The 72,089-nt window shown below is 36.7% G+C and overlaps 1 protein-coding gene across 1 annotated transcript; it reads right to left on the reverse strand.

Annotated features, from left to right (window-relative positions):
* Positions 1-12,726: 12,726 nt before the first annotated feature.
* LOC131070639 (xyloglucan endotransglucosylase/hydrolase protein 24-like) lies at positions 12,727-42,681 on the reverse strand. Its single transcript, XM_059220873.1, has 7 exons — positions 42,513-42,681; positions 42,305-42,398; positions 42,012-42,109; positions 41,793-41,909; positions 14,207-14,213; positions 13,220-13,402; positions 12,727-13,141 (listed from the first exon to the last, which is right to left on the reverse strand). The coding sequence occupies exons 1-7, from the start codon at positions 42,679-42,681 to the stop codon at positions 12,727-12,729; spliced, it is 1,083 nt and encodes a 360-aa protein (XP_059076856.1).
* Between the last annotated feature and the right edge of the window lie 29,408 nt (positions 42,682-72,089).

A 72,089-nucleotide genomic window follows, 5' to 3' on the forward strand; every position in this document is an offset into this window, starting at 1 on the left:
CATTAAACAATTGATTTTTTTCTTTATTGAGGAGATGATGAACAATATCATAATTGATAGCTTGAATTCGTTATTATACTCCTAGGCTCATTATCTTTTCTTAGCTCCACCTATTAAGACAATTAAACAATATATACATTAGTATATTAAACATAACATACAAAATAATATAATTAAATAATTACTTACTTCAAATTGATGATACTCCTCAATTGTCCTTTTCTTCCCTTCATTTACTTTAGGGGTCGGTGCATGAATTAGATTTGCCACATCCTCCTATCTTAAGCATGAAGAATAAAATTAGAATAAAGATGAATATTATTTAGTTAAATTAAATGGTGTTAGATAAAATAACCAATACATTACAACATTTTTATTTATTTATTTATTTATGTGTTCCTCACAGGAGGTATCCTTGTGGCCCAGCCCAAGACCTAGCCTACCTTGTCTTGGTCTTACTTATTACCAAGTTGGGGTCAAGTTAAGGCGAAGTGAGGAAAAACTAATCCTTCGGGGCCATCTTGCAATCCGTAGGGGACCCACTCTAGGTGTGACAGAATAAAATGGGTTGGGTGCTGGATGAGGCTTGAACCTACATCGATCGCCCATGTCTTTCAATGGCTTGACCAACTGGTCTACACCCTAGGGTCCATTACAACATTTTTATTACTAGCTCATACTTGTGTGAAATATATTAAAGTTAAAACTACCATAGTAATGCCCATTTCCATTGATCTGTGAATATCAAAATACCATATTCTATTGCCAATAAATATAAATTTATTTGATAAAAACCTACATAATATTATTCACATAAATAATGATTAAGAAATGGTAAATATTGCCTAAGTGAAATTTAATATTGAGTAGTGCATCTGTTAGTAATACTTGTCATTAGTTGTCATTGATGTCAACCTTGGTGATCTAGATTGCTCCGAATGTATTACAAAGTAGTAGAAGATAGGCATACATGATGTATTGCAAAGCTGTAGAAGATAGGCGTGCATTATGCATTACAAAGAAGTAGAAGATGGGCATGTATGATGTACTGTAGAGAAGTAGAAGATAGATATGTATGATGTGTTGTAAATAAGTGGAAGATAGGTAAGTATGTTGCAGATGGCAGAGTTTAGTTGTTGATGCTAATATGTCACAGACATGTTCATTTCTTTGAAAATATCCTTTTGTTAGTATGAGGAGACTTTTATCTCGATGAGAGATTTGGTGTTGGTTGTGGAAATCAATTTTTCTATGCTCCAGTTGTTCATGCAGTGATGTAGTTTAGAAATGCAGTCCTTTGCATTTGGGTCTTGATACAGATATGGTATTACAATTTGTGATATGACTATTAATATCAATTGAGACTTCCATTTTCATTTTTTTGATGCTCTTGAAGTCATGCTCCACATGTTGTACTCTTCAAGTATATTTAGTTATGCAGTATTGAGAAAATATTTGTGCTTTGGTTTCCTCAAGTTTCTTGATTTGTGATGATAAGCTGTTGATGATTAGTTGTTCATGTCTCTAACCTTGTAATGCTAAGTTGGATCATGATCATAGTGCTCTGGTAGCATGTCATTGTGGAATTTCAAGGATGTGCTTATTCTGGGTCAGGCTGACCTTGAGAGATTATGTTAATGTTTAGCTCCGGTGATTGTAGCGTGTGATTTGATTGTTGAAAAAATCATTTTGATTGTAGCGTGTGATTTGATTGTTAAAAATATCATTTGGGAAAATATTGTTAAGGTTGACTTGATGAATAGTATTATTATTGTACTCTTATACATGCATGATCATATTATGATTGAGATATATAAAAGAAGAGAAGTTTGGAAGGTATATGAGGAATGCAAGGATTTGTTTTAGTTAGTTTGGAACAAAGGTATTGTAAATGAAGAGCAATGTGGTAAGCGATAGAATAGTTGATCTTGTACGATATTGCTTTGGAGCAGGCATATTGTGGAGTGTGTTACAAAGTTTCTTAACCGGATCTACTACAAAAATTTGGTGTGTTGTAGAAGCTTAATTGGAACTGATTTTATGCATATGTAGATGCAAATTTCTCAGTTCATTTACTTTCTTTTTGGAAATAAGCATTTCTGGCAGTGAGCCATTGTAATTTGGGCATTGAGCCCTCCAATAGTGAGCCTCTTATTGTAATTCAATATAGCTAGTTATATTATCTTGAGAGTTAACCCTCTCCATGGTTTTTCCCATTGAGGTTTTCCATGTATAAAAATATGGTGTCTTTCTTTTGGATATGTATGTTCAATTGGCCATTTCATTTTATACATACTGATTCACTACCCCCCTCTCGTATTCTGGTCCATTCAATACCGTGAACATGTCTTGATATTAAAAGTCCAATGTCCACCTATTCATCATCAAATTATCATTTTAAGATTACCATAAATATATGATAAAATAATTCAATGTAGTATATACATACCTATGGACTTCACACACTCAAATAAGCATACTCTGAAGTGCTAAAATAATGGAGGATGTACACTTTGACCTTGACATTTTAAAAACATATTTTTTGACATTTATTTTCATTCATAATGGATTGACATAGTCAATCGTAGATTGAAAAAAATAAATATATTAAATTTCACATAACGTTAGTGATAATATATAGACTTGTTTATGAGATAGTATTATCACATAATATTGGTGATAATTTTATCTATAACTTTTACATTGATTGAATCTATGTGATATATTATAGACTATATAATACTATTGCAAGAGGTTGCCAATGTGTTTTTGTTGCACTTTTTATAATGTTTCGAGTAGTTTTTTAAGATCCCCCTTATTATGTTAGATATTTATTAATTTTTTCTTGTTATCAGAAGGATGCATCGAAATTGATAAAGTAGTTTGATGGAATTATCTTACTCATGCTCTTTAACAAGAATTTTATTACACATTCAATTGACTAGATGAACATTTGGAGGCATTGATGGATTCAAATTTATTAAAAAATAAAATTAATGAATCAACATAAATATAAATAAAATATTTCCTTTAAAATTTTAAGATGGAGCGTCGCAGGAGACTAGGGCTTTGACCAAGGGATTTGCAGGGTTTTCAAGAACAGGGAAGTTTTTCTCAGGAGAGAAGGTTTGACCTTCAGAATGCGCATCAAGGTTTCAACCAAATGCGAAATGGTAAACAACCCTGACAAAAACCAAACAGAGCTTGGGAGGATCTGAACAAGTTTTTTTACCCTCATAAACAATGGGGGGAGGACCCTAGAGTCAAGGAGGCAAATTTTGACAGAAAGGAAAATTTTAGTAGTTCGGGGCATTATAATAAGGAGTATGGGCCAAAAACTATATGACAATATTTCTAGCGGAAAGAATGGTGTCCAAAGTCAAAAATGAAAAAGGCAAATACTGCCCCAATGAGGAGGGAGGAGGAGAGACTGGAGAAAATCTCGCTGATGTTGGATAACGAAAGCTGGAATGGATCAGTGGCATTTTTTCAGGTGTGGGGCCTATTTTTAAAATGTTTTGGAGATTGTCCATCTATGGGTAAAATGAAAGGATGGTGTGCGGAAAAATGGAAATGCAAGGTTGAGCTAAAAACGATGCCAAATGGTTTCTTCTTGGTCATCACTGAGATTGAGAAGGATAAACAATGGATTCTAAATAGTGGCCCCTTTTTTGTGGGGGGTAAAGGTTTATATATTCAAGAGTGGGAACCAAATTTCAATCCTTTGTAGGTGTCAGTTGAAATGATACCCATTTGGTTACGTTAATACAACCTGCCTAGAGAATACTGGAATGAGGAATCTTTCCAAGCTATAGGTAATAAATTGGGGTTTTACATCAAAGCGGATGAGGTGATAGAGTCCAAAGATTTCAGTGTATATGCGCAAATATGCATTAGTTGGAAACCCCATTACCCTCTTCCAGTAAATATAGAGATCATCACCAATGAAGGACAATGGCTCCAAACAATTGAGGTTGAAGAATCAAGTGAAAGATGTAAATACTACAAAAAAGATGGTCACACGAAGGAGACTTGTCTGATTGGCCCAAAAGGGAAAAATGTGGAATCAATGATCCAAGAAGAGTTAAATGTATTAGCAAGCAATGATAAAGAAACAATTGAGAAGAAAGCAAAGATTGGAATTATTCAAAATACACAGATGCACTTGATCCAAGAGGAGGCTTCATCGGATGCAAATAAGAATACCTCTTCGAAGGAAGAGATAGTAGGGGAAGTTTCCCTCAGAAATAAACATTTGGAGGTAGTAGGGTGGGTAGAAGAAGCTATTGCTCAGGTGGAGAAGGTAGTAGAGGTCCTGGATGAAGTGAAGTCAAGAGCCACATCCCTTGTGGGAAAGGGACAACTAGTGGAGATATCTGAGAAGATGGAGGGTTTGCAGGAGGATGCCCTAGAAAAGGGTAGATTTAATGTAAGCAGATAATTAGAGGGAGAAGAAGACAAGGATTAATGGGGATGGATGGATGAGGAAGACATTATGGAAACAAGGACTTTAGAGCAGTCCGAGCCTAAATGGAAGAAGATTCGCTTGGGAGAAAAAAGATTTAGAGGTAGGAAATCAAACGAAGTTAGAATTGCAATGGCTGGAAGCGCTAAGGGACAATGCAAGCTCATAGTAGGGAAGGGAATTACCCTTCCTGAAGGACAATGAAAATCATAACATGGAATGTCAGGGGCTGCAATGCGCTTGATAAACACCGATTGATCAAAAGAGGGTTGGATCAATTAAGACCGGATGTAGTTTTTCTGCAGGAAACTAAGCTTAATAAAGAGGATTCAGATATGCTAATTAGATCTTGGAAGCAATGGAAGGGAGTCTTTGTTGATTCGGAGGGGGCATTGGGAGGTTTGGGAATTCTCTGGAACCCATCCAATCATAGGGTAGAGATTTTAGATGACTCCCGTATGTGGCAGGTGTGTAAGCTCCATTCTTTCCCTTTAAATGATAATTTATTTTTGATTAATGTGTATGGAACGACTAAACCAAATCAACAAGGTAATTTTTGGCAATCCATTTTCTCTCTCATCCAAAAAATGGAGGAAGGAACTATCATTATTGGGGGATACTTTAATGCAATTCTGGAAACAAGTGATAAAGTGGGGGGCAAGAGAGGTCCTACACCTTCCCAAGCAAATTTTCAAAATTTTGTGATCAATAATGGCCTCAAAGAAATTAAATCCATGGAAGGACAATTTACATGGTCGAACAGAAGGATTCTGGGGAATCATGTAGCGGAAAAACTGGATCGTTTTTTCTTGGGAGGGGTTTGGGCAGATTCCTCCCTCCTTTTTGTCTCAAATATCCAACCGATGGTTTCTTCTGACCATCTGCTGGTGGAACTCATTATAGCATTTGATGGCCCTCCCATTATATGCCCCTTTAAGTTTGAAAAGATGTGGCTGAGGGACGGGAGTCTGCGAGATTTGATAGTGGAATGGTGGGCTGAGACTCCCGAGGTGATTGGCACAATGGCCTTTAGGTTTGTTAAGAAACTGCAATTTGTTAAAGCTAAGGTTAAAGAGTGGAACCAGACTAAATTTGCGAATATTTTTGCTAGTAAGAAAGAGTTGGAGAAGTTGGCTGCACTACAAGAAACAATAATTCAAAATGGAATGACCTCAGAATCCTTTTTGTAGGAACGTGATCTTAAAAATTAGTACAATGAGATTCTGGCACGGGAAGAAATCTATTGGCGATAAAAATCGAGGGAGTACTGGCTTAAGGAAGGGGATGAAAATACTAAATTCTTCCATAATTCGGTCAAGGCCAGAAGATCCTAGAACAAAATCACCTCCATCCACAACAAGGAAAATATCCTTTTGGAAAACCCGGAGGATATCAATAGTGAGGTAATCAATTTTCTTCTCGACATAATTATCAAAGGAGGGAAATAATAGTGTAGAGAATCAGACTTGATAAGTCTTCCATATACTAATTAGGAAGACCGCATATTATTTGTTTTGGTTCTCAACATAATTATCAAAGGAGGGAAATAATAGTGTAGAGGACCAGACTTGATAAGTCTTCCATATACTAATTAGGAAGACCACATATAATAGTGTAGGAGGACCAGACTTGATAAGCCACACTTGATAAGTTGCTAAACTTTCCATATGATATGATATGATATGGGAAGTTGCTAATTTGAGGGTAGAAATACAATGAATACAAAATAATGAACTTAGTACACATTTATTTTAGGTCGCGCACACGACGCATTTTGCACAGATTTGACATTCGGAGCAATTTGAGGGTGGCAATCCAAATATCCTCTACACTACTGCCAACTTCTTCTCGATATAATTATCAAAGGAGGGAAATGATAGTGTAGAGGATCAGAAAAATGGTCTTAATGCTATTCCGAAGCTGATCACAGAAGCACAAAATCAGGCACTCATGAAACCTATCTAGTTTGATGAGGTTCAGAAGGTAGTTTTTAGCATGATGGGGGATAAAGCCCCGGGCCCGGATGGCTTCCCGACTTTCTTCTATCATAGTTTTTGGGATTTAGTTGGGAATGATGTTTGGGCTGTGGTGGAGGAGTCACGGAGAAAGACGTATGCTGCAAAAGAATTGAGTTGTACACTGATAGCCCTTATCCCCAAAGTGGAGAACCCAACATTCTTTAATGAATTCAGGTCAATCTCTTTGTGTAATACTATTTTTAACATAGTAATGAAAGTTATCTCTAATAGATTGTAACCAATTCTAAATCACATAATTTCGGAAGAGAAGAGTGGGTTTGTCCCAGTAAGATCGATAGTTGAAGTAATAATAATTGCACATGAAGCCATCCATACCGTAAGATTAGCAAAAGTGGATCGAATGTTGATTAAATTGGATATCAGGAAAGCTTATGACATGGTGGATCGAGAATTCCTATTCTAGGTCCTTAACAAATTTGGTTTCTTAGAAGGTTGGATTAACTGGGTTCATGCATGTTTAGATGGAGTGTGGACCTCAGTGCTGGTAAATGGTAGCCCACAAGGATTCTTCAAAACATCCCATGGAATCAGACAAGGGGATCCTTTATTCCCTTTTTTATTCATCATCTTGGCTGAAGTGTTGGGTAGATTGATTCTTTCTTAGAGTAATCGAGGTAGTAGTTGGAAAGGGATTCAAATTGCGGAAGGAATGGATCCGATCACTCATCAGCAATTTGCGGATGATACCTTGTTATGTAGACATTTTTCACTACAAGAGGCTAGAGTAATTAGAAGGACAATAGATAATTTTTGCAGGGCTTCTGGTAAAAAAGTCAATTGGACAAAATTAGAAGTCCTATTTTTCAACACAGGGGGTGGAAGACAACAAGAAATCATAAGCATTCTAGGAGTCAAAGTGGGAACTTTACCTAGAAATTTTTTGGGAATCCCTCTATTCGGGGGCCCGAACTGTATGGAATTATGGCATAGCCTTATTGATAGTAGGGTCGATCGTCTTGAAGGATGGAAAAGTAAATGGCTTACTCTGGCTAGAAGGTTAATGCTTCTCAAATCGGTCCTATCTGCCCTACCTATATATTCCATGATGGCTCTAAAGATCTTGGAGAAAGTGATTAGTTGCATTAATAGAGGAAAGAGAAAATTTCTCTGGAATGGAAAAGAGGCGAGTGACAAGATCCCCTTGATGGCATGGGACAAAGTTTGTCAACCCAAATTGGCCAGGGGGGGGGGGGTTTGAGGAAGGGGACTTTGCTTAATGAGGCATTGGGAGCAAAACTGGTATGGAAAATGTACTCTCATCCGAACCAAAAGTGGGTACAAATTTTAAAACATAAATATCTAGATCAGATGAGCAGGGAACGAATTTTCACCCTCAAAATCCTTCCCAAAGGATCTGCCATCTAGAATTTCATATGTTCTTGTAGACATGTGATCACTGAGCATATCACATGGGAATTAGGTAAAGGGACAATGGCCAAATTCTGGATGGATCCTAGGAGGGCAGGCCAACACTCAATCAAAGGCAAGATTGTGAAGAAATAAAACGAATCACGGAAACACAGTGGGGTGTGAAGGTAGCAGATTTCATCACGAAGTGTAGGATAAATGGAGTAGACCTATGGGAATGGAAGAAGCCGGACAATATTCCTATGACTCCAAACTAGAAGGATCAGTTTAAATCCATCTTATAGGAGTATACGCCACCTATGTCAAACAAGGAAGATACGCTCAAATGGTGTGGATCAAAATCTGGGCAGTATTCGGTCAAAATTGGCTATGGCATTTTAGAAAATTTGGAAGCAAGGGTGGACTATCCAACTAAACTGCTTTGGAGCTTTCCTATCCTCTTGAAAGCAGGAGCTTTCTCATGGCTGGTTTTAAGAAAGAGAATCCTAATTGGAGAAAGATTGTGTAGATTAGGCTTCTTGGGTCCATTTAGGTGCACAATGTGTAAGAATGTGGAAGAAACTCTGGATCATCTTTTACTCCAATGTGAGGAGGCACACAAGGTATGGAAATTCCTCCTTGGTAAACTAAATTGGGCCACCCTGCTTCCTAATTCAATATCTGACTTTTTTGCAAGTTAGAGATCACCCTGCCAAAAATCAGTCTTTTCCAGCTTATGGCTAGTAGCACCATCTCTTGTAGTATGGGAAATATGGAAGGAGCGAAACAAGAGAATTTTCCAAGATAAATTAGAATTTGAGGATAAGTTGTGTGCAAGGGTGGAAAGGGCAATAGTTGAAGCGGTTTCTATGGCGGCCAGGAATCATAATTTAACAAAACATCTGTTCATGAATGAAGATAGAGATATCCAGGCAAATTGGCCTCTAATCCATTGCCAACCTGTTAATGGGTCTTCAGGGGTTGATCCATTTTATTCTTTAGAGAAGATCAAATGGGAACCACCGAGCAAATAGTGGATAAAGATCAATTTCGATGGTGCATCAAAAGGAAATTTGGGAACCTTAGGATTGGGAGTGGTGAGGAGAGACGACAATAGATTTATCCTATTTAAAGGAGCTCAATGATTGCAGGATTGCACCAACAATGAAGCAGAGGTCTAGGCATCCTTCCTAGCAACGAAACTAGCTTTAAACATGAAAGTCCAAAGGCTTCATTTAGAAGGGGACTCTCAGATAGTTATTAATGCAATAGCAAAGGGCAACACGCCATGTTGGAAACTAAACCAATGGGTGGCGATGATCCGAGAGAAACTCAACACATTCATGGAGTTCTGGGTCACACATATTAGGAGGGGAGAAAATACAGTGGCAGATGTGTTGTCAAACATTGGAAGTGAATTGGATAATTGCACGGCCAAATGGTGGAAAGGCGATGGTCGCGTGTGGGAGTGGTACTAATTGCAATCTTTTAAAAATGTGTAGTCCTCAACTTGTTAAGGCGAATAGAATTTGGCAAGTACAAATACCAAGGTGGTGACTGCTTTTTGAAGAAGGAGTTGTCCGTGGTAGGTCGCACGAGCTAAGTGAGGGGAGGATGGCAAGAAATCCTGTTCTTGATCTCTTGGCATTAATGCGTTATCCTTTGCACTCATTACCCATCCTATACGATGGAGGCATAATTTATTACCCTTTGAGCTATGCTAGGGTTTGTTTTGAAGTAGAACTAATTTATATCTTGTAGCTTCTGTATGACATTGTATTGCAGGAAGTGCTATTTTGGAAATTGCAGGTGACCATGGAGGCCAATTTCACGCTGCCAACAGACAAGAAGTTGGTGCCCTTTTTGGGCAAAGTATTAGATAAATGAATGCAAGGATTGTTCTGGTTTAAGGAGGAGAAGTTGTGGGCAGCAACTTGACTTATGCTTGCAGAGGAGGTGGCTTATATCCATCACCGGTATCAAACTAACATGGAGGTATACTCTCTACTTCTGGGGTGGGCCTGTGAGTTAGAACCCAAGGTGGAAAAGGTGGAATGGGTGGTACCGCGATTTGGCATTCGAATCAAGGAAGGGGACGACTAGGAGGAATTGCTTCCTTTTATTCGTGGGCCGGAGGATGAAATCAAAGACCAGTGCCAGGAACGTGCTCGTGTGGGTTGGGAAGCAATGAAACTCTTTGTGAAATTAACCAGAGTGGATGAAATCCTGATGGCTCTGCATGTGGTGGCAAGGATGGAGGTTGGTAGGGAATTGAGGGATATATTTGAAGAAGGAAGGGCCATATAGCTACTGGCAAGCTTGGAGGGCGACCCTGACTTCGGGTGCTTAGACTGCATTCCAAAAATGAAAGCTGAAGTGGCAAAAGGGAAAGCATTAACCTTCGAAGAAGGAAGGGAGGAGGCAACCCAGGGGGATAGTGAGTGAGCGGCCTATCGGCAAGTGTTTTTTAATTTGCTTCTGTATGATTTCATCTGTTCGTTTAATTACAAAACTTTTACTACTGCTAGAACATTTGGTTTGGATAACGAACAAAGAACTAGTTTTTTGTTTGCTGCTATAAGCTGTAGGGTAGGGTAATTTACAATTTTGGACTGTGGGGAGTATGGGTTTCTCCTTTTCTGTGTTTATGCATGGTGAAGGACTGCAAATTTTGTATTTTGAAATCTCCGAATCAATAGAATGAAAAAATATTTACTGATAAAAATAAAATAAAAAATTTCCTTTAAACTAAAATTGCTAAAAAATATGAAATAAATTCTCATAAATATTATAAAATATTATAGGGGCATTACTTCTTTAATGAGATCCCTTTAAATCACCCAAAATGTGTTAGTAGAATAAGACAATCACATTCTTGAGAAAATGGGTAGAATTGAGTTATGATTTCTCTTTTTATTTTATATTATGGAGTTTAAAATGTGAGTGTGTTCTAAACTTGTATTTAGCGTTTGTAGTGTAGCCTTGGGCTTGGTACTACCAAACAATAATATTATTGTTTTATGACGTACACATGTGATATTTTTTATGATATGATCACAATAGCAATTATTTTAACTGAAAAACATATTTTGGGTCTTTTTTTGCCCCCATATCTGTGCACACACCCTTACACCTTATCTTCGTTAATTTCTTAGTAATTTTAGGAAATCTAAAAAAAGTATATTTTAATATAAAATATCTTCCTTTAGGTCAATTTTAAAATTAATTATAGGGGAGTGTGCCTCTACATATGTGATTCACCAAGATTTCATTTCCTAGATCATAGAGACTACCTATTATATCATTTGCATGGTATCATAGCATGCACATTTTGATGCATAATGTGCACATGTGCATGTTTTGACTTGAAATAAGTTCATAGGTAAATTTTAAAATTAATTATAGGGGAGTATGCCTCTACATATGCAATTCACAAAAATTTCATGTCCTAGATCATAGAGGCTACCTGTTATATCACTTGTATGGTATCATACATGTATATTTTGATGCATAATGTGCACATGTGCATGTTTTGACTTGAAAATAAGTTCATATGCAACCATGTGTATAAATACACTATGTGCACAAGTAGTGTTGTATCGTTGTGTGCAAAGAATATACCTAGAGTTGAACAATGTCATGTATAGATGCACTGACACAATACTTTGAGTATTAAAATGTTGAAATGATGAAGAAGCACAGTTTGTAGCAAATTGTAGGAAGTGACAATAGACAAACACACTTTAGCTAATATTAACATTTCTACTATCTCTCAATTTATAAGTTTGAAGACCAAAGTTAGCTATGAGTCTCTTATATATCACAAAGGGAGGAAATAAGAACTGGATACACTATACTTAAAAGTTTAAGAGTCTAACCGTTGAGGCCTATTAGTGTACTATACAATATTTTCATTCCAATAAGAGGTGGAGGTTGTTGCTAGCTTCTTGTTGATTTTCTATTACTACTTCTATGAAGATTCATGGAGCTTCCTTAAAGTTTGCATTTGAGGTCTCCATGGTTTTTATTGGTTATAATCCATTCTTTTAGATATTATATTAGTAGGCTTCTATAAAAATTGAGGTTTAGATTTTTTAGGTTGCAATCACTAAATATTATTGAATGTATTTTAGATTCTTTCATATGAACAAGGTTCATAATAGATTCTCCCATCTATTTATTTGAAAAACACATTATAAAAATTATCCACTTAAGTTAAATTTATTATTAATTATCTTAAAATCACCATGTACTATTAATTAATCTTTTATCATATTTTTTCCACACACATATCATCATTTTTAATCTAATTAATATAAAGTTTTAAACTAATTTTAATTTCAAATCAAACATTATATTTAAATTAAAGACTACATAAAATTCAATTCGAAATCTTTCATCCTTTCATCATAGAAGAGCTTTGCATATAATGAGTAGAGCACGATAATTTATCTTCTAAATATTATTTAGAAATCATTCTTTGAATTGAAACTTAGTAATCACAATGTCTTTGAACAAAATAAATTAGTTTTTAAAATAAAAAAATAAACACTTTTAGCAACATATTAATTGATTTCAAATGAAGGGACAAAAATAGAATATAATGGATAGAATGTGGGTTTTAGCTTTCCACTTGGAAGGCACATTCAGCTGGGAGTTGAGTATAATTGAACCTGCTTAGATCATTACAATAATCATAAACATGATAGTAATCCCTAACACATTTCATCTCTCCCTGCTGAGCATAGTTCAAAGGCTAATCCAAAGAAATTTTGAAGGAACGAAAATAGAATATAATGGATGGAGACTTGTGGATTTATTAATGGTGTCTATGAAGAATAGATAATTTTTATAATGTGGGTTTTAGCTTTCTACTTAGAAGGAGCATTCAGCAGGGAGTTGAGTATTATTGAACTTGGGTAAATCATCACAATAATCATAAACAAGATAGTTATCCCTAACCCATTTCATCGATTCCTGCTGGGTATTGTTCAAGCTTGAATACTCTGGACCATTCCACCAGTTATTTCCTTGGGTAGTGGAGGAACACCGTGCAAGGCTACCATTATAGTCGTTGGCATTCCACACACAACCTGCAAGAGATAAATCAGTCAAGGAGGCCACAAAGGGTGCACTAGACCAATCAACTTTCACTCTGCCTCCTTGTGTTGCCCAGTCCTCTCCGTTCCACAGGCTTGAAAACATTCTCATTGGCTTCTCATTCAAATATGGTATGCCTTCCCTTTCATGGTTGTGAAACACTCTGATGGGCACTCCTCCTACCATTATCCTGAATCAAAAATAAAATCTACTAAGTCATTTAGTTCATATGATGAAGCAAAGAAATCCAGTGGGGCAAAAAACTTACGTGATCTGAGATGGGTTCCAGATTATTGTGTAAGTATTGAAGTCGGCAGTGGGGTCAAACCATAAGTAAAATTGTTGTTCCCGATGTCCTTTGCCTTGAGAGAAGATGTTGGTGTGCAATAGATACGGCTGCCCTGAAGTGTTTCCCAGGAATTCCATGTCGATCTCATCGTGGGGCTCTCCACTAGAGTATTTTAACATGTTCTTTGCCCCAGTTGACGTCTACATCTGAGTAGAAGTTGCTGTAAACTATGGGAGCTGCAGTACACATGAGCAGATATACAATACAGTGGAAAGGAGTGGAACAAGCCATATCTATGTTTTAGCTTAAAAGATAGATATATGGTTGAAATAGTAACAATTATGAGAGAAAATGAGAGTGAATGAATGGAGAAGGCTTCATGGGCGCACTTATAAATAAGAGAAACTGGAAGAACAGTTACAGATAGATAGGGCGCGAAATGGCAAACTAGTTGTTGTGCCCTTTAAGGTAATTGGTTTAAATTTGAATGGAGTAAAGAAGAGTCATTCTAAACAATGCGGTCGTAGAGGAGGGCCACAACTGTCATGGCTGGTATGATATCTGTTATAGTTTTTATTTTTATGATTGGTTACCAGCCCAAGGAGAGAAAGAGTTATGTTTTATATGAAATTTGTTAGTGTAAATGTTGAATGGGGAAGGTAAATAATTTTCATTAATTAAGCAAATTACATTAACTTCTTTATTAAAAACAATATATCATTATAAAATTAAGTGTACGCATTAGAGTGTCAATGGATTTAGCGAAGGGATTGCTATGAGCTACATGAGTGATATTGTCAATATACATATAATAATATTATGAGTAATCGAAAGAGGTGGACATAAAGAGATTGTTAAAAATTAAATTATTAATATATAAGTTTAATTATTATAGATTTGTAGCGTCCTAAAATTGCGACACTTGCAATTTCGACTGCATTTTGGTCTTCACGATGGCGGCGCAACGTTGAACCTGAATGGAGACCCCGAAACCTGCTTGTGACACCAAAAACTGCATTTTTCTACACCCTGGCCTGATCCCTCCTTGCACCCTGCTGTCCCGGGAGGTGGGACCATGGCGCCCAGCGCCCTGGTCCCTGGCCCTATTTTGGGCCCGGTCTCTTTTGGGCATCGGGTCTTTAAGTTTGCAATTTGGGAAATAATGTTTCCTGGTCGGCCTAAGGTCGGGAAAATCAGTCTATCAGCCCTAATTGACAAGTATATAAACTACATTTCCCCTCTCAAAAAAAGAGGACATATGTGTGAAAAAGGCGGAAGCGATATTCAAACATTCAAACATTCAAGCATTCAAGCATTCCTTCAAGCAATTGAGAATTCTAAGTCTCCATTCAAGGCCAAGTGTTGCATTCAAGACAAGGATTCAACCATTGAAGAGGAGATCACATACAACATACAACATACAACATACATTACACCTTCGCATGTAAGAATACAAACATTCTTACAACAAGGTATCAGTACTTGTTTACATTACAACCATTTACATTTACAACATTCTCATTTCTTGGTTAATTCCAAAACCGGGGTTTGACCTAAAGGCAAACCCCTCATCCCTAACCCCCCAATCGTCCTCTCTTTTCTGTGTGTAGGTTGCAGGTACGCGGCTGTAATTGAAGATCTGGAATCCTTGTGCAGAACAGATCCACCTTCGTTTCGCGGATTTTTCGGAGGACCGTGTGCATGTCGGGCGCCATCGTCTCGTCAACTTTCGCTCAAATTTGCAGAACAACACCGCCTCGACATTTTACTGCTAATTCCAGGTCCGCAGCTTCATCCCATATCCCTATCTCTGTTTATAAGAAAATATTTCCTACTTTACATGCATTCCTAATTCAATCATTCTATCTATATTCTTTACAAAAGAGGGTATCCTTGCTATCACAACCCTTGAAACTCATTTAGAATCCAATCTTGCATTGTGTGGGATTGGATCTTGTGGGTTTCAACCCCTCTTTTGAATGTAAAGTCCCTCCTAAGTGAAAACCATCAACCCTAGTGACTCTCCCTTCTCTCTCCTTGGAGTTGGGGAGGGGAGAACAACTAGGGTTCGATTTTTTTGCTTTACATTTTGGTGAACCCGATGTGAACATCCTCATTCTGATTATTCATGGTTAGATCTAAAAAATTTGCTCCTGTAATTACATTTCCATGTTGGATCTTTTGCAAATTTTAGAGGTTGATTGCATAAAAACCCTAAAATTTTCTTTTTAGTAATTAAACTTGTGGAATGTTTAATTGTTAATGCTTGTTTCAGATCTACCCCTCTATTGCAAATTGTCAATTCATATTTGTGCTTTAATTCTGAAAATTAAGTGGTTAAATGTCAAAACCCTAATTTTTAAAACCTTCTTGATTCAACCTTTGACTGATAATTTCACTAATCAAAACACCTCCAAATCGGCTGTAACTTTTTGGATTCCGCAACAAAATCACAATATCTCTCATCCCTGAAAATTTGGAAAAAAGTTGCGAGGACCGTGTGCACCCCGAGCGCCATCGTCCCTGACATTTTTTTCGAAATTTTGGGAGCTAGATCTTACTGTATTTTTCTGCTAAAATCCAGAATTTTGGCTGATTTTATCAATTTTAACACTTTCAAAATTAAAGTCAAAGTTGGTCTAGTGATCGCTTGGATTGAGGCTTCTAATCATTCAAAAATTGTTGAAATTAAAATTCATATCAAAATTGTGTTTCTTACAGTCCTAAATTTGAAAAGTGCATTGGCATTCATTCGAAATTTCAATGCTTTATTCAAATTTTTGCAGTTTGTGACTTTTGAAATTAAGTGTTTAATTACAACAATCTTGATTTCCACTTTCAAAATTGAATTTTGCATGAAATCGAGTCAACTTTTAAATTTCAAAGCTTGCATTGCTTTCAGTATTCCCTCTAAAATCATAAAATTCAAAATTTCAGTTTCCCCCTCTTTTTCAAAATTCAAATTTTACATTTTTCAACAATCTTGGTAGGGTTCAATTTTGAGATTGCAACTTTAATTTGGCCTATCTACAGATCGTAAAATCGCTCAATTTTTTCAGATTAGCTTTAAAATCATCATAACTTTCATCCCTGAAAATTTCGAAAGAAGTTGCCAGGACCGTGTGCACTCCGTTCGCCACGGTCTCGGACATTTTTTTCGAAATTTTGAGAGATTGTCCTGATTGTATTTAACAGCTTAAATCTAGAAGATTGGCTGATTTTATTGAAATTTTCTACCTCTAAAATTCAAAATCTTCTCTCTCTCTTTAGTGCATGAGTTTTACAACAATAAGCCCTACTTACACTATTCCCGTTAGACGAAGCCTTAGAATTAAGTCTTTCCAAGGTGTAATTACCGAGGAGATGGAACCTAATTTGAATGACCTTTTTAACGAGGACATGGGTAATTCTTCTAATCCTCTTAATGATGAAGAAGCTCTCCATGAGGTTTCTGTAGAACAACTTTCAAAATTGGATAACCAATTTGATGATTTTCGACAATGGATGTCTCAAGAATACCCCGATAGCGAAGCTCTTTCCTTAATTGAGGGTCTAAAACGTATGGTTCAAAGTGATAAGAATGGAATTGATATTTTGCGTGGTATTGCACACATTGTGGATTCGAATGTGATGCCGATGAAAAGTTGTGCCGAAACCTTAGGTTATACACAACCTCCTACTCAAGTTAATCATTCTATTCCTTTGACAACTCCTATTGCTAGTATACCTACTTTTACATCAAACATAATGACTACTTCAATACAAGACATTCCTCCTATGATCACCAGTCATGGGGGCAATCCTTCCTCTTCAATCAATCCAACTTCTTCATTCATTCCTTCAATGAGTGTTCCTATTATATCTCCACAAATGAACATGACGCAAGGGGGCAATTCATTTAACCATTCCATTCCTCCTTGTAGTGTTCCTCCTTTCCAATCATCTCCTATGACTAACTATCATAGTGTTCCACCACCTTACTCTCTACCTTCTTTCAATAACATAATACCTCCATCACAATCTAACACGTCTAATATGAACTCTTCGACTGAAGCGACCATTAACAATCTTGCACAAACTGTCTCTTCTTTACAACAACAAATTGCCTCTATGAATCAATCTAAGTTTAGTGTGCCCACATTTGATGTTGCGAGCCCACTTTCTCTTGACATTATTCAAGCTATCCCCCCTAAACATATTGAAATTCCGCATTTGGAGCTTTATAATGGTAAGGGTGATCCTCTAACACATGTTACGACCTTTCAAACAATATGTACTGATTTTGCTTATGACCAAAGGTTGCTTGCAAAACTGTTTACTAGAACATTAAGAGATAAAGCCCTACAATGGTATTGCTCGTTGCCTTCTTATTCTATTACTTCTTTCGAACAACTTGCAAATGCTTTTATTCAACAATTTCAAAACAAGATAAGTCCTAAAGTTACTTTGATTGATTTAATGCATTGTAAACAAGGTGTTAAAGAAAAAGTGACTGATTTAATTGGTAGATATAAGCATTTGTATGCTCAAATTTCCTTTCCAGTACCTGACAATGATATTCAAAGAATCTTTATTTCTAATTTACAAAAAGATATTAGAGAAAAACTTCTATTTTCTGAGTTTACTTCTTTCCAATAGTTGTGCGCAACTCTTCACAATTATCAACTGACTGTGAGTCAAATGGAACAAGCAAATCCTATGGCTCCGAGTGATAAGGGTGATAGTAGTCAAAAACCACTTGGGAAGTTTAAACCGAACAGAGAGTCCATTAAATTCAATGAAAAAATCATCAACAACAATGTGAATGCGGCATCAGGTGTGCCTCCTATTTCTAAGTTTTTCAAGAAAGAAAGAAAGTTTACTCCTTTGAATGAATCATTGCATAGTATTATGAATAAGTTATTGGAACAAAATGTGCTTACTCTTCCTCCTATAAGGCAAATAGATCCTGCAAAAATTAATTCACCCTATTTTGATAACAAATCTTTTTGTCAATTTCATCATCATCCTGGGCATGATACTGAAAAATGTTTTGCTTTAAAAGGTAAAATTCAAGATTTGATTGATAATAATACTATCTCTGTTTCTGGTGTGAATGATAAAGGCAACACATCTGTAGCTCCTCCTAACCAAAATCTTAAGATTTTTACTGATCCATTGCCTTCTCATACCTCTAATGCGATTGATACTACTGATTCCTCTGTCTCACCTGATGATCTTGTGTCTATGACTCCGAATGTGATTAACTTTGTGGAACAACAGAAAATCCCTAAAGAACCTTACATCACATTTGATTCCAGTGAAACTATCAGGGCACCTGATGGTCCTTTATATATAGTTGCAAAAGTCAAGAATACACCTTGCCGTGGAGTGCTTATTGATCCTTCTTGTATGATTAATGTCATTAGTGAAGAATTTCTTTTTACTTTGCAATTGAATCAAGTGATCTATGACGAAACAAATGTGGTTGTGAAATTATTTGATGCATTTTCTTCTCTTGCAATTGGTTCTATTACACTACCTATTGAGGTCCATAACAAATCCCTTGATGTGGACTTTGCTATTATTCCATCATCTGAACAATTTCATGTGAAGCTAGGCTATCCTTGGCTATCTTCCATGAAAGATATTGCTTCTCCTATTCACAAGTGTTTGAAATTTCCCCATAATGGTGAAGTTGTTACTATCAATCATAGTCTCTTTAAACCAGCTGAAAGAACTTCTAGCGTTCCTATTGATTACTTTTGGCCTAAACAATTCCAATCTCTTCCTCCGCAAAGTGATCATCTTTTCAAATCTTATCAAAAGTGGAAAAAAGACATGATCCTATCTCTAAGTGAACCTAGAACACCCAAACTTGACATTCCTATCGTTCTTGAGAAGGAAGTTCTTCCTTTGAAAGATAAAACTAATGTCTTTCCTCAAGAAGATTCCCAACCCATCCCTATGAATGTGACTATGCCTATATCTAATAAACTTCCTAAAATTAGACCTATACCTCCTCGTCATGATGGGCTTGGTCTCCTTCCTAAACCAAATATTCCTCCTTTATATGGAGCAGTTCCTCCTCCTTCCTCTTATGGAGAGAAGAGACCTTCCTCTTCTCCTATTATTCAACCTAAGAGACCACAACCTAAACACCCAAGTGATAAGGATGAGAACATTCCTCTTCCTCAATCTTCTCAACTTCCTACTAAGACTAGACGAAATCATTCTGCACGTGAACGCCAACGAAAGCATCGTCTTAGAGCTCAGGCAGCTGCTTCTCAAACTTTGCAATCCCCAAAAACACCTTCAGCCAGTATTATTCCATTTTCTCCTCAGCCGAAGATTGAGCCGAAATCTCCTAAACATAAGATGCATGATGGTCTTGATCCTGTGCGAGTTAAAGATCCTATTTTTATAAATCTTGATGATGATATAGATGAAAATTTTATTCATGATGAAAATGTTACTCCTCTTCATTCTGATAGTGAATATGAATATGTTGATGTTGATAACAATTTATCTAACGAATTTTCTAAAGCACTTATCCTAGCTCCTAGACAAGAACAACGTGGCTCGAAACATGAACATAGCCCTTGTTTGGATCTTGTGATAGCTCCATCTGCTGTGTTGGATGTTCCTCCTCTAGCGTGTTTCCTACCTTCCCGAAATATTGATCAGCAAGATCGGGGGGTAGATGACGTGCTAGACTAGTTTCATTAGCATAGCAGACTCTCTCCTCCTCTCTTGATCTCTTTTGTTACTTCTTCTATGTGTTATTCTCATTCTTCTATTTGTTGTCCTTAGTGTTGTCTACTTGAGGACGATGCAAAGCATTGAGATCTCTTTTGGTCTCTCTCATGTTGACTCAAAAGACACATGTGTTCCCTTCTTCTAGGTGACCTTCTTTGATTGGGGAATGAAGAACAATTATGCATACATACATATGATATACATGAATTATCATACAGCATACTGACCCCGAGGAAAGCGAAGTCACCTTGTGCTTTGTGTTTTGTGTCTATTATCCTTGGGCTTATCTCACACTTGGGGGCTAAATCCTTGTGATAACGTGCTCCTTTCTCATTTCTTATATGTATCACTACCTTAAAGCAATCACCCCCAGTGAGGCGTGTGCGATCACTTTAACGTAGGGGGGCATACATCCCATTCATATCTTTTCAAGATACTTGAAAATTTCTTGACAAATTTAGCTTTGCCTTGAAATTTTTTGATATCTTTCTTGCATGACTCATAGTGAGGGAGCCTTACTACTGACAGTCATGGTTCTCCCTCATGATCTTCCCTTTTACTTTGTCAATCGAATTCGTAAGATCCTTAGTCCACTGGGGGCTTGGTGTATCTTGCCGCCTTGACGTGGTGAAAGTTTTTCAATGTTGTTTCCTTGTACTTTACCGGAAGTATGAGCGTACGCTTATACTCCCGCTAAAGTGGGGGCTGAATGTAGCATCCTAAAATTGTGACACTTGCGATTTCAATTGCATTTGGGTCTTCACGATGGCAGCACAACGTTGAACTTGAATGGAAACCCCGAAACCTGCTTGTGACACCAAAACTGCATTTTTCTACACCCTGGCCTGATCCCTCCTTGCACCTTGCTGTCCCGGGAGGTGGGACCATGGCGCCCAGCGCCCTGGTCCTTCAGGACCATGGCGCCCAGCGCCCTGGTCCCCCAGGACCATGGCGCCCAGCGCCCTGGTCCCCCAGGACCATGGCGCCCAGCGCCCTGGTCCCCCAGGACCATGGCGCCCAACGCCCTGGTCCCTGGCCCTATTTTGGGCCCAGTCTCTTTTGGGCATCGAGTCTTTAAGTTTGCAATTTGGGAAATAATGTTTCCTGGTCGGCCTAAGGTCGGGAAAATCAGTCTATCAGCCCTAATTGACAAGTATATAAACTACATTTCCCCTCTCAAAAAAAGAAGAGGACATATGTGTGAAAAAGGCGGAAGCGATATTCAAACATTCAAACATTCAAGCATTCAAGCATTCCTTCAAGCAATTGAGCATTCTAAGTCTCCATTCAAGGCTAAGTGTTGCATTCAAGACAAGGATTCAACCATTGAAGAGGAGATCACATACAACATACAACATACAACATACATTACACCTTCGCATGTAAGAATACAAACATTCTTACAACAAGGTATCAGTACTTGTTTACATTACAACCATTTACATTTACAACATTCTCATTTCTTGGTTAATTCCAAAACTGGGGTTTGACCTAAAGGCAAACCCCTCATCCCTAACCCCCCAATCGTCCTCTCTTTTTTGTGTGTAGGTTGCAGGTATGCGGCTGTAATTGAAGATCTGGAATCCTTGTGCAGAGACGAACAGATCCACCTTCGTTTCGCGGATTTTTCGGAGGACCGTGTGCACGCCGGGCGCCATCGTCCCGTCAAATTTTGCTCAAATTTGCAGAACAACACCGCCTCGACATTTTACTGCTAATTCCAGGTCCGCAGCTTCATCCCATATCCCTATCTCTATTTATAAGCGAATATTTCCTACTTTACATGCATTCCTAGTTCAATCATTCTATCTATATTCTTTACAAAAGAGGGTATCCTTGCTATCACAACCCTTGAAACTCATTTAGAATCCAATCTTGTATTGTGTGGGATTGGATCTTGTGGGTTTCAACCCCTCTTTTGAATGTAAAGTCCCTCCTAAGTGAAAACCATCAACCCTAGTGACTCTCCCTTCTCTCTCCTTGGAGTTGGGGAGGGGAGAACAACTAGGGTTCGATTTTTCCGCTTTACAAGATTATATTAGCAAAGGTAGTGAATTTATTTGAAATGAACCAAAATGTATTTGTGATTAAGATTTAGAAATAAAAAGTCAAAAAATATGGTGGGGATATCTTTTTGTCCCAAAAAAAAATGTTAAGAAATATATAAAATCTTGATGAATCTTGGAAAATAATAGAAAAATGCAATAATGGATATGATCTAAACTTGTATCAAATATTGATCTAGGCCAAAACAAACAAACAACACTAAAAAAATCAATTACTTAAGATTTTTAAGGATTTCAGCAACCTCCTCCTCTCGGTTTGAAGCCTCCTGAGCAAGCTTCTTGATATCCTACAGGTCCTTTTGTGACTGGTCAGCAACCATTTTGAGATGAGCTTTGGTCTGCGTACATGGCCCTTTGCCCTCTTTAGCACCAACCTAATTGCCTTTGTTCTCCAAATCTATGAATCGGGGGTTGCCAGTTATAATATTAATGTTGATACATGCCTCTTTTTGCCTCTTTCCATATTCCTTTGGTATCCAACCCTTCCCTTATAGACATAAATCCACTTTGTGGCAAAAATTAATCTTGTTTTGTTTATTTTCCTAATCCTTCTACTCTTATATTTGAGACCTATCCACTAGACATTAACCCATTTTATTTTGCTTATAGGAACCTTCTCCCTTTTTTAACCTTTTCCGCTCTTTCCCCACCTATACATAAACCATATACTTTACACGTAGATTCATTTTATTTCACATAGGGGAATCCTTTCCATTCCAAGATAATTTATCCTCTTCCTATCCTTTACCACCACCTCCCATTGAGCTCTTTCTTTCTACTACATATAAGTTATCTCTTTCACATGAGATTCCTCCCTAATCTCATCTCACTACTAGGCCTCCTTAGACATATACTATTGAATCTCCCTCCATTGTAAGTATTAATTAAACTCTTTTATATGTTTCCCATCCTATTTCACAAGAAGACCTTTCATACCTTTTCTTTATCCTATAGAATAAGTAAATTACTCCACCTCCTCTTGTATAAAAAACAACCTCTTAAAAGTAGTTATTTATTTCATAGTTCTTTCTCCTCATGTAAAATGCTAGATCATTCTAGAAAGTAGTGTCACACTTAAAAAAAAATGAAACGAATAAATCTTAATGATGAGGAGGTCATTTCTGTTTCTCTTAATGGTACATAACTCCCTCCTCTTCATGTTTACAATCCCAATTTGGTAGAATATCCTAACACAATAAGTGACATTTTATTTACACATGATGATGACTTTTGATGCCCTTGACAAACCCATCAAAGGCTCGTACACCTATTAATACCTCAGTATCTGCGTGAGACACCTCTATTTCAAGAATTGATAGATAGGGATCAAGTGGTCCAAGGACTCACCTTTTCCCTCTCTCTAGAGACTATTGACACCTTACACAAAGATTCCTATCTCTACTAAAGGAATTATATGGTCAGTAGCTTTGAAAAAAATTTCAAAGGTCTTTAGATTTCTCTATTCTGCACCACAAAAGTGCTGCTACTTGGTGGAAAGATGCTACAATTGACCACTTGACTATCTATGATTTTGATTTTGATCTGGTTGGCTCCTCTCAGGAGGATCAGTTCTCCTCTTAGGATAAAGTGCCTCTTACTACTGCTGATGCTATTCTTGATGCCACTATTGTGGCTTCTTCCATCCCTAAGGATTCAACTCTCATTGCCCTATTTTGCAGCTCCGCTCTACTCCTACTAATTCTGACCCGACCTTGTTCCTCTATAACAACCTTCTGTTGTTTTTGTTGGCAAGAGAAACTATTTTGGTGTAGATTGGTGCATGATAGATGTTTAGGGGTTGTCATTGATGGCAACCCAATTTGTAGATCACATTCAGTGAACATAAAATTGGTTTACTAGAAGTCATTTTATTTATAAGGCATAAGTCTGGAAGGTGGAACATAGTTACCAGTAGAGCATGAGATCATGGTGCACATCTTGATTTCAGTGATGTATTTTGGGTTGTGATCATCAAGGCAGTTTATTCAAGGTTTGAGACAGATTACTTCGTGATTATGATATCCGGTGTTGAATTGTGTGCTAGTTTAGAGCTCCAGTATCCGATATTTCAATTAGGGTAGAGCTATTTTGGAGTAATGTGTGTTGCAGATTTTTTGGGATGATTTTGGAGATCCATTTCATGTTTGAGGAGATTGGGATGACTTATGGGAAGCATTTTATCATCTTTTTTTGGTTCGCATCTGGATCTACGATCAGATTGAGTTGACTTGGTGGAACACATTTCATGTTGCATGTTATGTGGTTTTTGGAAGCCAAATAAGTAAATGATTCTTTTTCATGATGCAGATATATAAGATTGATTTGGTTGATCATTTTAGTCTGTGTAGTGAGAGAAGGAAGTTTGTGTGAGCAAGTTTCTAAGTTTGGTGAAGATTTTGTTGCTCTGGTATGTGACTGAGTAGTGTTGTAGAGCAGAATGATAGATTAGTTGCAAAAGACATTATGAGCCTAACCGAAACTGTATTTTGGCATAGTTAGATGCTACACTTCAGTTCACTTTTCATTGTAATCATTTTGTAATACCCTGTAAGGTAGTGAGCCTTCCTCTGGGTTGTAGCCCTTTTGTAAATGAGTAGTGAGCCTGAATGCAAGTGCATTCCACTTTTGTAATATTGTTCTACTACTAGCCATAGTATAATAATATTGTGGGTACTCAATCCCATCGTGGTTTTTTCCTTTCCAGGTTTCCACGTAAAAATCTTGGTGTTATGGTTGTGTGGTTGTTAATTTTATGTTTCTGCACTTTAATTACTTTCTCATGCATCTAATAGTTTAAGAATTAGCTTGATAAATTTGTTAATTATAAAACACTGATTCACCCCCCCCCTCTCAGTGTTCATTGATTCCAATAATTGGTATCAGAGATTAATTCCTACGAAGAAGCCTAACAACTTGAGGAAGATCTAGGAGATTGAATTAATGGACTCTGGCTTGTAGAGACAACTTAGTGTGGCACTTGAAGATCTTGATGCAATGATGAAGGAAAAGAGTAGCCTGAAAAGAAATCTAAATATAGTTTAAGATTTCATTGAAACCTTGAAAGATCAACTGAACACTTCAAGAGAGAAGAGAAAGGAGTTGATGGATAAGTTAAAGGAGAAATAATAACAAAGTGTTGACAACCAAGTCCTACAAGACAAGACATATGAATGTGAGAAGTTGGCTAGAGAGAATGTAGTTTTGAAGAATGAAATGCAATCTATTGTAATGAAGCTGAATAAGGAGATTGAAGACCAGAAGAAGAATGAAGAAACCTTGACTCTTTTGAATTGAAGGACATATCAGATGGATGTTATAGATTGAAATGAGAATGATCAGTTGAAGCTTGAATTGGTGCAAACAAAGAATTAAGGACAAGAGCTTGAAAGGCAGATCATAATTCCAAGAGATGAGCCGACTACTTCTGATGAGTACAAAGAAAAATTCAAAGCTAGTTTAGCTTGGTTGGATGAGACGCTGGAAAGTTTGGGAAAGATACACGAGGACTTGGATTTGAGAAAGGAGAATCCTCTAGTTCCAGTCAAAGAAATCATTAGCAGAAAATCAAGAATCCTTCGATAAGACAACCTAATGCCTATAAATTTAATGGTAAATATTCTGTTTGTGATAAATTTGGTCATATGGAAAGTTAATGTAGAAGTAAAATGAATAATGGAGTGATTAATAAAGTGATGAACAACGGTTCTACCTTTAGCGGTCAATGTTTCATATGCAACAATTTTGGTCATAAGTCAAACATGTGCAGAACAATGATTAATAATTTTCAAAAAAAGAGATGCTATGCTTGTGGTATGTTTGGGCATATTTCTAATCAATGTAGGATGAGACTAAATCAGATGAACTTCATACCTATGCAAAGGAATGTTGTTTGTCATAAATGAAACAAACCTGGTCATATTGCAAGATACTGTAGAAGCAGAAATGCTCCAGTAAACAAGAACAATTTAGATGAAAAGGGAAAAGATAAGGTGGAAGAGATTAGAGATCAACATAAGAATATGTGGGTAAAGAAAGAAGATTATATTGTTCATAATGGCTCCACACCTAATTTCGATGTAGGAACCTCATCCGGTAACTAAGGCATTTTGGCCTTAGGGGGAGATTTTGATGTAGATCTTCAAAATCCCCTTTTAGAGATTTATGATCAGTTGAGGATGGTTGCAGATAATAGATATTAGTTGTCCTGATGTTGTCTGGAAGATCTTGTGGTGGTTTGATAATTCGGTGAATGAAACTAGTGTATCCGGAAGTCATTAGGGTTGTACATTTATTACAACTTGAAATTAGGTTTTCGATGGATAAAAGGCATATCAATAGCTCATTCTTTACAATGCGAACAAGAGAGCAGAGCAGTAGAGCGAAGAAGGTGTAGCAGCTAAATCCGAGCTTGAAGCAATCAATCAACAATTTATTGCACCTGATTGAGAATCATAAGGTATTTTCCGTTTGTGAAGATATCTTTTCATATCCATATTTCAAAATGGCATCTGCATCTGCATCTGGTGTTGCGACCCCATTGGTGGTTGAAATTTCTGAGAGAACAAGACCCGTGTTCAAGAGGCACCCATTCAAATCCATTGAGGATGATCCAGAAGGTACATTTTCTTTTGTCCCGTATGGTGTACTCCACAACGAAGATATTAGGGCATATATTCATTTCAACATTGAGGAGCTTGGGAATATAGATATGCTTTCACTTTACACCAAGCACATGATGGATAGTCTAGGAAATTTAAAGCCATAATACAAGTCACTACATGACAAAGGTTTCATCTAATTCATCCATTTCCTAGTGTTCGATGGACCATAATGGATCTGATACATTCTCAACCGAATCCTTGATGAATTCATGTGGCTTGATCGACCTCATAAGATCACCAAGAAAGCCATTGAAGTAGTTACCTATTTAAATGCAATTGATGAAGTCCCCAAATTGAGGAAAATATAGAATACAATGCTGACAAAGATTACCGGATCTCAATTTGATAGCTAGTCGATGACTATCAATGACATTATAGAGCACGACGTTAGATTTGCCTCAATGGTGACTGGATATAAGATAAATCAATCCAGTAGGCAAAATTTTGTATCTAACATGAGCATATTTGCAGCTTATGAGATTCTGAAGGAAGGGAAGAGGTATGATCTTTGCTTAGTGCTTCTCAGTGAGTTATTAAGAAACCTAAAGAAGATTAAGCAAGACAATAAGCATGTGTTCAAGTTTGGTTCCTTGATAGTTTTCTTAGCATTGTATTTCTTAAATGAGATCCCTAGTATTGGGAAGATTCAATGGGGTTATGATAAACCAGTGGTAGTTCAGATATAGGAAGGAGTGCAGGGATTAGGTGATACTGTTGCACAAAAATCCGCCTTGTGGGGATACTTTAAATCATTTCAAGACACAATGCATAGTAGGGAGAGGATACCTAAAGAAATTGTTGAGAAGTATGAGAAAACTATCTATTTTATGGTCGAAAAGAACCAATGCCATATGGAGGCAGTTGAGCCAAGAACTGTTTGGATCATTGCCCATGGGGTATGAGGTGGATGATTCCACTCTTAATGCATATGTTCAACATTTGTCGAGTGAACCGGTAGATGAAAAGGAGGAGAGGTTTGATACTTTTCAAGAGAAAGACCTTGATTTGCACAAAATTTTTATAGGACCTTCTAGGAAGAGGAAAGTAAGGAAAGAAGTAGAGGAGTTGGAAGAACATATGGGTTTATCCAAGGAGGTTTTACAAAGGGAAAGAGAACAAAACATCTTGAAAGAGGAAGACATGGCAAAGCTAGAGAAGACTAAACTGTTTCCACCCCTCAGAAGCAAGCCAAGTCAAAATAATCTTAGTCTGCACCAACTTCTGTTGTGCAGAATCCCATTCCTCCACCCAAATTGCAATCTACATCATCAACTACTAGGGTGGAGAAGAGAAAGAAGGAGAAACCTCAGAGAGTATATGTTGTTGCCACAACTGAGGACATGGAGACAAAATCCGATGAAGCAGTGAGAGAAGTAAAAAAGATAGCCACCTACACTAGAGTGCTGAAGAAGCCACAATCCGGTGGAGCTCAACAAATGAAAGAAGTCAAGAGCAGGAATTGAATCATCAAGAAAGGATAGGGCCAACAAGAAGCAGGAATTTGAGATTGATGCTGCTCTAAAATCCAGTAAGATTGAAGACACATTTTAAATAGTGCAACCATTGACTTTGAAGGAGTTAATTGATAAAATTATTAAGGATGAGAAACTAAATAATGTGTCTACATATTATGAAAATTTTGATGGTAAGGATGAATGGGTAGTTGAAGAAGCGATTATAGAATATATGTATGTATATAGTAAGACATTAATAGAACTTACATCTATGATCCCTAAAGTCTATATGAAATTTTGGATGCAAGAAGGCTTACAACTAGTCAAGAGGATGAGTAAAATAAAAGAATATGTGCTAGTAAATCTATCTTTTGTTATTTCTAGAGATGAAGTCACCCGATTGTTGAAACTTGCCAAGGATAGATTACAAAGCAAGAAGAGGGTGAGTAAGCTTATGATAGGGAAGAAAGATGAAGTGATAAAGGAAACTTAAAAACTTTTAGACACTTTTTGATAGATTAGAGAGTTGATGTGAATCCAGAAGAACCAACTCAAGACACATATGTTCCTGAAGTAAATACAACTATCCCCAATAATCAAAATGATCAATCACCTGAGAAAGCCACTCTGGAAGGATAGACTAATGATCAAACTCCAGTTGAAAATGTTAATGATACAAATGATACCTCTGGTGATGCTGTACATGATCCTCAAGTTATAAAAGTTGTGTCAGAAAAAGAAGTTGAGGAGTCATTGAATATGAAGAAGGATGATGACGATGGTAAGAACGATGGAAATGATGAGAGTGCAAAAGTTGTAGATAAGGAGAAAGGGGAGAAAAATAAAGATCAGGTTCTGACAACAGTGGCAAGAGACACTGGTGCTGTTAAAGGGAAACAAGTTGCTATTGATCCAAATGATTATTGTCAAGGGCTGATTGAATTGAGTTCTTTATCTCCCATTCAAGCACTTAAATTAGAAACTCTAGCTCAAGCCAAAGCTAGTGAGGAATTGCTTAAGTCCCATTTTGCTAATAAGGAATTAATATTATTAGCAGGGGATATTTAGGAGAAGATTATGCCATCTTTCATATTTGATCCCTCTGGTAAGCTCAAAAGTTTGTTAGGTGTTGTTGATACTCACTTTGATTCTTTGGAGAAGGCTGTGAATATTAAAGTTTTGAATCAATTCAATGCAATGAAGTTAAAGAAATTTTTGAAAATGATTGAGGATGATAGAGTCAGTTTAGTTGCTGCACTAAAAGGTATTCAAGATGCAATTGATGAAGGAGGTAATATATACAAGTCATGTTTGATTTTTCCCAAGTTCACTATAGACATTGACAAGAAGATAAGGGAATGTGAACTTTGGCTAGAAATTATATCACAATCATATGCACCACAGTTTGCTCTGGCTAGGAATTTTGAACCCCAAGTTTTGAATATACTGAATAAAATCAAGAGCTTAAATCAAGAAAATGATAGAGTTTTGGGTAGAGTGTCTAAGGTGAGAAGTCTTATCAATATGCAAATAGATTCTTTGATGAGTAGCATGTAGGATGCTAAGGATGTACTAAATAAACATGTTCTTGTAGATAGACAGGGAGTGGAAATGCATGTCTACCTTTTCAGCAGGATGATAACCATTTTGGAAGGCTTAAAGAAGGCCTGGGATAATCATTTTATATCTCTTAGAACAAGTTTTGTAGACATATTCAAGTTTTTGTGAGCAGTTGTACATACCCTTGTATATTAGTTTTGGTGGATCATTCAGCTTTGACATTGCTGTCAAAGGGGGAGAGAGTAGAGTGAAAATGGTGTAAATTCTTAGGGGGAGCTTGTATATTCTTTGTAAGTTTGAAAATTTTGAAGTCTTGCAGTATTAAGTGTATAGTTCATTTTTCACAATGTTTCCATCAATGCCAAAGGGGGAGATTATTGGTAGGAGACATTGTTTTGGTGGAGATTGGTGCATGATAGATGTTTAGGGGTTGTCATTGATGGCAACTCAATTCACAAATCACATCCAATGACCATAGAATTGGTTTACCAGAAGTCATTTTGTTCATAAGGCATAAGTTTGGAAGGTGGAACACAGTTACTAGTAAAGCATGATATCATGGTGTATATCTTGATTTTGGTGGTGTATTTTGGGTTGCGGTGGTCAAGGTAGTTGATTCAAGGTTGAGATAAATTACTTCATGATCTTGATATCTGATGTTGAATTGTGTGCTATTTTAGAGCTGTGGTATCTTTTATTTCAGTTAGGGCAGAGCTATTTTGGAGTAACATGTGTTGCAGATTTGTTGGGATGATTCCAGTGATCAGTTTTGTGTTTGAGGAGATTGGGACAACGTATGGGAAACATTTTATCATCTTGTTTTGGTCTGTATTTGGATCTATGATTGATTTGAGATGACTTGGTAGAACATGTTTCATGTTGCGTGTTATGCGATTTTTGGAAGTGGACTTAGTAAATGATTATTTTTTATGATCTAGATATATAAGATTTATTTGGTTGATCATTTTGTTGTGTGTAATGAGCAAAGGAAATCTGTGTGAGCGAGTTTGTAAGTTTGTTGCTTCGGTATGTGACATAGCAGTGCTGCAGAGCAGAATGCCAGATCAATTGCAAAAGACATTATGAGCCTAACTAAAACTGTATTTTGACATAGTTAGATGCTCCACTTTAGTTCACTTCTCATTGTAATCATTTTGTAATAGCTTGTACGACAGTGAGCCTTCCTCGAGGTTGTACCCCTTTTGTAATTGAGTAGTGAGTATTAGGTAGTGAGCCTGAATGCAAGTGCATTCCACTTTTGTAATATTGTTCTACTACTGGCCATAGTATAATAATATTATGGGTACTCAATCCCACTATAGTTTTTCCCTTTTTGGGTTTCCACGTAAAAATATTGGTGTTATGGTTGTGTGGTTGGATAACCATCAATATTGGTAAGAAATGACAAGAACTAGAATGACTACTTCAATTTATGTTTCTGCACTTTGATTACTTTCTCATGGATCTGGTGGTTTAAGAATCAACTTGATAAGTTTTTCAATTATAAAACATTGATTCAGCCCCCACTCTCAATGTTCATTGATTCCAATAGTTTTATATAATAATTTTTTTGGCGCTACTGATTGTAACCCTACAGGGTCCTTCTTACTCGATCTCTCTCTTGATGGTCCTAATGATAGTATCTCCTAGACTATGGTTTGTCACAGGCAGAACATGAATTCCTCCCCCTTTGCCCAAAGCCCTCCTTGTCAAGGCTCGGGTGTCTCTCCCGCTTCTTGAGTTGGGTTTGGGTTGTTGACATCTGGTTAGACATGTGTTTTCCTTTTCACCCATTTGACCTTATTTTTTCATGCCCCGCTCCCGTAGTCTTTTTTTCTCTTACTGAACGTGGGATGTAGTATTAAGGATTAGCACCCTTGTTTTTTTCTTATTTCTTAATAAAAAACCAATTGAAAGTTATTATGCTAAAATAAAAAGTGATCTAGAGCATACCAAGAGGGTAGGTAAGGCACATCCATGAACACTAGCTAGTTAGAAGCATGGATTGAGAATGTTAGCTAAGTTGTTTATGCCAACCCTGCACCCCGATTTTGGTATCACCCAAACATTAATATTTTACTAGATACAATGTGACTAAATTGGGATACAACTTTCATTCTCCCATTTTTTATACCCTACCGATTCATGTGGTTAAGGTTGTCCCTTGGAGGTATGAAATCCCCAAGTAAGCCTCCTAAAGGGAAGGATATACTAGGCGTTTTTGATCTCCAAGCTCATATGAAGTGTAAGGAGAGATCATACATGCAAGCTAGCACTCCTAGTATTTAACACAACAAGACTTGGATACATGTGATTTCTAATCCCTGAGCTAACCTTTCAATGTAGGGGGAGAGTATATGTCAATCATGCATATACCAAACATGCCAAACAAAGTTAATTGACCCTTAATGAAAATGAAGTATTCCTAATTGAGTAATAAAAAAGAAAAATCTTTGGCCACAATTCTGCAAGAAATTGCTTTGGATTTTGTAAATCATCGATCTTTGATGTTGGTCTCACAATTTATTAGTGTGACCATAAGTCAATGAGGAGTTAGCTGATTAGTACCAAAAACATAATCAAATTGAATTCCAAGCACAAAGTTTAAGTCAACTATATACCTTTAAGGCCCACCTAGGAATAGATCAGATTCACCTCTGTGCAATCAATTTTAGGGTTTACGTTCATTTTATGTCATTATTTATCTTTTTTCTCAGCAAACATCAACAATTTAAGTTACTTTAGGTGAGAGACCAATAGAACCAACCGCATGCCTCTTAGGAGATTCATTTTGATTTATAAACAATCCACAAACCTCAAGATGTTTCCATGCTTATCAACTACTTGACACAAGAATGATAACAATGTCGTTCAACAATAAAGTACCACCAACTAAAGGGTCATGAAACCTTTTTCAAACATATTTGAGTTAGCATATTATTTAAACTTGGCATAATACCCAAAAAGGGCCCTTTGCATGTTATAATTAGCCGATAGGCTTTAATAGGTGGTAACTCCCACCAGTTTCTTCTCATGTCAGACATCGCAATTTTTTTACGATATCAGATTTCGGTGGGCTTTTCCATATTTCAGACATTCACTTGTGACAGGGAGACTTCGGTGACAAGGCTTCTTTATTTTTACAAAATCCAAAGGAAACATGACAGCCAACGGGAAACACCAGGAAAAGACCTATGCCAAAAATCGTGATAGCAAGATATGATACTGTCTTTCCTAACTGTAAAAAAAGGGATTTCTAAAATGGAATTCTAAAAACATTAGGAGGATATTACGTTTTAGGTTAAGCCTATAGATAAAAATGCTACCATTCCCAAATTATAGAATTTTGAACATGCTTTGTTATCACTCCTCATTGATGTACATATAATACTAGCGATTGGACCTGGGAAAGGTCCAATGTGTAACACCGATAGCAATTCATCAGTAATTCACAAGTGTCGAATAAAATAATCAATTCATTGGTAGCAAACTTGGTACAATTAGCATCCTCTCATTCATCAATCATGAAAGTGTAGGAATATATGACAATTGGGTATGTGGAAAATATTTAAATGGATGTTAGCATGAACCAAATTTCAAACAAAACATGCCCAAAATTAGCATAGTTACTTAGATAACTATAAATAGCAAGAACAGGGTAATGAACCAAATGATGAAGAACATCCTTCCTGAAAATGAACCTACATCATATCAAACTCCTATACAAAATAGTGAGAAAAATAATCACTATCGTGCCAAGTGTACAAAATTGTTTGGACTCCTCCATAAACGTCTTCAACGCACACCTTTAACTTTTGGAACTCTATTTCTTTCTAAATCACTATTGCATCGTTGACAGCTGCAAAGATTGTAAGCATTTTCCAGACATTATTTCCCAATGAGTGACAAGCACAACAAGAGTGTAGAAAAATTGAGACAAAAATGCATAGCAGGAATCCCACTTAATTTACTTTCCTCTTTATTTGCAAAAATTATGTAATTGTTACATTACACACTCTTGTCACTCAAAATACCATTTTCTCTATGTTTCATGACTGCTTTTCTATTGCCTTCCAAGCTCCAGGTGTGGAAGAATGCCCATGGATTTCAGATCCAAAATGATCACTTTGTTGTTAAGTATGACGAGAATCACTCAAAATTGAACTGAACAAATCATATGGGTCCTCTAGAAGAAAAAATCCACTGGAGGTTGTGTCAGATTTTGTGAGACACCTACCTGAAAAATCAATGCTATTCTTGTCTTCCTCCTTTTCATCCTTCAAATCAAAGGAGCAAAATGAAAACGATATCTATAATTTTCTAGCATGATACCTCGAAGACATGTAGAATAATACATGAAAGGCATGCAGACGTTTAAGGCAACTAACTTAAACATGGTACTTACTGGGAGGCCACTTTATTTGTTTCATAACTTTGTTTTGAACCCACCTCAATGTGGGCCTTTGGCATAATTGCTACTGGTCCAACAAGTCTTCAAAAGTTATTTTGCCCTCGTTGTTCCATTAGGAACAAAAGTCTTGGTTATCATCTTGATGAGTGTAGAAATACACTATTACCATTTTTTTGTCTATGATAGTCAACTTTTGACAATGCTATTATGGGACAGGGCCAGTTGCTGGTACATGGCTGCAAGCTCCTCTAATGATTGAGCTGCAAGCTCATGTATGGAAACACTAGTGCTAACTAGTAAGGGTAGCTGACATTGTTAGTTACCAATATACCTCAAATAGAAACAAGTAGTTTTAATCAACTCAGAGTTTGAGCTCAAGCTGCCTGTGTTTAGGCTACTTTTACAAGTTTACATTGATATGAACAGAATGACAGTGGGGACCAGAAAAGTCATTGCTGTCATTATGTAGAATACCATTTCACAAGTTTTGTCTAAATTCTTTCTAATGTACAACCCCCTTAAAACTATACATGGATCACTCTTAGTTTATTAAAGTTTTATGAACTATTTTTATATCTCAGACCTGCATACCCAGCAATTTGATAGAGATGATGATGCACTGGTAAGTTGAAATAATACACAGACCACTCTTAAAAGTATAATAAACACTTTACTTATAGAACATGTCTATTCCAAATAATCAGTGGATATTATTTGACACAAACTCAAATTGCAAAACTATGCAAGGTGAGCTATTGTAAGCATCATAATCTCTGTGTTTTATTTACTGAATTTTATTCTTACTGCAGGTTATTCAATAGGCCACTTGAGAGTTTCAAGACATAAAATTCTAAATTCGTGTTTCTTTAATCAAATTCCAATTAAATTTCGGCATAGCTAGTAAGTCTTCTAACCTAATTGCAATGCATAGCTCCTAAGTCTTTTACCCTAATTTGAATGCTCGAAAACTTGATTATCATGATCATTTTGGAGTCTGTGAGGGATTCAAATGTACGTGTTATAATCCCTATTAGAATACCGATTCTACAAGGTATTCATCCTCTTCGGGAACACTTATTTCATAAAGTTTTCTGCTACTACTCTTCTCAAATCCTAAAATAAATAAAGCCTATGTAATGAAGGCAAATCTTTTTACAAATTACTTATCCATTTCCATATGACGCTATGACTGACTAATGTTGGTTGGTTTATTGGTTTACTTAAACTTTCCTGGATACCTAATCACTCTAGTGTCAGTACTCGTGAAAATATTCTTGCACAACATAATCAGTACCAATACAGTTTGAAAGACGAATATAACAGGTGGCCCGTGGAAGAAGATAATTTGAAAGTAATATTATAAAAACCAAGCATAGTCCTGTTCTAATTGTGGAACTTGTTACATTGAGCTTCATTAAATAGTCTCAAACTTCTATAAATAATAGCAGTTGCATTAGTGATTATAATATAAAAAACAGGAAATAATTGAAGGGTGGAAACATGTTATTTTCACCATTGCATTTGAAATCCGGAAACAAGGTAATGCATGACATCAATATTAGAAAATTCAGAAGCACCACTCACCAGCTCAATGAATGCTGCTCTTTGGGGAAACGATTCAATGTATTTTGATTCTATTTTGTAATTTATGTCTTACATTACTCTATTTGATGGTCATGTAGTTTCACAAGTTCATGGTCATTGGTTTTCTCTTTTTGTATTTCATAGTTATTTATACAAAGATGGATGTAGAAATCCAAGCCAGACATGCTGTAGTGAAGCTCAGTAATGAACATTTTTGGTTTGGTTGACCTCAATTGGTTATGTTATATGGTTGAGATACTCTACTGTAATTTGCATATACACAGTATTCATATGAAAAAGTATGAACCCCAAATTAAGGACATGACTTATACCAGAGGGTGCAGTGTCCACACAAATATTTGAACCATCTAAATCATATATATAAATATATATGCAATCATTTTAATTGTAAGACAACTGGGTATTGAGAATTTGCGTAGTTTCTCTCTCATCCTAACATTATTTATTGATTGCCTATCGGTAACATGGATGGATTTATTGAAGTGCCCTAAGTGTGAAGTAGATGTGAGACCCTCTGGTGAATGTGAATGCATGGAAGCTCTGTCAGTTGAATTCAATGGCTATTGCAGAGTATACAAAGACGAACTCAAATAAGTCATGAAACTGTGCATTGGAACAGGAGTTCCCAACCAATCAGAGCTTCTCCAACAAAATGTGCCCGCATGACATTAAAGAGTGTGACACATGGAAGCTGCTTTATATTTGATTAGTAATAATTATTGCATGCCATGGATGGGACATGAGTTTCACAACCCCGTTATTGCACATATTTGTTTTTATTTTGAAATCTCTAATACCTTTATTATCAAGAGCATCTAGAATACTTAAAGAATCCAATAATCTTTCTTTAAATAAGAAGAGAAATTTCCTAGGTTCCTTCTGAAAAATATTCTATGTCAAAACCCTTTTCTTCAAACAAAAATTGAAATATAAATGAAGATTCTAAAATTGACTGACATAAGCTTTGATTGATGGCCTTCTCAATCAATATTACACTCTAAGTAAGAAGCCACACTCTAATCTAACCTTTTTGCTATGAATTAGAAAGCAATTATTAAGCCCGAAACTTAAACACAAAAAATCTTGTCTTATAAGGAAACAAGCCTCAAATTTTAATAATTGTCATTGATACGAGACTATCCTTTCTGCCTGTGGTGATAATGGGAGCTCTGGAGCAGGGAATGGATATGCTAAAGCAACAAAAATATGGTTGGTATCGTGATTTCTTTGCATTATGTTCTCGCCACAACTACTACATCCCACCAGAATTTGTGAACCTCTTTCCCCTAAACTCTTTCAGGAAAAACCAAAGCTAAGGACAAAAACGACAGTAACTTCCTTTTCAACACACGAACATTCCCCATAAAATTGTAAGTGCTTCTTTCAATTTTCTATTCGATCTGTAGAGTAACTTCCTGTTCAACATACGAACATTCACCATAAAATTATAAGGGCTACTTTCAATCTTCTATTCGATCTACCACAACAGAAATTTTCTTTGGCCCTTGCAACTCTCTGTCTAACAAGCGTGAGAGGAATTCAAATCCTTCTATTTTGATGGAACTGTGAATAGAACTCAACGAGTATTGCACACTTTTCCATCTACAACCAGACAACAGCTCTAGCAGAATTACTCCAAAATCTTGTACATTTCTTAATTCTTCAAATTGTAGTGCCCATTCCAATTCTTTCACTTGAGAATTGCTATTGTTTACATATATTGCCGATTCAAAGCCACAGAACTTGGGAGTGAATTGTTCATCCATATATATGTTACTTGAAGTGATCTGTCACTTATATTGGTATCGTGATTTCTCTACATTTTCTTCACCTGTGTAAAGTTTATTGGACTTCTCGACAAATTCCTGAGGGCGGAGCCATGTGTTCCTGCTCCATAATAGCCTCCAACTTTGCATAAGAGCAGAACTAAAAAGATCTATCTGGAAGTAGTTAGATTGAAGGCCATAAAATAGTACATGCTTTTTGTGCGGGAGATAGATCACATCCATAGACACACGAGATTTGACGATAGCGGTGAACGATGGCGCCCCCAAAATAATTTCGACAAACTTTTCAGGCATGAGTTCCCGATAGAGTGAGACAGTTTATAAAAACAGGCGGTGTGAGACAATTCCGGTGGGAGTGCCCCTGTGAAACTTTTCAGGCATGAGTTCCCGATAGAGTGAGACAGTTTATAAAAACAGGCGGTGTGAGACAATTCCGGTGGGAGTGCCCCCCACAGGGAATAGCCTATCGGCTAATTATTTATTGTTATCAACTGTTGTATAGACACGACTCCACTCATAATAAGTTGTGAAATGTTTTTGCATGTTCAATAACGGTGATTGTATTCCCATGGAGATTCATCAGCAGGAGGGGGCACGGTGTTTATTGCCCGAGCTCATCTTTGGTCATCTTCTTACCTCAAGTAATTACCATGTTAGTGCAAGAAGAACAATGGTAGAAGGAATGGTTAAGGTGCCAATCTTACTAGTATTTTTAGACGGAAATAAACAGAAGTATAAGCAAGTTTTTCACTTGTAACCCATGCCTTCAATTACTTTTTTTCCTTCACTTTCTTCTTGTTGTGCTCAAGATTATATAGCTTTAATCAAATTTTCTACTCATCTATATATCTCCTTTCTATGAAAATATTTTAACATGGGATATACTATTAATGCCACTTCAAACCGATAATCTAAAATTGACTAGAACGATATAATTTTAAGAGAACAAAACCAAAGAAATGACTTATATTTAAGCATAAATTTTCATCTAATAACTTTATCCTAACTCTATACCCTAGTGAATAAGGATTGGATAAGTACATTTAAAAAAATAGCGAATTCAATGGAGCACCAATAGATGACTTATATTTTTTATTAGTACTTGCAGTTAGGCTAGTACTATTTGTAATCGGTTGCACCCAATTTTCATTAACTCATTATTATTGAATTGCTTTTTCACCAATTATATCTATGAATTTTTTCTTTCTATATGTCTTTTTAATTTTAATTTGTATATAAATCTTTAAAGATTTATTTTAGTTATCCTCGTGCAATTTGATAATATAAAAATCATAAATGAAAATTAAATTGTATTTGCTCAATTTAGATTTAAAATAAATAATTGATCTACACTTGTTTAGATATGCATTTTAATGTTTAAATGGTACAAGATAAATTTGTTAGTAATCTCATATAAAGAAAACCCTCATCATGTGCATGTATATAAGGTTTTCTAAGCAACCAAAATGTGATCATATATATTGCTTCATATTAATGAAAGGTGATAATCTACTTAATGTGATATAGGTTAAATTAGGGCTTTGGAAATATGTGTAGAAAGGGGAGAGGTGTTTATATATGTTATTAATTTTCTTAATAAATATACATAAGTAAATTTGAATAAATTCTATTCATTATGTTAGTCTTGTCAGTGTCATAGATGTATTAATCTAAAGAAACCTAATTAATAACACCTATAATGTGGTTAAAAAAGGAAATAATGACCACACCATGATCATTCAAATTCAAGAAAACTACTCTCAATCTTCTTAAGCTAATTATTGCAAACTTTCTAGTCATGTAGTGACCCTATATAGAAGAATGCATAGATATATCTAAATCTTTCCATAGCACACTCTCTCTCTCTCTCTCTCTCTCTCTCTCTCTATATATATATATATATATATATATATATATATATATATATATATATATATATATATATATATATATATATATATATAAATATAAAATAAATAAGATATATTTTATCAGGGGGATTCAATATAGCATCAAAAGGTAGGTTGTCATGTATACATTACTTAAATAAAATCTTTTGGAAAGATGACATATTTATGATAACTCATCTAAATTTTTTGTATTGAGGATTTAATGTATGAGTGGTAATCAAATTTATTTTTTAGTTAAATCTAAGTGTGGGTAGTGCCACTTTTATCGGTAGAAATAATGAGGTATAAAATGTAACCAAAAACAACTTGCTAGATACGATACCTAGTGAAAAGGGATATGTTATAAATATACTAATTTGTATATATTTATGTTATCAAAATATAAAATTGAGAAGTAGAAATTACATAAGAGGTACTTATTAGTATTCTCTAAATTCACATGCTATGTCAATGAAGTTTTAAACTAAATCCTCGAGGTCTAAAGCTAAAGTTGTTTATTATCTATTTATTGTTTCTCAAAATATTATCTATTTTGATGCTTCATGTGTCACATGTGTATGTTTTGACTTGAAACAAGTTCATATGCAACCATGTATATATGCACTTTGTGTACAAGTAGTGTTGTATAGTTGTCCAAAGTGTAAGAATTTGTCAAAAATAGCCAAGATCTAGGGCACATTGAATAGCACAAGAGAGAGACAAAATTGATAAGAATAAACTATATTCTAATCAAGATGCAAAATTACATACAATGTAGATGAGTCATCTTATAAAGGCAAGGCCATATGGATATGTGAGCACACAATCATGACATGTGGCTCAATGAGAAACAAGGGTAGGTAGGAGTAGCTAGGAGAAATACTATAATATTCCACATGAGGTGGATCACCCACCGAAAGTGGAATGCAACAACAAGATAAGACCACAAAAGGTGGAATTTCTCCTACATACATCATCCCTATGTGCACACTTTCATAACTGCCCCATATCCATAATTTACACCAACAGAAAGGCTTGTACAAATGAGGTGAATTTTTGAGACTTCTTAGTGTACTATACAAAATTTTCTTTCTAATAAGAGGAGGAGGTTAATGTTCTTAATTTTGTTTTACTTCTATAAAGATTCATAGAGCTTCTTTAAAGTTCGCATTTAAAGTCTCTATAGTTTCTATTGGTTTTAGGGCGTTTTATTAGATATTATATTGCAGGCTTCTATCAAAATGGTCTTAGGTTTTTTAGGTTAAACCATTTTATACATGCATTTTAGATTGTTTTATATGAAAGATCATAATTATTTTTTCTTATTTATTAATTAAAAAACTAGTAAAAAATTACTTGCTTAAATTAATTTTAATATCAATTATTCTAAAATCACTTATTATTACCTAATCTATTATCATAAATTACAGTTTAATTATAATATATATGGAAATATTAATAAAATTTATATTACCAATTTTAAAATCTTATTAATAAGATATTCTATTTTTTTTTTAATTTTAATTCAATTATTGTAATTAAATTAAAGTCAAATTAAAAAGGCATTACATAAAATTAATTTTGAAATCTTCCATTCTTTCATCGTGGAAGACATTTGCATATGTTGAATAGCATGATCATTTACTTTTTAAATATTATTTAAAAATCATTGTTTGATCTTTCGAGGAATAACAATTTGTCTTTGAGCAAAATAAATTATTTTTATTATGAGAAAATAAACACGTTTAACAACACATCTATTGATTTCAAATGCTAATTCAATTTTTTTTTTTGTAAGGAACAAAAATAGAATATATAATGGATAGAGAATTGTGGAAATACCTATGGTTTCTATTAAGGATAGAGAATTTTTATCATGCGGGTGTTGGCTTTCCACTTGGAAGGCACATTCAGCTATTTCCGATCACATTCTGTGATCCATCATCAGAATTATTGAAATAACTACAACAATAAAATCCATACAGAATCTAATTCAGAAATGATTACAACAATAACATTCAAGTTTCAAAAATAGATGGGATGGTCAAGTCATTGGAAAATACAGATGATTGAAGGTTTGATTCTTCTAGATTTCTTTTTGCATGAGTGGAGGGAAATTCATGTAGACAAATATTAGAATTTTGTTTTCCGGTTTCCATTAGATTTTCATAATTTGATTTAAACAATGTATTCTAAGATTTGATTTGTTGAGAATATTTATATGAAATCATATTAAATTTTCTAATAAGATCCAACTATAAGTATAATTTTAGATAAATCACTTAAACAAATCAAAACATAAAATTAATTGTTTAAACTTACCTAATAATAATAAGTCTAACCAATTCTAATTTTATATAAAATTTGAAAGTTTCGTTTACTCACATAAAATGTAGTAACTGTTCCTGCAGAATTTCCGGGCACTAGCTTCTTACGTATGTCAAATTTTCCAAACAAAAATTCTTGTTTTGATTGGATTAAAGAACATGCGATGAACACTTTGAATTACACAGCACATTCGAAAATTTGATATATCTAAGTGACTTATCTGAAATCATAAACATATCTTGATGTATCAAATTAAATTGCATAAACTATACCATCGGGCTTTTCGAGAATAAGCTGCAAGTCCTGGCCATTGTTGAGTATTTTAACATGTTCTTTGCCCCAGTTGACGTCTACATCTGAGTAGAAGTTGCTGTAAACCATGGGAGCTGCAGTACACATGAGCAGATATACAATACAGTGGAAAGGAGTGGAACAAGCCATATCTATGTATTAGTTTAGAAGATGGATGTATGGTGAGATTCTAATAATAATGAGAGAAAATGAGAGTGAATGAATGGAGAAGGCTTCATGAGTGCACTTATAAATGAAAGTTTCGTTTACTCACATAAAATGTAGTAACTGTTCCTGCAGAATTTCCGGGCACTTTTGTATGTCAAATTTTCCAAACAAAAATTCTTGTTTTGATTGGATTAAAGAGCCTGCGATGAACAGTTTGAATTACACAGTACATTCGAAAATTTGATATATCTAAGTGACTTATCTGAAATCATAAACATATCTTGATGTATTAAATTAAATTGCATAAACTATACCAATGGGCTTTTCGAGAATAAGCTGCAATTCCTGGCCATTGTTGAGTATTTTAACATGTTCTTTGCCCCAGTTGACGTCTACATCGGAGTAGAAGTTGCTGTAAACCATGGGAGTTGCAGTAAACATGAGCAGATATACAATACAGTGGAAAGGAGTGAAACAAGCCATATCTACGTATTAGCTTAGAAGATGGATGTATGGTGAAATTCTAATAAAAATGAGAGAAAATGATAGTGAATGAATGGAGAAGGCTTCATGGGTGCACTTATAAATAAAGGAAAACTGGAAGAACAGTGACAGTCAGATAGATAGGCAAAATGGCAAACTAGTTGTTGTGCCGTTTAAGATTATTGGCTTAAATTTGAATGGAGTAAAGAAGAGTCATTCTAAACAATGCGGTCGTAGAGGAGGTCCACAACTGTCATGGCTGGTATGATATCTGTTTTAGTTTTGATTTTTTATGATTGCTTACCAACCCATTTTTGGAGAGAAATAATTATGTTTTATAGGAATTTTGTTAGTTTAAATATGTGAATGGGGATGGTAAAGTATGTTCATTAATTAATAAGCAAATTGCATTGAGTTCCTTATAAAAAAGGATATAGCATTATAAAATAAGTGTATGCATTAGAGTGTGAGGGGATTTAGAGAAGAGACTGTTTTTTTTTTATTAGTAAAGGCAGGGTCAGATTTATATTAATTATGTCAAAAATACAGTGCTGACATGGCTAGTAGATAATTAACAAAATTCTTGCTGGAAGCATCTGTATGCCTTCTGAGAAATCAAGAAGGAGAGCAAAACTAGACAAGCAGACCATACTAAACATATAGTGTCCTTCCGAGCCTAACATATAAAGTCTTAAGCTTTTAAAAAACTATAAAGAGTCTGAGTGGCAGATTCTTTACTGCCAAATTAACAGAAATTATACTTGTTAAAGCCAAAATTACTCGCTCAAGAGTCTAAAACAGATACAAAACTTTATACATAACTCAATAAGGAACCTAGCTTGCAGTTTCATTGGTGGCTTCAGATTGAGGAGTCGCATTCCTCTCTCTCCCATGGCCTCTGCTCGGAGGGCGACCCCTGCCACGACCACATCTAGACCAATGGCGACCCCTGCTAGCTCCGCCCTTGTATGCCTGCTCCGCCTGAGGATTCTCATCTTCTACTTTCATAGGTAGAATGTCGTTGAGTCTAGCAAATTGAATTAGGTCGTCCTCTCTTCCCTGGTCTTCTCAATTTTCCCCCCAAAACTGCCATTTAAGGTATCCAAGGCCTACTCCGGCAAACACCCTTCATCTATCCAGATCCTTTCCTTTCAAATCTAGCAAAAATGGATAGTAGTTAATTAGCTCACCATGAGCATTAAATAAGATTCCGTCGCCTAGCCGAGGAGCCCCGGAATCATGGATAGCCTTGTTTAGGATTTCTTGAAGCTCTTGGGTAACCTCTTCTAGGAATAGCTTCTTCGTGAGGCTCCAAACTGCTTGCTTTGCAAGTTTTAAATCCAACAATGAAGCGACAAACTTGGAGGAAATGCTAGTGTTGTCCCAAGGATACTCGTCTCTGTTCAGATGCCCACTACCCAAAATCATCTTGACTGCTAATATAACTTGGAATTCTGAGTAGAGGAGGAGGTGCTTCAGCCTAAGGTCTGTTATCTTTCTGAAGGAGAGTTGGCGCGTCGACGCCAAGAGGGAGATTGGAGTATCTGCACCAAAATAGGAGGTGGGCCTAGGATAGACGCTCATTATGAACCCAAAAGAAGGCTCTGTCGATATGATTGGCAAATGCAGGCTATCAAACAAGAAAGGAAATGAAACAGAGCTCTGAGATTAACTGGCAAGAGATTGATAATGACTTGGAGAAGGCAATACAGAGAATTAGATGGGCACACTCTTTTATGCCAAATAATGAGGGGCAAAATTGCATTTAATTCACCAGCTAAGGTGGCGAAGGATGTTTGCCCTCAACATGCCAAATCTTCCGTTTGAACCACGCGAACCTTAATTGGATTTGACAAATTGCCAGCTAGGCCTCGTAAAGTGATTCAGGGAAGGCTTAGCTCAAATCTGCGATTTGGATGACGCCACTAAATCTGGGCCCACTCCACCCAAAATAGTTAAGTTTGTATTTAAAATTGGAGGTAGCCATTTCACTTGACCGCTGAAGATAAAAGTGAATGTTTTCCCTGCTAATGAAAGCATTTTAACTAGCTTTCGCGCTTAGAGAAGAGACTGTTAAGAATCTTGAATGATATTGATTAGATATATAGTGATATCATGAGTAATTGAAAGAGGTGGACATAATAGGGAGATTGTTAAAAACTAAATTATTAATATATAAGTTTCATTATTATAGATTATATTAGTAAAGTAAGTGAATTTGTTTGAAATGAATCAAAATTATATATGATTAAGATCTAGAAATAAAATGTCAAAAAAATTATAAAATATATAAAATCTTAAAAAATAATAGGAAAACCCAATTATTACCATGAAAAATTGTTTCATTTAAAGAAATGAAATTAGTTTAGAAAAGTAGGGGTTCTAGATGGAAATCATTGATGGGTTCAAGGGGTAGACTCAATAATATTTAGTTGCTATCATTGATTAATTAATTTAAATTTTTACAATAACTTGAAATTATTTTAAATGAATATGATCTAAATGTGTATCAAATATTGTGGTGAGTTTTTGAGTTAAAATGTTTAATAAAATAAACATTGTAGCGGTTTAAATAAGATAAATAATTTATTGCCAAAAATTGATGATTTAGGTTGCCTTAGAACTTGAACTATTAGCCAAATTTTGATAATGTGTACCTGGGAAATCATTATTAGAGATATTGATTTATGAAGATATATAAATAATTATTCTTGTACCAACACTAAGAATATTATCACAGATTTTTGTTTTTGTGACAAAATTTCCATGACCTAAGGTACACTAGATCACTTCCCATATCCTTGTAGTAACACTATAGTACTTCTATATAACACCCTATCCTAGTTTGCCAAGATCTATTTTTCTTTTTCTTAAAAATCTATTTCCTACGTCACTCATCCCTACTAGTGTTGTCCATAATAATTATTTTATTTATCTCTTGAAAAAATCATCATACACAATGGTGGCATGCATATCAATAATGACCAACATTACTAATGCCTCATTGTACTTCTCATTATTAGTATTGGCCTATGAAATGAACAAATTACTTCAAATATCTCTTACTTATCAAATAATAGATTGTATGCACCTCCATAAGTGAACATGCATGAGTAATAATTTAGACAATCCTAAACTATATCATCGGTTTTTCAAAATAAAATTTCTCTAAGACTATCTAGTAGCAACTAAGATACCACAATGTCTTTTTCTTAATGGAATCTACATATAGTATATCAAATCTCCAATTCCAATCTATCAAAGTACACCTTCTATGGTACGTTAGATTTCTAATGCCTAGTTTCCATTTTATTATAATCTTACAAAACTTTGTAATGGAGACACCACATTCTAGCTTTCCTTTTATTGTAATCTTATTCTCTACCTCAACTCTCCCCTTAATGTCCACTTCCTCTTAGACAAATATTTTCTTCTTGATCCATTTTATACTTTGATTACCTTTATACCATAACTATTCTTATCTATCCTTATCTTATCTTATGCTCCCTTCTATACCTCTAGACTCTCTTTATGCTTCTCTTCTTGATCATGCTTCTTTTGGTAAGTTTTCTTATACTCACTGCCATAACCTTCAACATATTGTAAACTTCTAAGTAAGTTTTTCTCCCTTTCCATTGATCGCATTTTTAATACTGTTTTCCTTATGTAATTTATGTTTTTCTTTAGGTCATGTCTCATTTATTTAGACACTCTTATAGCCACCCCTGTTTCTTTCTCTACCACTATTGCTTCTCCACCTTCTCCCACCTCTCTTTCACCTACTATAATCCCTATTAACCTAGACATTTATGCTTAATTTTTCAACCCTCTCTTTTTCTCTTATGCTCATTCTTTGTCTTATATGCATTGCTAGTGATCCATGCCACCCTACTTAACCAAGTCTATTTCTATGCACATCCTAAAGACACTAATAAATGAAGAACTTGATTTCTCCCTTCCTTTTACTACTATTATTTTTCCTTACCATATTTTATTCTCTGTCATTTGAATATTTTCATTACTCTCTTAATGATGTACTTTTATACCTCTAGTAAATATACTTTATCTACTAATGTATCATGCTCTTCTTATGATGATTATTCCAATTTTGAGCCTTCTCTCCTATTTTCCCCACTCCATACCCTTCCAACATTTTTTTGGAACCTCTCTCCCTTCTCTAAATTTACTTATTTTTTGGCAAATGTATTCCACATGACCATTCTAATACATGCTTTTAATATATTTTATTGAATGAATTTAATTATAATATTAATGTTGATACGTGTCTTTTTGCATCTTTCCTTATTCCTTGGTATTTGACCCTTTCCTTATAAACATAAATCCACTTTGTGCCTAAAATAATTTATATTATTATTTTTTTATTTTCCTAGTCTTTATAATCTTATATTTGAGGTGTAACCTATAGATATAAACCCATTTTATTATGCTTATAGGAACCTTCTCCCTTTTTAACCTTTACCACTCTTTTCCCACCTATACATAAACCATATCATTTACGCGTAGATTCATTTTATTTCACATAGAGGAATACTTTCCCTTCCAAGATACATTTATCCTCTTCCTATCCTTTACCACCACCACCCATTGAGCTCTTTATTTGTACTCCATATAAGTTATCTCATTCACATGAGATTCCTCCCTCATCTCATCTTACTACTAGGCCTCCTTACACATGTACTACTTAATATCCCGCCATTGTGAGAACTAATTCATTTATCAAATTCCCTTTTATATGTTTGCCATCTTATTTCACAAGAAAACCTTTCATATGTATCTTCATCCTATAGAATAAATCATATCACTTCTTATATAAGATAAGTAAATTAGTCCATCCCTTCTTGTATAAACAAAAACCTCATAAAAGTAGTTATTTATTTCTTCTTTCTTTAACCTCATGTAAAATGCTAGATCATTTATCCAATTCCCTTTTATTTGTTTCCAATCCTATTCAACAAGAAAACCTTTAACATATATTCTTCATTCTGTAGAATAAATCTTATCACTTCTTACATAAGATAAGTAAATTATTCCACCCCTTCTTGTATAAACAAAAACCTCTTAAAGTAGTTATTTATTTCTTCTAAGTTCTTTTTCCTCATGTAAAATTCTAGATCATTCGAGAAACTGGTGCCACAGTTTAATAAATAAAATGAAAAAATCTTATTGATGAGGAGGTTATTTCTATTTCTCTGAATGATACATATCTCCCTCCTTATGTTTACAATCCAAATTTGGTAGAATATCCTAACACAAAAATTGACATTTTATTTACACATGCTAAATGTGATGATGATTTGTGATACCCTTGACAAACCCATTAGAGGAGTACACATATTAATACCTTAAGATCAGTGTGAGAGACCTCTATTTCCAGAGTCGATAGACATGGATACAATCATCTAAGGACTCAACTTTTCTACCTCTCTAGAGGCTATTGACGCCTTACACAAAGATTCCTATCTCTACTTGAGGAATTATAGGGTGAGTATCTTTGAACAATAATTAAAGGGTCTTATGCTAAGATAAAAATTGACTGAGAACATACCAAGAGGGTGTGTGAGGCACACCCATGAACACTAGATAGTTATAAGCATGGATCAAGAACAAAGATTACTTTAGTGGCAAATATTCACCAATGGCAAATTTTTCATGTCATCGAGCTAGGAAATGGCAAATTATTTGTACCGATTGGGGGTGGCCATGTCGCCAGAACATTATCAATTTCTGTCAAATTCGCGACCCGATCACCATATGTTTTATGTAATTAAATGTTTTCATGTGAGGATTTCGCTAATACAATATACGGTGGACACATGGTAAATTTAATGTTTTCATCTACATTCTCCAAGGTTACCTTAAGAGACGACCATAATTCGCCTATAGGCATATGAAGATTAGTTAGCCAGGAGGACCCAATTCGCTTGGCATTTTGCCGACGCGTGTCTCCATTCACCCCAAATTTTTCCAACTATATTGTATTTGCCAATTATTTGGACAACCCATAATTGCCTTGAAAATTAAATAAGTGATGTTATAGTTAAGCGGGATTCACCAAATATTTGTATACCATATAAAATTTTTGTGTAATTCACCATATAAGGATTGGTATAAATACATTCAAAGATCAGATCTATCTCTACACAATCTGGTGGGTTCTAGGCTTTGAATTCAGATCAATAGCAAAGTTTTAGACCAAGAAAAATCATTGCTGTTGACTGCATTGGCGACTGCTAGTGACCTAAAGGTGAGCGATCATATTTTGAAAGTGTTATAATATTATTATGAATTTATTTATATCTGTTTGCATTGTTGGGTTCATTCTTATTCAGTGGCGACCCGTCAGTACCAAGTGGCCAGCTAGGAAATTTAGACCTCAGACATCTAGATTGTAGGTCATAGGGCCAATGAAACATATATTATACTTTATAGTCTATTATTTCTTCTTCAACAAATTGATTATTTTTTTGCAGCCTTTATTTTGTTGGAGATGTCAAATAGGAAGAAGGGTAGGAAACCTGAATGTGAGGAAGGCCACGAGAGGCCAACAAAACGTAGAACGTTGTCTTCATACTTTGGCTTTGGAAAAGATTGTGGTGAAAATCAGAAAGATACATCATCACAAGTACAAATACAAAATTCACAACCTACACCGCATGTTGAAGACGACGACAAACCTGATATCTTAGATAAAGATGATCTTGAAGAAGATTATCTGGTAGATGCCCAAGTTAGCTGAAATGATATATTGACTTGGGTGATAATGCCATTGATGATAATGCATGGAAGGGGAAAAGAAAAGCTAGATCAAAAATGTTTTCTTGTATTTACTTCATTGTATTTTTTATATTATCTTTCAATTTATCCTCCAAAGTTTTCATTTTATTATTTGCATTATGCAGGTCTTCTTTCATTTATGCACATTTTTTTCTTTCTTCCTTTACTTCCTTTTCCAAATGTTTTTCTTTTTCCTTCTGATGACCCAATAGGTTCTATATTTTTCATATTTTGGCAGCAGTACATGCATAAGTTTTGTATAATTTTTGAAAATTGGCTTTTTCATCATCAATTTTTTAACTGTTTTTAGCCAGTTTTTCACTCAGGTCCTTCAATTTTGCATCCATCTTTTCCTACTCTACAATTTCTACTATATAGCCGGAATTTTTTATCATTTTCTATAAATCATTGCACTTGTTATCTACTGCTTTCCTCTTTGATTTTTTATTTGCCAGGTCCGCCTGTAAGTTTTCTATTTGTTTCTCCAATTTATTTTTATCTCTCTCCACCTTTAGTAGTGAAGTGTAGACCACTTCGTTAGTCCTTTTTGACACACTAATTTTATCCACATTTTGTACTTTGGAAAAATCCATTTGGAGGGTGCTAACTTGAAATTTAGAGGGATCTATCTGACTGTGTGGTGGATTTTTATTTTTATTTGGGGGCATAATAACCATGAACTCCATCATATCTTTGTGTGGGTCATATGTTGGAAATACCATGTTCATTGCAGCTTGTTCATCTGAAACTTCAGTCAGGGCAACCCTATGCAATGCTCTCTTTTTTTTTTTTTTTTTGCATTTGTTGTGTGTTCAAAATTTTCATAGTAATCATGAAATTGAAAATCTAGGCTTCTTGAAGCAATTGAATGTTTGAAAGGTGAAATAGCAGAGGCTCAAGTTCCACCTATGCCTATGGTTTTAACTAATGTATTGCGAGGAGTACCAACAACCATTCCTAATCTTGTCCCATTATTACTTGCATTAGTAGTTTTTATAGTCTTTTGAGGGGTCTATTCTGAAGCTGCAAATGATAGATTTGTAGTGGCAACGACACTTGATATAGGATTCTGAATAGTATGAGTATCTACCACTAGTGGCCTCTTGCGAGAGATATTTTGTTGTTGCACTTGTCCAACACCAAGACAACTAGTATTAGTAGTAGTACCCATGCCAACCCCACCAATTGCGGTGGCACTTGATTGAATACTAATAAGAACTTACTATCCCCAAATTCGCCACCAGTGGTAGTGGCACTTGATTCACCACTAATGGGAATGCCATGATGTGGTGGTGGTTGTGGATTTGAACCTGTAACAAATGCAGGTGGACCCTGAGGGTAATGAGTATGAGTAGTACCTTTCTGTGATGAATTTGATGAATCAAGTCCAATGACTGGTTTAATAGGAGCTTCTGATTTTGAATCTGATGGAAGTTGTACCTCAAGTCGATACCAAATGCCTTCTCCTCTAGGACATAGACCACCACCTTCAAAACCTATTTTTTCCACAATGTTTGCCCCTTTTCTATATTTTTCTTTCATGGACTCATTGATTCCACCTAATATTTTAGGGACTTTAGTAGTTGTTGGAGTGGGCTCAACCTCATACTCATTTTAATCATCACTCCTGTCATATGCTGTTGTGGGATGCTCCATATTCCATAATTTCCTAAAATCTACATCCTCGTTGATGGACTCAAATTTCGCATTGGTCTTTGGTTCACCGAGATTCTTCTTCATAGTTCAAAAATCATTTATTTTGGTTTGAGTCCAATAAATATCTTTACATTCTTACAGAATTGTTTTGGGAATATATTTGTTAGATGGATTAGCAGATTTTTGGTAGAAATTGTAGGACCTCCTATTTTGGATACCCTCCTCTGTTGTCCTCTGTGTGTGCAATGCCATAATTTGTGATGATAATTCTTCTGTTGAAATGTTATTGTCAGCGACAATTTTCTCCATCTCTTTTTTCACCCTATCCCAAGAGTCCATGTTTCTAAGCTTTTCTAGCAATGGTTTACTTTCATGTTGACATAACACTGAATAGTTCCCATTTTTCTTAAGCCTTGCTTGAACTACACTGATTAGATCATCCTGCCAGAGACCCTTACCACCAAAGCTAAAAACTGTCATGTGCCACATTGAATGCTTTTCTCTCAAATGTGAACCCTCCACATGAGAATGGAAAGGAAGGAAATATGCGGGTATGTGCAGGATCATGGTGTGCCAAAACAGGTCCTTAAGTGGCAATGAAATTTCAAAACATCAGAGTTATGCAACTTGACATGAAAAATTGAATAAGTTATGAACATTATTTTTAAAATATGTAAGAAGAAAATCTATAGAAATTTGAATGTAGTTTCTAAGCTACTAGTTGGTTTTTAAAAAAAAAAATCCTATTTGATGAAAATTTCAAATTTCAATGCAGTGGTACAAAAATTTCAGGAAAAAGATTAGAAGTAGGTGTATGTATGACCACCCTAATCACAATAAAATCATAATATTTTTTTATAAGATTTATAATATAAGTATTAGACTCATGTCTGGATGTAACACACATTTTTTAATAATTTTTTATAAAATAAATAATTATTTATGAATTTTTTACTACAACTTTTCAGAAATTCAGAAACTCCTACGTCTGACCACCTTAACTTGGTCAAAACCTTTTGAAATTCAATTTTTTTAAATTTTTCCCTATAGTAGATGAAGCATAGGATGTGATGCATGTTTCAGATTTAAAAAATGATATGCGGTTTGAAAGTTATGAGTATTTTTCAATTAGTCTATCAATCAGGACTTTTGTCAGAATTCAATTAGAATATAAATAATAACTATTTATTAAAGTCGAAATAAGACAAACCTTATATTGTTGGAAAGCTGAGAATGTCCTTAAAAAACTCTTTTCATTTTATTAATTTTGGCTATAAAAAAGTTGTTAGCCAGCAGTGTAAAGTTTGGAAAATCAAGGAATATAGAAAACCACGTTTTTTCAATTGACTTTTCAGGCTTGTCACTTCCAAGACAAATCCCAAAGAAAACCCGAACCAAAAGATGGAGGGAAAAATTAAATCGGATATCCATTAAAATTTGATATCGGTTTTTGAAAAAATAAAAAAATATATTTTAGTAAATTGGGCATAACTTTTGCGTTTTATATCGAAATTTTGATTTTTTACAGGTGTTGGAAAGGTAATTAAGAGATCTATGATATGGAAAGGTAGATTTTAAATTATTTTTAAAAAAAAATAATTATAATTCATTTAAATTCATCCTTCATTTTTAAAACATAAAAAACTCATGCCTTTTTCATATGATTTCCCTATTGCATGAATTTTTGTAACAATCATCTCAAAATAAACTAAATAAGTAATTAATTAATAATAGAAAATTTATGAATTTTATTGAGTTCGATAAATTTTGATAAACAATGTTATCTATGTTTGTTCCTTTCTCCGCCTCTCTCTCCTAAACCTATCACTCCACCTATTTGTTTCTTCCTCCCTCTCTTTTGTCCATATTTATACATCTCTCTCTAGACCTATATCTCTAACTATAAATGAATACCTCATTCAATCTATCAATCTCTACAAGGTGCTTATATTTATACCTCTTCATAATTTCCTCCTCTATGTCACTCTCTCTTCCCTAAGATCTAGACTAGTCTCTTTGCATTTCCTTCTCATCTCTAGCAACAAAATTCAGAGGGGACAAGGAGAGGCGTAGGGAAGTATCAAAAAAAGGAGAGGGGGAGAGAGGTGAGAAGGAGAGATTAATTGTGGGGAAGAGAGAGTGAGAGAGAGAGATATAGGTAATTAGGTGGAAGGCGAAGAGAGAGAGGGAGGGGGTGATTGGGGTGAAGAGAGAATGAGAGGGAGAGTTTGAGATTATTAGGGGGTAGGAGGAGAGGGGGAGAGGGGAAAGTATCAACAAAGAGAGAAGAGAGATGGGGACAGAGGTGAAGAGAGACATAGAGAGTAATTAGGGGGTGGGGAGAGGGGGAGAGGGAAGTATCTATAAACCCATAGGAGGAGAGAGGTGATTGAGGGTAATTGAGGGAAAGAAATAATGTGAGAGAGAATTGGGTGTAATTATCGGATAAGAAGAGAGTGAGAAGAGTAAGTATCAACAAAAGGAGAGAGGGAGAGATGTGGAGAGAGGTGAAGAGAGTGATAAAGAGAGGATAATTAGTGGGAGTAGAGGGGAAGAGGGAAGTATTAACAAAGAGATGGACTAGAGAGAGGGTAATTAGGGGGCTCTCTCCCCATCTCTCCCCCATCTTCGTTTGTTGATACCCCCTCCCTCTCTTTCCCCCCTCCCCTTCCCCTAATCAACTTCTCTCTATACCTCTCTCTTTGAACCTCTCTCCTCATCTCTCCCTCTCTCCCTTTGTTGATACTTTTTCATCTCCCCTCTCCTCCCAACACCTAATTACCCCCAACTCCCTCTAATTCTCTCTTCCCCAAATGTCATCTCTCTGTCATACCTATCCTTACCTCTAACTTTACCATATGACCCCTTAGGTGTTGTTAGGGGTCATATTGTGTCTAATGAGTCATATGGTGTCATATGAACCCTTAGGATACCATATGATGTTGTTAGGGGTCATATGGTGTGCTAAGGGTTCATATGACACCATATGACTCATTAGGACACAATATGACCCCTAACAACACCTAAGGGGTCATATGGTAAAGTTAGAGGTAAGGATAGGTATGACAGAGAGATGAAATTTGGGGAAGAGAGAATTAGAGAGAGTTGGGGGTAATTAGGTGTTGGGAGGAGAGGGGGGGTTCATATTGTGTCTTAAAGGGTCATATGGTGTCCTATGACCTCTTAGGACACCATATGACTCCTTAAAACACTATATGGTGTTGTTATGGGTCGTATGGTGTCCTAACGGGTCATATGGTATCCTATGATCCCTTAGGATACCATATGGTTTCTTTAGGGTTTGTATGGTGTGCTAAGGGGTCATAAGATATCATATGACTACTGAGAACACCATATAACCCCTAAGGTGTTGTTAGGGGTCATATTGTGTCCTAAGGGGTCATGTATGGTGTCATATGGCCCCTTAGGACACCATATGGTGTCATCATGGATTGTAAGGTGTCCTAAAGGGTCACATGGTGTCCTATGACCCCTTAGGACACCATACGAACCTTTCATATAACATCATATAACCCCTTCAAACACCATATGACCCCTTAGGTATCGTTAGGGTCCATATTGTGTCCTAAGGGGTCATATGGTGGCTCGTGACACCATGTGACCCCTTAGGACACCATATAGTGTCGTTATGGGTCTTCTTGTGCTTGAAGGGGTCATACGGTGTTATATGACCCCTTAGGATACCATATGATCCCTTAGGACACCATATGGTATCGTAAGGGGTCGTATGGTGTCCTAAGGGGTCATATGGTGTCCTATGACCCCTTAGGATACTATATGACCCATTAGGTGTTGTTGAGGGTCGTATTATGTTCTAATGGGTCATATGGTGTCCAATGACCCCTTAGGACACCATATGATCCCTTGGGACAATATATGGTGCTATGGGTCGTATGTTGTCCTAAGGGGTCATAAGGTGTCCTATGACCCCTTAGGACACCATTTGGTGTTGTTATGTGTCATATGGTGTCCTAAGGGGTCATATGGTGTTCTATGACCCCTTAGGATACCATATGACCCCTTAGGACACCCTAAGGTGTCGTTAGGGGTTGTATGTTGTGATAAGGAGTCATATGATGTCCTATGACCCCTTAGGTGTCATTGGGGTTTATTTTATGTCCCAAGGGGTCGTATTGTGTCATATGGGGTTGCATGGTGTTCTATGACCCCTTAGGACACTATATGATGTTGGTAGGGGTCATATTATGTCCTAAGGGGTCATATTGTGTCTTATGACCCCTTAGGACACCATATGGTGTCGATATGGGTCGTGTGGTGTTCTAAGGGGTCATATGGTGTTCTATGACCCCTTAAGATACCATATTATGTTTTTATGGGTCGTATGGTCTCCTAAGGGGTCATATGGTGTCCTATGACCCCTTAGGATCATAGGACACCATATGGTGTCATTATGCATTGTATGGTGTCCTAAAGGGTCATATGGTGTCTCATGAACCTGTAGGACACTATATAACACCTTAGGACACCATATGATGTTTTTATAAGTCTGATGGTGTCCTAAGGGGTCATATGGTGTTCTATGTGCCTTTAGGACACCATATGGTGTCGTTAGGGGTCGTATGGCATGTTAAGGGGTCATATGGTATCCTATGACTCCTTAGGACACCATATGACCCCTTAGGTATTATTGTGTCCAAACGGGTCATATGGTCTCCTTTGACCTCTTAGGACAACATATGGTGTCGTTGGGGGTTGTATGGTGTGCTAAGGGGTCATCTTGTATCCTAAGGGGTCACAAGACATCGTATGACCCCTTAGACACCATATTATCCATTATGTTTTTTTAGGGCTCATACTATGTCCTAAGAGGTCATATGGTGTCCCATGACCCTTTAGGACACCATATGACCCCTTAGGACATCATATGGTGTCATTATGGGTCTTATGGTGTCCTAAGGGGTCATATGAAGTTATATAACCCCTTAGAACACCATATGACCCCTTAGGACATTATATGACCCCTTAGGATACCATACGATCCCTTGGGATACCATATGGTGTCGCAAGGAGTTGTATGGTGTTCTAAGGGGTCATATGGTGTCCTATGAACCCTTAGGACACCATATGACCCATTAGGTGGACCATCAGGGGTCTTATTGTCTCCTAATGGGTCATATGGTGTCATATGACCCCTTAGGACACCATATGCTTGGGAGACTATATGGTGCTATGGGTCTTATGGTGTCCTAAGGGTATGGTGTCCTATGACACCTCAGGACACCATATGACCCCTTAGGATACCATTTGGTGTTGTTATGTGTTGTATGGTGTCCTATGACCCCTTAGGTGTCATTAGGGTTTATTTTATATCCTAAGGGGTCGTATTGTGTCCTAAAGGGTCATATGGTCTCCTATGACCCCTTAGGACACTATATGACATCGTTAGGGGTCATATTATGTCCTAAGGGGTCATATTGTGTCTTATGACCCCTTAGGACACCACATGGTGTTGTTACAGGTTGTATGGTATTCTAAGGGGTCATATAGTGTTCTATGACCCCTTAGGACACTATTTTTATGTTGTTATGGGTCGTATGGTCTCCTAAGGGGTCATATAGTGTCCTATGACCCCTTAGGACACCATATGGTTTCATTATGCGTTGTATGGTGTCCTAAGGGTTCATATTGTGTTCTATGACCCCTTAGGACACCATATGGTGTCATTAAGGGTCGTATGGTGTGCTAAGGGGTCATATGGTATCCTATGACCCTTTAGAACACCATATGACCCCTTAGGTATTGTTAGGCTTCATTTTGTGTCGTTAGAGGTCATATGGTGTCCTATGACCCCTTAGGACACAATATGACCCCTTAAGTGTTGTTAGAGGTCATATTGTGTCCTAACGGGTCATATAGTGTCCTAACGGGTCATATAGTGTCCTACAACCCCTTAGGACACCATATGGTGTCATTTGGGATTATATGGTGTGCTAAGGGGTCATATTGTGTCCTAAAGATTCATAGGACATCATATAAGCTCTCAAGACATCATATGACCCCTTAGATATCGTTAGAGGTCATATTGTGTCCTAAGGGGTCATATGGTGTCTCGTGACACCATATGACCCCTTAGGACACCATATCGTGTCGTTATGGGTCTTCTCATGGTCTAAGCGGTCATATGGTGTTCTAAGGGGTCATATGGTTTTATATGACCCCTTAGGACACCATATGGTGTCGTAAAGGATCGTATGGTGCTATAAGGGGTCATATGGTTTTCTATGGGGTCATATGGTTTTGTATGACCCCTTAGGACACTATATGACATCGTTAGGAGTCATATTGTGTCTTATGACCCCTTAGGACACCACATGGTGTCGTTATGGGTTGTATGGTGTTCTAAGGGGTCATTTGGTGTTCTATGACCCTCTAGGACATCATATTATGTTGTTATGGGTCGTATGGCCTCCTAAGGGGTCATATGGTGTCCTATGATCCCTTGGGCCACCATATGAACCCTTAGGACACCATATAGTGTAATTATGTGTCGTATGGTGTCCTAAGTGGTCATATGGTGTTATATGACCCCTTAGGACACCATATGGTGTCGTTAGGGGTCATATGGTGTGCTAAGGGGTCATATGGTGTCCTATGACCCCTTAGGACACAATATGACCCCTTAGTACACCATACAGTATCCTTAGCAGTCATATGGTGTCCTATGACCCCTTAGGACATAATATGACCCCTTAGGTGTTGTTAGGGGTCATATTGTGTCCTAACGGGTTATATGGTGTCCTACGACCCCTTAGGACACCATATGGTGTCGTTAGGGGTTGCATTGTGTGCTAAGGGGTCATATTGTATTCTAAAAGTTCCTAGGACATCATATAACCCCTTAGGACACCATATGACCCCTTAGGTGTCGTTAGGGGTCATATTATGTCCTAAAGAGTCATATGGTGTCTCATGGCACCATATGACCCCTTAGGACACTATATCATGTTTTTATGGGTCTTCTTATGTTGTAAAGGGTGATATGGTGTTATATGACCCCTTAGGATACCATATGACCCCTTAGGAAACCATATGGTGTCGTAAAGGGTGGTATGGCGTTGTAAGGGGTCATATGGTGCCTAAGGGGTCATATGGTGTCCTATGACCCTTTAGGACACTATATGACATTGTTAGGGGTCATATTATGTCCTAAGGGGTAATATTGTGTCTTGGGTATGTGCACCAAGTTGTGGTACCAAAAGGGGGTCTTAAGATGCCACTTTTTTTTCTTCTAAAATTAGCAAAGTCTGAACTTCAATGACAAATTGAAGATAGTTACACTCCAAATTTGAAGATGAAATAAGAACAAGAGTCAGAGTGCTTCAAGTCTACTTTCTAAACTTCTAATTTTTTTTGAAAATGGTGGAGATTAAGGGCTTCAAAAAGGGGGGCCACAAAAAGTGGTCCTGTTTTTATGCAAAAAACATAACATAGCGTCTGTTGTGGCCCCCCTAAAATGTTAACTTTTTTTTTTGAATTTTTAAAATTGCTTTGGTGAGAAATTAGCTAACACCTTGTAGTTTATGCCAAAATTTTTAGCTGATTTTTTAATGAGTATATGATTTATTACTAATTTTCGAAGTGGACACATCCTGAAAAAAAGAAATTTGAGTGTGCTCCCCCCTAAAATCATTGAAAACAAAACAAAAATTAATTTATTTTTTTTAAAATTGTGTAGAATGGAGTCTAGTTTCTAAAAATGTAATTTTTTTCAAAATCTGATGAACGTGTAAAAATCTATACCCAAAATAGTGCATGTTGGTTTTTGACAAAAAAGGACACACTAACAAAAGAAATGATAGATGAAAGACTTAACGAAATCAAAATTTGAAATAAATTACATTTTTGGATAGATAAGAGGGAGCTCAAGTTTACCATGATATTTTTTTTAACTTCATTGAAACACGTGCAAACCTGATGGAGAGCACGACCAAAAATATGTCAAAATTTTTAATGTTTTGACAAAAACACGTCTCTAGCCAAAAATGGTCATCCAAACCTTTGGGTTGGATGCCCAAGGCAAATCCAAACCATAGGTTTGGTGTTTCCCAAAGCGGGCCATTTGGCGCTCGCCAAATATGGCGTGCCCCAAATATGGCGCTCGCCCTATTTGGCATGTGCCAAATGTGATGAATGGATATTCCATTTGGTGCATGCCAAATATGGTCCATATTCCACATTTGGCAAGCGCCAAATAAGGATGAAGAGGGAGATAGCTCGAGGGATAGCAGAATAAGGGAATTGTGAGAGATAGAAAGGGGAGGGACAAAGAAGAGTATGTATCTATAAGAATGAAGAGACCGAGAAGAGGTAAGGGGAGAGAGAGAATATGAGATCTAGTTCATAGAGAGAGATGGAACTACGAGGGAAGGGAGATAAAGAAGGGAGAGGTGAGATGGGGGTTTCTATGTACACATTTGGCACTCTCCCTATTTGGCACGTGCCAAATGTGGAATAGATACAAACTCTTCTTTGTCCCTCCTCTCTCTAGTTCTCACAATTCCCTTATTCTCCCATCCCTTGAGCTATCTCCCTCTTCATCCTTACACAAATCTAATTCCCTCTCTCACCTCTTTCCCTCAATTTTTTCCTCACTCCCTCCTCTCTCTAGGTCCTAAGGGGTCATAGGACACCATATGACCCCTTAGGACACAAAACGACACTTAAGGGGTCATATGGTGTCCTATGACCCCATAGGACACCATATGACCTCTTAGGTAACAATAAGACCCATAACAACACCATATTTTGTCCTCAATGGTCATAGGACACCATATGACCCCTTAGGACACCATACAACCCATAACAACACCATATGGTGTCTTAATGGGTCATAGGACACCATATGACCCATTAGGTGTCGTTAGGGGTCATAAGGAGTTATATGGTGTTCTATGACCCCTTAGGACACCATATGACCCATAACGATACCATATTGTGTCCTAAGGGGTCATATGGTGTCTTAAAGGGTCATAGGACACCATATGACCCCTTACGACACTATACGACCCATAAAAACACCATATTGTGTCCTAAGGGGTCATATGGTGTCTTAAGGGGTCATAACACACCATACGACCCCTTACAACACAATACAACCCATAATGACACCTAAGGGGTCATATGGTGTCCTATGGCCCCATAGGACACCATATGACCCCTTAGGTGTCCATACGACCCATTACGACACCATATTGTGTCCAAAGGGGTCATATGGTGTCCTAAGGGGTCATAGGACACAATATGACCCCTTAAGACACCATATGACCCATAACGGCATCATATTGTGTCCTAAGGGGTCATATGGTGTCCTTAGGGGTCATAAGACACCATATAACTCCTTAAGACACCATATGACCCATAACGACACCGTATTGTGTCCTAGGGGGTCAAATGGTGTCCTAAGGGGTCATGGGATACCATATGACCCCTTATGACACCATACGACCCATAACAACACCTAAGGGGTCATATGGTGTCCTATGGCCCCATAGGACACCATATGACCCCTTGGGTGTCCATACGACCCATAACGACACCATATTGTGTCCTAAGGGGTCATATGGTGTCCCAAGGGGTCATAGGACACCATATGACCCCTTAGGACACCATACGACCCATAACAACACCATATTGTGTCCTAAGGGGTCATAAGACACCATATGACCCCTTAGGACACCATACGACCCATAACGACACCATATTATGTCCTAGGGGGTCATATGGTGTCCTATGGCCCCATAGGACACCATATGACCCCTTAGGTGTCCATATGATCCATAATGACACCATATTGTGTCCTAAGGGGTCATATGGTCTCCTAAGGGGTCATAGGACACCATATGACCCCTTAGGATACCATACGACCCATAATGACAACATATTGTGTCCTAAGGGGTAATATGGTGTTCTAAGGGGTCATAAGACACCATATGACCCCTTAGGACACTATCCAACCCATAACGACACCGTATTGTGTCCTAGGGGGTCATATGGTGTCCTATGGCCCCATAGGACACCATATGACCCCTTAGGTGTCCATATGACCCATAACGACACCATATTGTTTCCTAAGGGGTCATATGGTGTCCTAAGGGGTCATAGGATACCATATGAACCCTAAGGACACCATACGACCCATAACGACACCATATTGTGTCCTAAGGGGTCATATGGTCTCCTAAGGGGTCATAAGACATCATATGACTCCTTAGGACACCATATGACCCATATCGACACCGTATTGTGTCCTAGGGGTCATATGGTGCCCTAAGGGGTCATAGGACACCATATGACCCCTTACGACACCATACGACCCATAACGACACCTAAGGGGTCATACAGTGTCCTATGGCCTCATAGGACACCATATGACCCCTTAGGTGTCCATACGACCCAGAACGACAACATATTTTGTCCTAAGGGGTCAAATGGTGTCCTAAGGGGTCATAGGACACCATATGGCCCCCTACAACACCATACGACCCATTAGGACACCATATTGTGTCCTAAGGTATCAAAAGACACCATATGACCCCTGAGGTGTCCATACGACCCATAAATACACCATATTATGACCTAAGGGGTCATATGGTGTCCTAAGGGGTCATAGGACAATATATGACCCCTTAGGACACCATACGACCCATAACGACACCATATTGTGTTCTAAGGGGTCATATGGTGTCCTAAGGGGTCATAAGACACCATATGACCCCTTAGGACACCATACGACCCATAACGACACCATATTATGTCCTACGGGGTCATATGGTGTCCTAAGGGGTCATAGAACACCATATGACCCCTTACGACACCATACGACCCATAACAACACCTAAGGGGTCATATGGTGTACTATGACCCCATAGGACACCATATGACCCCTTAGGTGTCCATACGACACCATATTATGTCCTATGGGGTCATATGGTGTCCTAAGGGGTCATAGGACACCATACAACCCATAACAACACCATATTGTGTCTTAAGGGGTCATATGGTGTCCTAAGGGGTCATAACCTTATGACCCCTTAGGACACCATACGACCCATAATGACACCGTATTGTGTCCTAGGGGGTCATATGGTGTCCTAAGGGGTCATCGGACACCATATGACCCCTTATGACACCATACGACCCATAACGACATCTAAGGGGTCATATGGTGTCCTATGGCCCCATAGGACACCATATGACCCCTTGGGTGTCCATACGACCCATAACGACACCATATTATGTCCTAAGTGGTCATATGGTGTCCTAAGGGGTCATAGGACACAATATGACCCCTTAGGACACCATACGACCCATAATGACACCATATTGTGTCCTAAGGGGTGATATGGTATCCTAAGGGGTTATATGGTGTCCTAAGGTGTCAAAAGGAACCATATGATCCCTTAGGACACCATACGACCCATAATGACACCGTATTGTGTCTTAGTGGGTCATATGGCATTTTAAGGGGTCATAGGACACTATATGACCCCTTACGACACCATACGATGGGGCGTATGAACACCTAAGGGGTCATATGGTGTCCTATGGCCCCATAGGACACCATATGACCCCTTAGGTGTTCATACGACCCATAACAACACCATATTCTATCCTAAGGGGTCATATGGTGTCCTAAGGGGTCATAGGACACAATATGACCCCTTAGGACACCATACAACCCATAACGACACCATATTGTGTCTTAAGGGGTCAGATGGTGTCCTAAGGACCCCTTAGGACACTATACGACCCATAATGACACCAAAGGGGTCATACGGTGTCCTATGGCCCCATAGGACACCATATGACCCCTTAGGTGTCCATACGACCCATAACAAAAACCTAAGGGGTCATATGGTGCCCTATGGCCCCATAAGACACCATATCACTTCTTAGGTGTCCATACGACCCATAATGACACCATATTATGTCCTAAGGGGTCATATGGTGTCCTAAGGGGTCATAGGACACCATATGACCCCTTAGGACACCATATGACCCATAACAACACCATATTGTGTCCTAAGGGGTCATATGGTGTCCTAAGGGATCATAGGACACCATATGACCCCTTAGGACACCATACAACCCATAATGACACCATATTATGTTCTAAGGGGTCATATGGTGTCCTAAGGGGTCATAGGACACCATATGACCCCTTACGACGCCATACGACCCATAACGACATCTAAGGTGTCATATGGTTTCGTATGGCCCCATAGGACACCATATGACCCCTTAGGTGTCCATACGACCCATAACTACAACATATTGTGTCCGAAGAGGTCATATGGTGTCCTAAGGGGTCATAGGACACTATATGACCCCTTAGGACACAATACGCCCCATAACGACACCATATTGTGTCCTAAGGGGTTATATGGTGTCCTAAGGGGTCATAAGACACCATATGATCCCTTAGGACACCATACGACCCATAACGACACCTAAGGGGTCATACGGTGACCTATGGCCCCATAGGAAACCATATGACCACTTAGGTTTCCATACGACCCATAACGACACCATATTGTGTCCTAAGGGGTCATATGGTGTCCTAAGGGGTCATAGGACACCATATGACCCCTTACGGCACCATACTACCCATAACGACATCTAAGGGGTCATATGGTGTCCTATGGCCCCATAGGACACCATATGACCCCTTAGGTGTCCATATGACCCATAATGACACCATATTGTGTCCTAAGGGGTCATATGGTGTCCTAAGGGGTTGTAGGACACCATATGACCCATAACGACACCATATGACCCATTAGGACATGATACGACCCATAACAACACCTAAGGGGTCATACGGTGTCCTATGGCCCCATAGGACACCATTTGACCCCTTAGGTGTCCATACAACCCATAACGACACCATATTGTGTTGTAAGGGGTCATATGGTGTCCTAATCAGTCATAGGACACCATATGACCCCTTATGACACCATACAACCCATAACGACACCTAAGGGGTCATGACCCCTTAGGTGTCCTATGACCCCTTAGGACATAATATGGTGTCGTTATGGGTCATATGGTGTCCTAAGGGGTCATAGGACACCATATGACCCATAACGACACCATATTATGTCCTAAGGGGTCATAGGACACCATACGACCCATAACAATACCATATTGTGTCCTAAGGGGTCATATGGTGTCCTAAGGGGTCATAGGACACCATACAACCCATAATGACACCATATTGTGTCTTAAGGGGTCATATGGTGTCCTAAGGGGTGATAAGACACCATATAAGCCCTTAGGACACCATACGACCCATAACGAGACCGTATTGTGTCCTAGGGGGTCATATGGTGTCCTAAGGAGTCATAGGACACCATATGACCCCTTACAACACCATACAACCCATAACGACACCTAAGGGGTCATATGGTTTCCTATGGCCCCATAAGACACCATATGACCCCTTGGGTGTCCATACGACCCATAACAACACCATATTGTGTCCTAAGGGGTCACAGGACACCATATGACCTCTTAGGACACCATATGACCCATAACGACACTATATTGTGTCCTAAGGGGTCATATGGTGTCCTAAGGGGTCATAAGACACCATATGATCATTTAGGACACCATATGACCCATAACGAGACCGTATTGTGTCCTAGGGGGTCATATGGTGTCCTAAGGGGTCATATGACACCATATGACCCCTTAGGACACCATACGATCCATAACGACACCGTATTGTGTCTTAGAGGGTCATATGGTGTCCTAAGGGGTCGTATGACACCATATGACCCCTTACGACACCATACGATCCATAAGAACACCTAAGGGGTGGTACAGTGTCCAATGGCACCATAGGACACCATATGACCCCTTAGGTGTCCATACGACGCATAACGACACCATATTTTGTCCTAAGGGGTCATAGGACACCATATGACCCCTTAGGACACCATACAACCCATAACAACACCATAAGGCACATAAGGCACATGCCTTATAAGGCGTGCACACTATAAGTTTACAATGCACATAAGGAGTAGGGTTTTTTTGAAGTTTAAGGCGTGCGCCTTATGCACTTTTTAATTTTTTTTGAAGTGTGGCCCCTTTTTGGTACCACAAATTTGTGCATATACCCTCTTATGACCCCTTAAGACACCACATGGTGTCGTTATGGGTTGTATGGTGTTCTAAGGGGTCATATGGTGTTCTATGACCCTCTAAGATACCATATTATGTTTTTATGGGTTGTATGGTCCTCTAAGGGGTCATATGGTGTCCTATGACCCTTAGGACACTATATAGTATCATCATGCGTCGTATGGTGTCCTAAGGGGTCATATGGTGTTGTGTGACCCCTTAGGACACCATATGGTGTCATTAGGGGTCATATGGTGTGCTAAGGGGTCAAATGGTGTCCTATGACCCCTTAGAACACCATATGATCCCTTAGGTATCGTTAGGTGTTATTTTGTTTTGTTAGGGGTAATATGGTGTCCTATGACTCGTTAGGACACAATATGACCCCTTAAGACACTATATAGTGTTGTTAGGGGTTGTATGGTGTCCTATGACCCTTAGGACACAATATGACTCCTTAAGACATCATATATTGTCATTAGGGGTCATATGGTGTCCTATGACTCCTTAGGACACAATATGACCCCTTAGGTATTGTTAGGGGTCATATTATGTCCTAACAGGTCATATGGTGTCCTATGATCCCTTAGGACACGATATGGTGTCATTAGGGTTTGTATGGTGTGTTAAGGGTGAAGAGAGATGAAGAACTAAAGAGAGGGAAAAGAACTAAAGGACAAGGACATAAATAGAGATATAGATATTAAGGAGTATGAAGTGAGAGGGAGAAAAACTAAAGGAAAAGGATGGATAGAAAGAGGTAGACATATCTAGATATTAAAAAGGAGAGAGGATAGAGATAAAAAATGAAGATAAAGGGAGAGGGAGAAGAATAGATATAGAGAAAGAGAGAGGTAAAGACAGATAAATATATGAAGATATGGAGAAAAAAGGTTAGAGAGGGGTAAAGAGAGAGATAAAAAAGGAGGATATAGAGAGATATAAAGGAAGAGAAATATCGATAGATAGAGATATATAGATAGTGCAAGAGAGTGAGAAAGAGAGATAGAGATTAGATAGGGATAGATAGAGAGGAAGAGAGAGAAAGAGGAAGATATAGATATATATAAAGGAACTATAGAGAAGGATGTGGGGAGAGAGCTAGAGACATATAAAGATGAAGAAAATAAAGAGATAAAGGTAGAGAAAGGGAAAGATACTTCAAGAGGGTGATAGAGGAAGAGACAAAGAAGTAGATTAATCATGTATAGAGGAAGATATATAAAGATAGAGGAACATATAAAAAGAGATATTGATAGGGAAAGAGATGGAAATGTGAAGGTGGAGATAGAGATAGATATGGATAGAAAGTGATAGAGAGAGTAAGACAAATGGAGGGAGAGATGGAGTGAATAAATGAGATTTAGAGATAATGAGATATAAATATACACAAAGACATATCTATAGGGATATAGAGATAGAGGGGATAAGATAGGGAGAGAAAGGAGGTCATAGAGACAAGTAATATTTAAGTATAGGTAGGATAAGGTAGAGGAGGGAGATAAATAGAGAGAAGAGAGATTATGAGAGAAATATAGAAATAAGAAGTGACAATGATGGAGTGGGAGAGGGAGAGATAGGAATAGAAATATGGATATATATGCATAGATGCATGTAACTTGGGAATTTATTTATCTAGATGGGATGAGAAAATAAGTGACATAAGTAGAGAATAAATAGATAGATAAAATATATTATATAAGTATAGATAGACAAGTGATAGATAAAGGAGGTGATAGGAAAAAAATGAGACTTTGTATGCAAAATTTGTGAGTATTTAAAGTTTTAAAATTAAAGGACTAACTTCAAATGATTATAATTAATTTTTTTTTTCTATAATATCATCAAACTAACTCATCCATTTGATAGGTTTTTGAATTACCTTTCCAACGCATGTAAAAAATCAAAATTTCGATAAAAAATGCAAATGTTATGTCCATTTTACTAAACTATATTTTATATGTTGAGAAAAATGGATATCCGATTTGAAAAAAGTATGACATCACAATAGTGACATCACAATGGTGACATCACAAATTGGATAGTCTATATTAACGGATATTCGATTTGGTTTGGTATTACCAAACCAAATTCAAATTTTGGCCGACCCAAACAAAAAGTCAAAGCGGATTTTGGCGTGTTTAGAAAGGTTTAAAACACATTTTTTTTTCCATTGCCACTTTTTGGCTCCCCATGATCTTGCACATACCCATGCTCTTCTTTTGTTGACCATGAAAGTGCCTATTTGTTCTCTCCAACTGTCTACATATTCCAATGCAAATACCCTCTCTGTCACATGTATTGGAAGTCTGTAGGGTTTTACTGCTGATCCATAAAACCTTAACACAATGTATTCTTCCATGAAGAACCAGTTAGCCAATTGTATTTGACTTCCGAGTTGAATGCAATCTCTACAAGACACATGCAATCTAGGCATTGGAGTGCTTGTAATTTCATTATACATTGGTGCCAAAAAGAAGTCTACAAAATGGTTGTAGTTCTTGCTGTTATCATACATCCTTATCTTTGGTGTCCATTCATATATTGGACACTTTAATCTGTTATGAGTTTTCTTATCAATCTTATAGTTCACAATGTGAAGATTGTTGGTCTCAAATATTGCATGATACTTGGATAGAAGAAGATAGCACAAGTAGGATGAGAACCTAAATGTCTTACAGGAACCTTTTTTGATCATTAGTAATTGTTTTTGCATGGATTGAACAATGTGCTCAACAAAATTATATCTTACTAGTTGAATTACACAATGGATATTAAAAACCATTTCAAGAAGGCTAGCGCCCACTTCCCTATTATTTTCCAGTCCTAGGAAAAATGTCAACAAGGAAATAGTATCTCAAACCCATGAAACAAAAATGTTATAATCATAAGGAGGCTTATGATTCCGATCCAACAGAGTATCACAAATTATTAGAGCTTTGATAAATAAATCTCTATGACTTGGATCAAGACTCTCATATTTCTCTTCCAGCTTTCCTAGGTCAATGTGGATATTTGAGTTTTGTGCTTCAAACCTACGTTCAACAAACGAGAAAATTCTCCCACGTTTATGGATTGAATTTCCTCTTTTTTATTTTTATTGACAATTGATTTTTTATCTTCATCATAATTTTCAGCGCAGACCATGACAAATTCAGGGCAAGGGAATACTTTAGGTAACACCATGCTTCCCAATCCAACATCCCATGATGCGATTTTATTTGTTCTTTGTTTTAACATTGTGTTGAAAACAATAAATTTTTCCCTACTTGGATCTGCTGCCTCATTAGATAATGAATATTTAATATCTATGATACTCTTTTCACTATGGATAGTAGGGTCATAAATATCATGGTATTCATCAGTGAAACTTGGTGTTTTAACCAGTCTGGTTAGGTCTATTTTTTTTTCACTTGGCTTCCTGTTGAACTACTGCTTCTCGGTTTTCCCATCACTGTTATTGTTAATAATTCAAAATAATGCTAGATACAAGCCTGAAAATGCTAACCTTCAAATTGAACCATGAGATTTAAAAAAGTAAAAAATGCAAGATGTAGGTGTTCTAGTTTTTACCTAAAATTTCTATTTCACTAGATTGGTGTAGACAGACTCTGTAGCAACTTGCATTCCTCAATCTAGTAGCCGTTTCTAAATCTCCCTTGATTTACTAGTTTGTCCATGAAATGAAATATGATTATAAATTATGAGTCACTTATTTTGAAAACACTGAAAAGTACAAAAGTAATACGTAAAGGGCAAAATGTCTAGAATCCTGTTGTAATTTTATAAATTATTATTAATATCTATTCGCCGCCGAAGAACAAAACATTCATTGCTTCAGTCTAAATTTTGAGGATAGTGGACACGTCACTAGACTTGAGTGATGAGTCACTTTTTCGAACTATTTTTGAAGTCTTTTTAATCCTTTTTAACTTCCGCTCAAAATAGAGATTAATTATAGATAATTAAATATAAAACGATCAATTCCAGGTCAAGTTCTAAAAAATGTGTTTACTTCCCACATTCGGGCCAAAATCAACCCTAAGTCATTGATCTATGCTCATCCAATGGACAATGGTATTTGTTGTCATTTGTCGTCGGTCCCATGACTTTTGACATTTTTCAGGCACATCATCAGACTCGAGTCACTTTTCCAGACTATTTTTGAAGTCTTTTTAATCCTTTTCAACTTCCGCTCGAAATAGAGCTTTATAGACTTAATTATAGTTAATTAAATGTAAAATGTTCAATTCCAGGCGAATTTATCACAAATGTGTTTACTTCCCACATTCGGGCTGAAATCCACCCTAAGTCATTGATCTGTGCTCATCTAACGAACGATGATATCTTTTATTAGTTGTCCTGGGTCCCATGACTTTTGCCATTTTTCGGGCACATCACCAGACTCAAGTCACTTTTCTAGACTATTTTTGAAGTCTTTTTAATCCTTTTCCACTTCTGCCTGAAATGGAGCTTTATAGACTTAATTATAGTTAATTAAATGTAAAATGTACAATTCTGAGTGAATTTCTCACAAATATGTTTATTTCCCACATTCAGGCCGAAATCCACCTTAAGTTGTTGATTTGCGCTCATCCAACAGACTGTTATTTTTTGTTAGTTATCGTGGGTCCCATGACTTTTGCCATTTTTTCGGGCATGTCACTAGACTCAAGTCACTTTTTCAGACTGTTTTTGAAGTTTTTTTAATCCTTTTCAACTTCCGCTCGAAATAGAGCTTTATAAACTTAATTATAGTTAATTAAATGTAAAACGTTCAATTCTGGGCGAATTTCTCACAAATGTGTTTACTTTCGACATTTGGGCTGAAATCCACCCTAAGCCGTTGATCTGTGCTCATCGAACGGACGATGGTATCTGTTGTCAGTTGTCATGGGTCCCAGGACTTTTTTCATTTTTTGGCCACGTCAACATACATGAGTCACTTTTTGAGAATGGTTTTGAAGAATTTTTAATCCTTTTGAACTTCTGCCAAAATAGAGCTTATTAAATTTAATTAAGTATACAATTGCAAATTTAGAATTTAACTATACTTAATTAAATGTTTATTATTTATGGAAGTCTTTTGTTAGAAGTTTGCAAAAAATGCTTATCATTTATGGAAGTCTTTTGTTAGAAGTTTGCAATTTTTTTTTTATCGTTCCTCCTCATGCACTAGTTCAAAACTTCAACCGCATAATTCGTACACACAAGCCAACATTAAAGCCGCATAAAGGCTAAATATTAACAATTCACTTTCATGACAGTGATGTGCGTACCATAGGTCCATAAGGCAATATCACTGCATATCCATTGTCAATTCCCATGGATCCCATTATACATACGATTTCTGCCACCCAAACGCTACGTCACCTGACACTTCATCATCCCATTGGCCATAGCCTTTGTTTCATGTCGGTGTTCAATGTACATGTATCTAGTTAGTTGGACCTTTTTTTATATTGAAATCATGCAAAAAAATTACAAGTAAGTTGGACTTTTAATTCACTTGTTTTTCGCAAGATAAACATGTTTTTTTTTATATATTTATAAAATTATAATCAATGATAATCAATGTACAAATAATTAATGGAACAAATTGGATTTTTTTTATATATATTAAATATAGAGGAAGAAACATTACATAAAAAAGATCACAGTATTAAATTTATTTCCATTGTTTAATAAAATATTGAAATAGCGTATATCATAGACAAAAAACCAACATAGCTCGTAGACATTTCAATCCTTATTGGATGCTATCACTTGCAGCCAATCCTTGACATTATGTTTTTTTAAATAATTCTTTGTTAAGCACTTCAAATATCTTTTAGAAAATGTTGTCTCAGAAGTTACACTGAGTTTGTTCTTTAACTTTAGAGAAGAAATTAGAATAAACTTGTTATTTTTTTTGGTGAAAATTAAATCTTATATCCACACAAATTAATAACTATTTAAGATAATTCAAAACATAATGATTATCCTAAGTATCCCGCCATGGCATGATGGCAGCAAAAAATAATAAAATGAAATAGAATTTTAACATTAATATAATTAATATATATGTTTTGTAAATTTACAATTTCAACAGTTTTGAGTCCCTCAAAAAATTTAAAGCCAAAATGAGTGAGCTTGTGAGCTTACGAGGAAATAGCCAAAAAAACAAAACTACTAGGGGGTCAGGGCTAGGGCCATAGGTAGTGAACACATTCATGGTTTACCTTAAGAATCTCTCCCTCCCTCCATGTAGAATTCTTCAAGACAACTGTAGTTTCGAAATTTGTCTAGGAGGAACCATTTCCGGAGAAAGTCCCTACCAATCCGTGCCCATTTTCTATTGTTAATTTTAACACTTTCAGATTGACATAACTTAGAAATTTAGATTTAGTTTGTTTAACTGAAAGAAAATGACAACATAGAAATAAACAAATTAATAGCAAGACACAGTTACCCTAGGAAAACCTCCTAGGAGAAAAAACCTAGCCAAAAAAATCCTTAGATCTGATTATGGATTATAGTTATGTAATCATTACAACACTTATCTCATGTATTTGCAGGTTCAGATGTTGCCGTCACAAGAGGTATGAGGTGATTGCCTTCAACAATCACTTGCTATCATATGAAGGATAGATGCTGCTGCTCCATTACCCTAGATTGTAGACCTCCAAAGAATGCTGTGTATGACCTAGATGGCAGTCCTTTAAGCAGTTTGATTGGTATACATAAATGGTAGTCCTTGCTATGTGTGTATGAATAGTCGATCTCCAATCAGTTCGCTGTGCATTCAC

Source organism: Cryptomeria japonica, chromosome 5, assembly GCF_030272615.1.
Source record: "Cryptomeria japonica chromosome 5, Sugi_1.0, whole genome shotgun sequence".
Classification (NCBI taxonomy): domain Eukaryota; kingdom Viridiplantae; phylum Streptophyta; class Pinopsida; order Cupressales; family Cupressaceae; genus Cryptomeria; species Cryptomeria japonica.

Bases quoted from the DNA above. Each gene is read 5' to 3' on its own strand.
- LOC131070639 (XM_059220873.1), bottom strand. From the start codon at position 42,681: ATGGCTTGTTTCACTCCTTTCCACTGTATTGTATATCTGCTCATGTTT. The intron at 42,399-42,512 runs GTATAGTTTATG...TGTTCATCGCAG, and splicing joins TATTCTCGAAAAGCCCATTG to GCTCTTTAATCCAATCAAAA. The intron at 41,910-42,011 runs GTATAGTTTATG...TGTAATTCAAAG, and splicing joins TATTCTCGAAAAGCCCGATG to TGTTCATCGCATGTTCTTTA.